Below are 71,895 nucleotides of genomic sequence, written 5' to 3' on the forward strand. Positions count from 1 at the left end.
GGCCCAGTCAGACCTGTAGGAATTGATTCATTATTTTCGTATCAATATTATTCTTGGAATCAATGTTCCAGATTAACTGCTGCCAATTTCTGATGTCACCTCCCCTGGAGGTTTTCATAGTGCATTCAGTAATCTATTCTGCAACTGCTAAGTCCAGCTCTGAAGTAACTTAGGAAGACTCTCACTGCGACACTGTCAAATCACAGATATAAGCAATGGGCTTCCCCATCTGGCTGCGTTATTTGCTATTCTAATGTCTCATGCAATAATTTGCATCATTTTGGAAATATTTAGGTAAGTGGCCTGTCCATAGCTGCTCTTCAGAATTATAGGAGACCTACATGCAACTCCTGGCTTCCATTCATACTTGTTATTACAGCACAGGCAGGAACAAAGGCAGGACAAAAGATCAAACAAATTCTAAAAATTAAAATAGCTGGCAAAGGATCTGCACTCTGAAACACTGCAAAATTGCCCTCGAGCAACAACAGTCCTTGATAATACACCCAGCCATCAGATAACGGTCCTCAGAGACACACAGTGGCAATCATCAAACCTAAACCGTTTTTATTCCCTTCCCTTTCAACTGTCTAGCACTCCAAAGAAACCAGTGATTAAATAATGAAACTTTTCACCAGTGAAAAGATGTGTGCTTTTCCAAATAAACTCTTGAAGCATACATAATTCAATACTTTCTTCTCCTCAATGACAAGTAGTCTTTACACAGATTTACAAAGTTTAATTCTGGTTCCCAGTCAACAGCCTCTTCCAGGCATTGACACTGATGAGCTAAGCTTCCAGAGCCAGTAGCCGTGACTGTTACAAGCCTAGATGATCTCCTCTGCTTTAAAATGCTTTGGGCAACATGCACTATGCAGCCTGATATTCAGCTCCCATATGGCCTTTCTTGGCAAACCTCACATCCTTAAGTAGCAAAATGACACTGATATGATTGCAAGAGAGCCTATAAACAAACAAACAAAAATGTGTATGAAGGGGTTGGATTCCAACTGCGGGCACAGCACTGGAAGCAGTGATCTAGGCATAGCTCTTGGAGGCAGCATGTCTTGCAGCCACTCCCTGAATTGAGATTCCTCTCCTCACACCTTGTCCCTTGCTTCCTCAACAAATGGGGTAAAATGTTCTAGCAGTGTTTTCAAATTAGGAAGTTCATGTATTCTCTATAGTTACTGCATCTAAATCTCTGTACAGAGAAAGAAAAATCATATGTTTTGCTATTGAACTAGAAAATTTATTATCTATTTAAGGAAAATTCACCAATTAGAGTCAGTTGAGAAATATTTTGTGAGTTTCCCCATGCCTGGTACTGGTTTTACAGATGGAATATATCAACTAGGTATTCCTAACCCAATTCCTACACCCACATATTCAGTGCAATAAATAGGTAAGTATGCCAAGATGATAGTCTAAAGCACTTGCCATGCTGTTCTTCTGTAGTGAATTCCCAGTATTCCTGGCAGATGTCTGAGTGCCAATCAAGCTAAAAGGTTAACAACAAAAACGCAATTGCCCTCAAAATAAAGGATCCCAAGTGCAAATCCCTACTTAAAATAAATCTCAGTCCCCTTTTACCACTAAAGGCTGGGTTTCAATTTGATCTCATACTGACTTTAAGTCAGTGTGTATGAACTACAGGTGCTTCTGTCCAGACTCCACTGCTAATATCCATGTCTGAGTGCTGATGGAAACCCTAATGGGAATATTTCTAGGTGTGGTGCTGAAAATGCATGTGATCATTTCTCTCATCCAAGGGAGTACCACTGCTTTGGTGGGGGACTTATCTGAGTATGAAGGTTCCAGTTCATTTTGATGACTTTTTTCAGCTCTTGAGGCATTCAGAAGTGAGAGGTCACCAATAAACCCAACAAAAAGTAACATCCAGACCCTTTTCTGCCTGCTGCTGGTAGTGGCTGAATTGGTTACAACTGCTTTGCTGCAAGTTACCACTGCTGCAGTGGTCACTGCCTAATACCTCACACTCTAGTAAGCTGATGAACCTGTGCAGCTGCTCTTGACTATCATGACAAATACAGTGTGAAGCTGCTTCAGGGTTGTCTCATGCAATAAACAAGAATGACTGTGGAAGGTTGGTAGCAGTTTTAGACCTCAAGAAAAGCTCTGCATTATTCCTGCAGTGAAAGACATAATGCTGCCAACATGAGACAGATAAAGCTCCTGAGTGCACACAGGATTAGATTAAGGGCGAATTAATTTATACCGTACCAGTTACAGCAAACTGGAATCTACGTACCAGTTCACCTACTCCAGAGATGGGCTTGAAGCTGGTTTAGCCTTGCCAAAGGTGCATTGGTGTTCTCTGCCACTACACATTACAGAGAAAGCAAACAGAGAAAGCTTTGCATAATGGCGCATGGAAGGGGAGACCAGTCAACCCAATGGAAAACCTCTCCCTAATGGAAAAACAAACACTACAACCTAGGACACCTCACACCAATTCACGCCAATTTAGTGTCAACAGCCAATGGAAAATGCATGCTTTCAAAATATTTTTCTGGGATAGGTCACTCATTGTGAACGTTGCCTTTTATTAAGGGTATGAAGAGTGCTCTTCATGTGACCACCTGCCAGTCAATCTATCTACTGCTTTCCCTCATCTCTCCATAACTCATGTTGCTCCATTTGATCCAAAGCCTCTCCAGACTGTGCTGCCCTTCTGGAGACCTTCCACACATCTACTTAAGTAGCAGCTCTTCTTAACCACCATCACAACTTCAAAATCTTGCTTCTTCCTCCCACATCCCTACTACTGCTCATCTGGCGGTATCCAGCTCCACAGGCATCCACACAGAGTACTGCCCTTTGCATGATGTCCCCACCTCAGTTCAGAATAGCCAATGCTAGCTGTTTTCTCCACTTTCAGGGCCTTTTGCAGGCAACGTTACTGTCCTCATTGCTTCTCACTTGCTTTTGAAAAGTCAGCACTTGCCTCCAAAAGTTCTGAAATGTACTGCTATGAAAGTTCTGCTTTTTTGAAAGCACCTTTTCATTCCTTGCTTCCTTGGATTGTCATTTCTTTGGGGTGAAGGCTTCATACTTCTAATCTGCCATCAGTTCTAATATCTGGGTAGGACTTGTGAAAAAATATGGTAATGCTAATCACTGACTGATGCGAGTATTTTCCTTGATGTTTGCCAGAGAAACCACAGGGCCTTTTACCAAAAGTAACTGGAAAAACTGTAGTAACACAAATGCGGATTTTTTTTTTTTTGGTGTTTGAAGAGGCAAAACTCACATAATCCGAGGTGAAGACAGGCAGACATGTACACGCTGATCTTGTTTTGCACAGCCCCGGACAATGCTGTCAGGTCTAAGGGTCTCTAACAGTGAGGATCCTCAAAGCCAGGAGCATGCTCACAGCTTTGAATCAGTATTTGTAGTCAGAAAATTCACTCAGTTATGAGATCTTATCCTAAAATGTTTGACTCTCTAAGCAGGCTTCTGCCTGGTGGATTTCATGCAGTGCAAGGCTTGCAGGTGTTATTTTCCCAGGCTGGTAGGCATATTATACTGCTGCTCATAATTTTTCTTGCGCAGCTTCTTCCTTGTTTTTCTCTTTATGATAGAGTTTTTCTCAGACCTCAATGCTGCTCTCTTTCCATGACAAGTAACTGACTACTAGTGAATTTTTCATAGCCTTAGGGATGCTCTTTTAGCCCACACCCATGTTTCCAAGGTCTTTGCTATTATTTTCTACTTGAACTGCACATTGTAACATGAGACATCTTTACAAAGCTTGTTTTCACAAAGAAAGTTCTCAAAACAAATCAACAAGCTCAACAGACCCTGCTCCTCTCACAAAGATAGCTAAGGACTGTGGTCTGCTACCAGCAACAGCTCTTACTGGGACACCAACAGCTGAGAGATCAGGTCCTTGCACACTTGCTGTAAATAAGCAAGCTTGCATCACACCTCTTTATTGTCTTAGCTGCCAGACTCTCCTTCCATTAAATGCAGCATTACTGAGGGAGACATAGGAAACAGACTCCAGCTGGTAGCTACTGTGGCCTCCACAGCAGGTACAAACATTCTGATACAAACTACTAGGAGGACCCTAAGCACTGGGTAACCCAGTTAGAAAGGGGACAGCACTGACTCATATCCTTGTCTCCGAGTGGTTTACATGCACACATATTTCCAACTTCCAGACGCACTGTGGTTATGTAAGGAAACCTGGCTGCAGGGAAAGGAAAGGTGCACCGGATGCATTTATACCTTCCACTGATCTTTCCTACCACATCATGGCTTCACTGTGTTTTCCTCCCCCTCTGCAAGAGCCAACTGTAATTAATGGGGTCACCCAGTAACTTGAAGAACATGAAAACATACACTGCCATTTAGGAGACTGTAGTTCATAGAATCATATAATCACCAGGCTGGAAAAGACCCATCGGATCATTGAGTCCAACCATTCCTGTCAAATACTAAACCATGCCCCTCAGCGCTTCGTCCACCCATCCCTTAAACATCTCCAGGGAGGGTGACTCAAACACCTCCCTGGGCAGCCTGTTCCAGTGCCCAATGACCCTTTCCCTGAAAAATTCTTTTCCTAATGTTCAGCCTAAACCTCCCCTGGTGGAGCTTGAGGCCATTCCCTCTTGTCCTGTCCCCTGTCACTTGGGAGAAGAGGCCAGCACCCTCCTCTACACAACCTCCTTTTGGATAGCTGTAGAGAGCAATGAGGTCTCCCATCAGCCTCCTCTTCTCCAGGCTAAACAACCCCAGCTCTCTCAGCCGCTCCTCATAAGACTCGTTCTCCAGCCCCCTCACCAGCTTTGTTGCTCTTCTCTGGACTCGCTCCAGAGCCTCAACATCCTTCTTGTGGTGAGGGGCCCAGAACTGAACACAGGATTCAAGGAGCGGTCTCACCAGTGCTGAGTACAGAGGGAGAATAACCTCCCTGGACCTGCTGGCCATGCTATTTCTGATACAAGCCAAGACAACTGAAAAGAGTTGAACAGGAGAAAGCCGAGGTGTCACGAAGTTGGAGTAACTGTGGCAGGGAGATCAAGTTACTTGAAAATGAAAAAAACAGGAGTTCTGAAAAAAAAAAAAAAGAAAGAAAAAAAGAAAAAATAGTATTTTCTGTATGCACTTGTCTTGAAAATCTCTAACTTTTTGGCTTCATTTCACATCCCTTTCAAGTCAGCTCTGCAGGGAAGAAAAAATCATGGCCCCCCCCCCCCGCAATTCTATTTGCTCAAAGTTCAAACAAATGATTAGGATAAACTTCATCTGTAGCTGTTCACAGTCCTTGGAGCTCATTTCCAGCTATGTTGAGGCTTTTACAAGCCCTAACAGCTGAGCTGAACAGCCACCATGTAAACAAACCCTCACCCCTCCACAAACAGTTTCATATTGTAACCAAAACCCACAAAAATCAGAATAAGTAGTTCACATTTAACACATTGAGCAGAAAATAGTAGTGAAACTCACACAACACCTCAGTTACTTTTATTTGCACATGAAGCTCAACGCTTACATATGCTGGACTGATGAACAAAAATTAAAAAAAACCCCACTTTTATCTGTAAAGTATAGAATTAGATCTGGTATCAGGCAACAGTGAAAGTGAACAAGCAGCGTATTTTAAGTTGTAGTCACCCATGCAAAAAATAGCAAGTGATATTTGATCTCATGACTCATTTTTTTTTTTAATGCCTCTCCACGCAATGCAAGCAAATTATTCTGTGACACCAAGAATGCTGGATTCGTACAAGCAACAGTCAGCAGTTTCCTTTTGGTTCTGAAAGTCTTAAGAGGCTTTGGCTGTGTAGCAGCTGTGTGTCAGAGCCTGAGGTGGATGCTAGCAGAGGTAGCACCACCAGCCACGTGCACAATTTAACACAATCCTGCCGGGAGAGGTGTCTCCCACTTCCCTTTGCATTACAATGCAGCCTGCAGGCTCCTGCTCTGCCACTGGAAACTGTTAAGAAGCCAAGTTTAATGAGTTAGAATATGTCTTTTTGTGTGGCGTATTAACAGGCACGGACTCAGCTTTCATTTCAAGCTAAGACCAAATTTATTGTTACAAGCTTTTATTTATACCTTAGTGAAAATATCAGCAACAGTCCTGCAAGTCCTTCATAAAAAAATCCACAGCATGTTCTTCTCCTTCCAAGCTCCTCATGACCACTGTTATTGTTTTCATGCCTTCTTGTTTTTGCCACTGATGTTGATTCTTCTCAGGCTGGAGGCTCGCTGGTTATCAAAGCTCTCTGCACTCTTGCTCCAGAGGCCCAGCAGCACTCGTGGTCATTTTTTGCTCAGCATCTCTTCTGACATTTTTGTGACAATGTGACAGAGCAGAACTTTTGAAGGACTTACAAAATACGACAAAATTTGAGATTTAATTACATACCGGTACTAAATTAGTCTAAAATCACTGTGGTAAAATAGACTTGCTAGGCCTTGTGGATGGCAAAGAAAGCAGCTGGCAAGAGGGAGAGACCAGCAACAGACAACTGCATCCAGTCAAACATATAGGTTGGATGGTGGTCTCACATTCATATAAATCAAGTGACACCTGGGGTGAGATGGAGGTCCCACAGCCTGGTGTTGCTTCAGTTAAGGGCAGAAACACCCCCAAAAGCTCCCTGGCTTGAAGACATGGTGAACTGCTGAGTCCCAGCTTCTGATGACGCAAGCAGCCTTGCCAAGGGCCAATCAACACATACTAATTGACGGGGTCACACCTCATCAAGAGGTGCCAAGAGGTTTTCAAAAGGTATAAAATTGATACCTTGAAAATCTCTTCTCTGGGGAATGAAAAATGACCACCTTATCTGATGGACAGGTCAGTGGGCCTGGACCTCTCTTCCTCCACCAAGAAGAAATGTCTTGCTAGGAATTGCACGCTTCTAACTCTGTCAAATGTCTCCCTGGGAAAATAACTACTAACTCGAGTTTCTTATTGTTACTTTCTTTATATGTTAACTGTTAACCAGTTATAACTGTTTAAATGCTAATGTAGCAGTGAATTTATCAAGGCAATCCCGAATTACTTTTAATCTGTCACTTGAATTAAATTACTTAATGCCTCCAGCACTGTGGAATTGCCTCTCTGACAGGCATTGCTGCAAGTGGCTGCCCAGTTTGGGCTGTGAACTGCGCTTATTAGCACCACGCACACCAGTCTCTACGGAGATTCTCACAGGTAAGGGGATTCTGGCTTTTGGCAAAAATGTGCAGAAGCACATGCACACATAACCCTTTAGTCATAAACTGTCAACCTTGTGACACGATGGGAGGGTCTCCTTAACCACCTGCAAGAATCTCACCTATTTAATGGGACAGTCACCATCCTTTTTTGCAGAGATAGCCTTGGTTACAAAAGAAACGCACTGTATGAACCCATACTTCCTAAGAGAAGAGATGATAAGGAGCTATGGCAGGGGTCTCTTTTACTGCCATAGCTACCTCAACTTTAAAGGTTATTGTGGCAGGGCTCTCTCTTCACTACCACAGGAGAACCAGAGGAAATGGAGGTTAATAACTCATCAAAGGTTAGCACTAACTACTGAAACCACCGCTGGTGAAACTGAGGCAATACTGCACCAGTACTTGTGACAAGGAAGTAACCTCTTAGGCTCCCTGTTTGTATCTATGCATGGGATCAAAGTGAAGCACAAATGATAATGTAGAAAAGATGATAAAGACTTTAGAAAAAACACCCAACTTTTAAGCATTAGTTACAAAGCCTGAGATGGCAATGGCAGAGAACCTGTCTAAACATTTGCAGTGTGTGTGTCATAAGGTTTGTCACAATTTTGAAAAGGCATTCAGTCTTCATGAAACTTGTCCTTGGTGTAACAATACATCATTATCAACTTCCTAGAGAAACCACACTGGAAATGTGCTGTGGTGACAGGTAAACTTCTTTCCTAACATGTTGGTTGAGATCTCTGTGCATCAGTAAATGCTGCTAATGAACTGTGCCCACGCTGAACATCTTAACAGCATCACTGTGGGGAGAAACTGGGCACGAAGCATCACTACCCACTGCATGTACAGGTGCCAACAGAGCAGTCTGTGCCCTTCGACACACAGAGGAAAGGAGCTGGCTCGCTTAGCAGTACAGCCACCTCTCAACAACACACATGCTGGTGAAGAGACGTGGAAGAGACCCAGCTCCTGATCACTGCAGCCCTGCCAGTGGAAGAGGTGAATACATGGCCTCAAAGACTGCAATACAAAAAGTAGTTACTATTACAAAAAAAATGGAATATTTTGATTTAAGCTAAAGCAGAGTTAAGCTTCATCTACGTAACTGCATTTCCTAAAAGTCAGACAGAACATCCCTCTGACAGTATGACTTTTTTTCCCCCCAGTGTTTTTTCAGACACTATTCATTCTTCGGAGATGGTAACATCTTAAGTACAATGTGTGCTGAAGAGATCTCTTCTTCTGTAATTGCCTGTTTGCAGAATTTCCCTCTCTCAAATGCAAGGTCAGACACAGAGCTGGCTCCAAAGCTCCAAATTATAGAATCACAGAATCATAGAATAGTTTGTGTTGGAAGGGACCTTAAATATCATTTAATTACAATGGCCCTGCCATGGAGAGGAACACAGTCAACTAGATCAGGCTGGCCAAGGCCCCATCCAACCTGGCCTTGAACACCTCCAGGAATGGGGCAGCGACAGCTTCCCCAGGCAACCTGTGCCAGTACTTCACCACTCTCACAGTGAAGAAATTCTTCCTTATATCAAGCCTAAATCTGCCCCCCTCCAGTTTATACCCATTCCCCCTTGTCCTATCACGAGAAGCCTTTGTGAACAGTCCCTCCCCAGCTTTCACATAGCCCCATTCAGGTACTGGAAGGTTGCTGTAAGGTCTCCTTGGAGCCTCCTCTTAGCCAGGCTGAACAAGCCCAACTCTCAGCCTGTATGGAAGGTGCTCCAGCCCTCTGATTATCTTTCTAGACCTCCCCTGGACCTGTTCTAACAGGTCCACATCCTTCTTATGCTGAGGATTCACACAATTCTCCAGATGATGGGTTACAAGAGAGGTACAGAGGGGCAGAATCACCTGCCTCATCCTGCTGGCCACACTTCTTCTGGTGCAGCCCAGGATACGGTTGGCCTTCTGGGCTGTGAGCGCACACTGCTGGCTCATGTGAAGCATGTCATCAATCACAGAATCACAAGGTTGTAAAAGACCTCCAGAATCATCGAGTCCAACCATTCCTATCAGCCACTAAACCATGTCCCTGAGTACGTCATCTACTCGTCTGTTAAATACCTCCACGGATGGTGACTCAAACACCTCCCTGGGCAGCTTTTCCAGTGCCCAGTGACCCTTTCTGTGAATTTCTTTTTTTCTGATGTCCAGCCTAAACCTCCCCTGGAGAGGCTTGAGGCCATTCCCTCTTGTCCTGTCCCCTGTCACCTGGGAGAAGAGGCCAGCTCCCTCCTCTCTACAACCTCCTTTCAGGTAGTTGTAGAGAGCAATGAGGTCTCCCCTCAGCCTCCTCTTCTCCAGGCTAAACAACCCCAGCTCTCTCAGCCGTTCCTTGTAAGACCTGCTCTCCAGCCCCCTCACCAGCTTTGTTGCTCTTCTCTGGACTCGTGCTTCTTGTGGTGAGGGGCCCAGAACTGAACACAGGATTCGAGGAGCCGTCTCACCAGTGCCGAGTACAGAGGGAGAATAACCTCCCTGGACCTGCTGGTCACGCCGTTTCTGATACAAGCCAAGATGCCATTGGCCTTCTTGGCCACCTGGGCACACTGCTGGCTCATGTTCAGTCACTGTCAACCAACACCCCCAGGTCCTTCTCCTCCAGGCAGCTTTCTAGACAGACTTCGCCTAGTCTGTAGCACTGCACAGGGTTGTTGTGCCCCAAGTGCCGGACCCGGCATTTGGCCTTGTTAAACCTCATCCCACTGGACTCTGCCCAGCGGTCCAGCCTGTTTAGATCCCTCTGCAGAGCTCCCCTACCCTCCAGCAGATCCACGCTTCCACCCAGCATAGTGTGATCTGGAAACTTGCTAAGGGTGCACTCAATGACTCATCCAGGTCGTTGATAGATACTGAACAGAATTGGACTGAGCCCTGGGGAACCCCACTTGTCACTGGCCTCCAGCTGTGGTTAACTCCATTCACTACCACTCTTTGGGACCGGCCATCCAACCAGTTTTCCACCCAGGAGAGTGTGCGCCTGTCCAGGCCAGAGGCTGACAGTTTCCTAAGCGGAATGCTGTGAGAAACTGCATCAAAGGCTTTACTTAAGTCCAAGAAATCAACAGCCCCAAGTCCTTGTCCACAGGGCGGCTCTCAATCACCTCATCCCCCAGCCTGTACTGAAACCCTGCACTTGGCACTGTTGAACCTCGTGAGGCTCTGACAGCCCCACTCCTCCAGCGTGTCCAGGTCCCTCTGGATAATATCCCATCCTTCTGGTGTGGGAACTGCACTGCTTAGCTCGGCGTCACTTGTACCGTCACTACTAAGAGAAGTGTTGTTAAGTTCGTAACAGCATTGCCTTTGGAAAGTCCTTGTAAAGCTGCAGAAGACGCCCAAGATTTCTGGGAACACGTCTACACCCGCAGTGAGCGGGCAACCCTCCGGCCGCGGCGCGCTCACCCCCCCGCCCTCCTCGGCGGGCCGGGCCCACCACGCACGCCGAGCGCATGCGCGGCGCCGGGCCGGGCGGGGCGGTGCGCGCGGAGGGTCACGTGGCCTCCCCCGCCCTCCCCTCCCCACCTCCCCTCGTCGACTCCTCCTCCTCCTCCTCTTTCCCCTCATCTTCCTCCTCCCTCCTCCTCCTTCTTCCTCTTGCTGCCGGGGACGCGGGAGCGCGGCCGCCGCGGTCGGCCCTGCAGCCGCCATGCAGATCACGCTGAAAACGCTGCAGCAGCAGACCTTCCGCATCGACGTCGACCCTGAGGAGACGGTGGGGGGAAGGGGGGAACTCTCCTTCCCCTCCCGGGCCGGGGGTGGGGAGGGACGCAGGACGACACCCCCTTTTCCAGGGCTCTCGCCGGAGGAAAGGGGCCATGTCGGCCGTCGGGGAGGGGAGAGTCCCGGGAGGCGGGAGGGAAAGCGGCTGCGCCCCGGCAGAGCGGAGCCGGGGGTGGGCTCAGACTGTTGCTGCCTGGAGCTCGGGGTCCCGCACCCGCGGGGCGAAGCCGCGGTGCGTTTAGACGGGGTCAGGACCTCGTGGATGTCCTGGTAGCATTCGGTCCCTACGCTTTCCAGCCTGGGAAGGAAATGCTGGGGCAGTTGTTGGGCAGAGGTATGTGCGGTTTAGAGGTCTGCTCTCAGGGGCGTCCCTGAAGGCTTAGGTAGGTGTCTGCGGTGTTTGGTGAGGGTGGGTGGTGACGAGGGGCTTTGCTTTGGGTGCGGGGTGACCTGCGGGGGCTAAAGTGCGCTCGGAAGGGGACGGACTGTGGGTGAGGTTCTGCTGAGCGCTGCAGGGCGACGTCTTGTCTCCCGCAGGGCAGGCGATGGGATGTGGAGTTTGGAACTAGAGGATCTTTAAGGTTCCTTCCAACCCGAACTATTTTATGATTCTATGATTCTATGATTTTGTGTGTGCTGAGGTCCATCAGAGGTGGTCTCAGCTTGCTGTCGGGTTACAGTGTCTGTGCGTCTTTATGTTTGTAAGGCTGGGAGGGATGAGAGGACTCATTACAGTTGCTGGTCAGTATTTTGGGTTGGAGGGCTGGAGTAACTCCCATAAGAGAACAGGCTGAGAGAGTTGGGGTTGTTCAGCCTGGAGAAGAGAAGGCTCCGAGACTTTACAGTGACCTTCCAGTACCTGACATGGGCCTACAAGGGAGCTGTGGAGAGACTGTTTACAAAGGTTTGCAGTGATAGGGCTAGGGGCAATTGGTAAAAAATGTAGAGGGGCAGATGTAGAGTAGACATAAGGAAGAATTTCTTCTCTGTGAGACTGGGGAGGCACTGGCACAGGTTGCCCAGGGAAGCTGTGGCTGCACCGTCCCTGGGGGTGTTCAAGGCCAGGCTGGATGGGGCCTTGGGCAGCCTGATCTTGTGGGAGGTGTCCCTGCCCATGGCAGGGGAGTTGGAACTAGGTGATCTTTAAGGTCCCGTCCAACATTAACTATTCTATGATTCTATGGTTCTCTCGGCACGTGTGCATCTGCTGAAAATCCCTAGGGAAATAGAGTGGTCTGAGATGAGAAAAAACAACTTACCTGAGTTTGCACAGTTGTTAGTTGCCTTCTCGCTTGCCTGAGCATGGATGGTTGCTGCTGATAGCTGAGTCCAGACATCGCTGTGGCCTCCTTGTGAAATATTTGAGGAGTTTAGAGTTGAAAAGTGTGTCAGCAGCAGCATTTCACATTGCTTTTTGTCAATGAAACTCTGGAAACTATAGAACATTGCATCTGCTCTTATAAAGTCTGTTGGTTTATCGTTTTCTGCTTCAATCTTAGGAAGAATAAAGGATGGCAGTTAAAAGTCTGACAGAGTTCATTTAGTTTAAGGGTGTGGCAGAGGGAGATGGCAAATGTCTAGCTGAAGCATGTGTTAGTAACCTTCAAGGATTTAAAGCCTTAGTCTTTACTTGTTACACAGCAAAGCTCTCTTTTCATCTTTTTGCCTATTCTCTGTATTCAGTAAGGTCCTGGGAAGTAAAATCAAGGTGAGTACTGGGGGAATTTTACCAGTCAAAACCCTCACCAGCTTATGAGACAGCAAAATGCATGATCTGGAAGTTGGATTATGGGAAATTAGACTACACTTTCTGTTTCTAATTGTACTTGCTACAGTACTTCAGTAACTGAATGGAATGCTTCTCATGAGCCTCATGCTTTAGGATTTGGCTAGGAGTGGGTGATAAGATAGAGGAAAAGCCTTGGTTTTAAAGTGACGGGGTGAAGCCTTGATCTGAGTAGCTGTAGACGTGAAAAATATATTTAAATTTCTGTGGTTTAATTTTTAGAAAATGACAAAGAAATTCTTGTTGAAAGTGTTGTAAAACATAGAGCACTTGATCCTTTAGTCAGAAACCAGGCTTGTTAAAATTGGAAGGTGCTTTGAAGTGTCATCTGTTAGGAAGGTGTTTCACAAGTCTATTTGAAAGTTCTCAGTCTGATTTTAAAAAATACTAGTTTTACAAGAGTGCACCGGTGTCTTAGGTTAATTGTCTAACATCGTGAAACAAATGTCTGTGTTTTGCAGAGTTCAGGAAACATTACTTGTAGTCTTTGAACCGTATGTGTGAGTTTCTCTGCTAGATATAGGCTTGTTTACTTGGAGCTGTGCCCTATACTCTGACAAGGCCAAAAATCACCTACTTGCGGTAGTCCCAGAAAACCCGTTGCTCTGAAATCAGATTCTTGACCTCTGAAATTGGTTTCTGGTTCTAGTAGTTTCTCCCCTTCTTCCTAATACAAAATTAATCTGAAGAGATTCTATGTTAAAATGCAATTCTGTCAAGAATTTATGCTTGTAACTGAAAGCTGTCTTTAATAGTAAGGATACTTAAACATTTCAGTGAGAATCTGAAGCGGCGCACTTCATAATAATTAATTAGGCTTTTTACAGCTTTTATGTAAGTGGCTGATTTTTTTTTTCCTGCTTAATCAGGCAGTTGAATTTCAAAATTCAAAACATGCTTTTAATAATGTGACTTCAGTTTTGGTTTAGTTGTGTTTTAACATATTGGCACACTGAATATTTTGACTGACTGAAAAAGTTGAGGATATTTAGCCTCAGACCCTGTTATCTGAGAAAGCTTATTAGCAAGTGGAGAAGTTCTTGCAAGCATGGCTGATTTTTTAAGTTTTGGGGCAAAAACTTCTGGAGACCACGGGGAATCAACGTTGCACTCATCAAGCTCTGTAAAGGGGTAGATTTGCCACTTGTAAGCATTTCTGTGGTTTGAGTGAAGCAGTTCAGTATATCAGCATTTGCTTTTAACTGGGATAAATGATAGGTGTGCATTTATCTACTGTTTGTGTTGTTGACTGTAACTGTGTTAGGAGTTAATAGTAAGCCCTGTCTGAAACATGCAAACCGATGTAGGCGCATGGCACATCTCATTTGAGATGATAGTGATGACGTTGTAGGCTTATAAATTGTGTGCTTCTCTTGCAGTTACCACAATGTAGACATGAAATAGGGTTTTAAAAAATTCATCAGAATTGTCTAACTTAACTTTCTTTGAAAGTGAAATACTAGTTGAAAGTAAGCCTGTCCTGTTTCTTGTTCAGCTTCCCTGTGCCTTTAATCTAAAAACCCGATTGTCAAAGTGCAGAGAAGTACAATGAATATTCAGGATGTTTGTACTCATTTTGCCACAATATTTGTCAGGTGATAGAAGTTTTCGAATTTCGGTGTCATGCCATAATGTTTGAACACAGGGGAGTGCTTGTTTAACATTGTGTCAACGAGACACTTAGTTGTGGGAGTTTGAACTTCAGTGTGGTCCGGTACATCCTTATATAGTTTCTGCTTTATTTTTAGACATGTGTATGGGGTTTTTGTGTGCTCATGTTATAGAATCATAGAATCACCAGGTTGGAAGAGACCCACCGGATCATCGAGTCCAACCATTCCTATCAAATACTAAACCATGCCCCTCAGTACCTCATCCGCCTGCACCTTAAACACCTCCAGGGAAGGTGAGTCAACCACCTCCCTGGGCAGACCCTTCCATTGCCTAATGACCCTTTCAGTGAAGAATTTTTTCCTTATGTCGAGCCTGAACCTCCCCTGGCGGAGCTTGAGGCCATTCCCTCTTATCCTGTCCCCTGTCACTTGGGAGAAGAGGCCAGCACCCTCCTCTACACAACCTCCCCTTCAGGTAGCTGGAGAGAGCAATGAGGTCTCCCCTCAGCCTCCTCTTCTCCAGGCTGAACAACCCCAGCTCTCTCAGCTGTTCCTCGTAAGACTCGTTCTCCAGCCCCCTCACCAGCTTTGTTGCTTTTCTCTGGACTCGCTCCAGAGCCTCAACATGCTTCTTGTGGTGAGGGGCCCAGAACTGAACACAGTATTTGAGGTGCAGTCTCACCAGTGCTGAGTACAGAGGGAGAATAACGTCCCTGGACCTGCTGGTCACGCCATTTCTGATACAAGCCAAGATGCCATTGGCCTTCTTGGCCACCTGGGCACACTGCTGGCTCATGTTCAGTCACTGTCAACCAACACCCCCAGGTCCTTCTCCTCCAGGCAGCTTTCCAGCCAGGCTTCTCCGAGTCTGTAGCACTGCACAGGGTTGTTGTGCCCCAAGTGCAGGACCCGGCATTTGGCCTTGTTAAACCTCATCCCACTGGACTCTGCCCAGTGGTCCAGCCTGTTCAGATCCCTTTGCAGAGCCTCCCTTCCCTCCAGCAGATCCACACTTCCACTCAGCTTAGTGTCGTCTGCAAACTTGCTAAGGGTGCACTCGATGCCTTCATCCAGGTCATTGATAAAGACATTGAACAGGGCTGGACCCAGCACTGAGCCCTGGGGAACCCCACTTGTCACTGGCCTCCAGCTGGAGTAAACTCCATTTCCCACCACTCTCTGGGCCCAGTCATTCAACCAGTTTTCCACCCAGGAGGGTGTGCGCCTGTCCAGGCCAGAGGCTGACAGCTTCTCAAGGAGAATGCTGTGAGAAACTGTATCAAAGGTTTTAGTGAAGTCCAGGAAGATACATCCAAAGCCTTTCCCTCATCCAAGAGTCTAGTCACTTGATCATAGAAGGAGATCGGGTTAGTGTCAGATTATGCCCCATTGATGCAGAAAGCGCCTGGTTTTTAAGTTTAGAAATTTAGGTTAGGCACTAAGCAAAGCTGTAGTAATTACTTGGGGAATGTACTCCAGCAAAAATTAAGCAGGATCCAAAGGGTGTGTATTAAGGAAAAAGTGAAGTTTGGCATATATTACATTTTTTTAGATAAAACAGGTGTACTGCAGGGAAAAAGATGCTACTTTCATTTTTCAAAAGACAGTGTCATAGCACAGAACTTGTATTTTTTGATTAGTAGGGCACATAATTGTAGGGCACATCTTGGTTTTGTAACAACAAGGTGGAACATGAAAGGGAATAGATTTTTAATGTGTACATGGGGGTTATCTGCAATAAAATGACTAGCTACTTTCATTCTCTTCATACAGTGCAATGATAAATTTCAGAATTAGGGCAGAGTATTGTCTGAATGAATAGAGTAGTATTTGTGAAGTAAAGCAAATACTGTTTGTGAACACACAAAATTTTATTAGTTGTATCTGTTCAGTGTAGTGAGAGCTATAGTAAAACATCCAATAAAACAAAGGAGATAGGCTTTAAAACTATGTAGACTTTCAGTACTTTACATCAGTTCTTGTTCTGTCTGAGGCTATGAAGGTTTTGAAAGTATTTTCATTGTATTCCTGGTAATTTCTGGATGGCACCGTCATTGCTGTGGCAAGATCCAGGGCCTGGAGAGAGCTCTAGCTGTTGACCCAACTGCGGTTTTGTCAGTTTGTGGGGCAGCCTCTTACTGGTGCCGCTGGGGTGGCCTCTTGTTTGGTGGAGAAGTGGCCTTGGAGCCACTGGCTTTCCTCTTCGGGGCTCTCCGGGGCCCCCCAGGGCAGCGTTGGCTGCTCTGTCTGGGAGCAGAGGGTCCTACTCCAGCCTCCTCTGGTTCCTCCCGTGGTGTTTCTTGCTCCCCGTTGGCAGGAATGAGTGCGGAGATGGGGCTGCCGGGACGCCCGTGGAGGGCAGCTGATGAGCTGCTGGGGAGCTCTTGTTCCTCGGACGCGTGGGGGCCGTTAGCAGGGGCTGCAGCGGGGGCAGGTGACCCTGCCTGGGCAGCAGTAGCACTGGGGGCGGCTGCAGGGCTGCTCTCCGGCTCCTGGGTGGCACGGGTGTTCCTGGGGCCTGTCTGTTGTTGGGCCTCCTGGCGGCGCCGGCCCAGGATGGTGTCGATCATCCGCCGCACAAAGCTGCCCATGTCCCTGCCCAAGACAACCTGCAGCAGTGGGGTCAGGGCTTCCTCATCCGGGCCAAAGACGCACAGCCATGACAAGATCATCCTCCGTGCGGCCGCTGCTTCCCTCCTGCTTCTCTGGTAGATGCACCGCAGCTCCCTCCGCAGCCAGGGCACCAGCGGTCGGAGCAGAGCTGGGTGCTGTCGGAAGAGGACGGCCCAGATGCCAGACGGGAGGCCGCCCACAGGAACGCTGGACACCGGCCCCCCAGCTGATGGCTGGGATGCTGCAGGACGAGGGTGGGTGGCCGGCTGGCCAGGAGCTCCCTGCGTTGGGAGGGCGACAAGCGATGGCTCCAGAGGAGGCAGGATGACTTGCTCCTCAAACTTGTCGTCCCTCTGCACCAAGTGCAAGATGGAGGTCACCCTCCCTCTGCAGAGGGGGCACTTGGTACTGCTCTCAGCCCACTGCAGGATGCAGCTGTAGCAAAACTGATGCAAGCACGGCATCGCGTAGGCAGCATCATCCCAGCTGTCCAGACATATTGGACAGCGGTCAACTGCCTCTGTGGCCATGCTTGCTGCGGTGGGCTGGGGGAGCTGGAGGTGGCCAACAGCTGCCTTTCACTGGTGCTGCAGCAGCGGGTGTCGCGCTGGAAAAGGAGGAGAGACCTTGGTCATGGGCTGGCCCAGGAAGGGGTGGAGGAAATGCCCAGGACCCTCCAGAAGGGAACTCTCCCAGCTCCATGCAGTGAAGTTTCCCCACACAGCTCACCTCTGCTGCTGCAGGCACGTCTCCTGCATGCCCTGCCTGCCTTTAGCTGGCTGGGCTGAGCAAGGTCCTCCAGTAGCTGTGGTGTTGGACACGAGCACCACCGTAACACTCCAGCCTCGCCAACTGCTCAGCTGGACTGAGGGCAGGAGCCAGCTGGGTGGCACTCAGTGCCTGGGTGCACCAGTCACAATGCATTGTTAGGAGACAACAGAACCCCTCACTCGGCGATGTCACTGTGGGTGACCCTCACCTGTGGCGCTTGCCCCGTCAGTGCTGCAGCCCCAGCACATGTGTCTGAGGTTACGGCAACGCCGCTGCCCCCTGCACACCCCGTTTGTTGCCTTGTGCTCGGTATCAGTGTCTCACACCAGATACCGAGGCCTTGGCTGTATCTTCCCAGGGCCTGTCCCAAGGGCTTTCACATAACTTCATAGTGTTATTTGTATTAATAAGAACTGCTTCAGCAAGGCGATAAATGCCAAACTCCTCCACATGGAGAACTATTGCCCAGTAATTAATTTATGTGTTTAGTCTGTTGTAAAGCGTAGCATTAATAAAAACGTTGTCAGGATTGTGAGTCAGGGTGTTTTCTTTTTGACTGTATGTGGGGGATTCTACCGCTGTAGCATGTATGGGTCTCTTGAATGTTCACAAGGCTGAGACTGCCTGTGAAGTTATTTTTCTCTGGCATAATCTTGTAGGTCAGGAGGGTTTGTGCTTGGGGTAGGGGTTTGTTGGGCTGCGCATGTGGCACTGCTACTGGAGTGTTAATTGTGTGTGTAGGAAAACGGAAGCTTGTAGGTAGTTTAACATTGTCTCCTACTTCATGTAGGACAGCAGAAGCTGAATTCAGTCTCACTGAAGGAAACTGTAAGTTGAATTATGGTATTCTTTGATACCTGAGCTGCCTACCTCTTAGAAAGATTGTGTTTTTTTGTAGCTGTGACCCAGCCTGGGGTCATCACTCTTGCAGGATTTCATCGTTCTGGGATGGGGTGAGGAATGCCAAGACGTAGCTAGAGATTATGTTAGCAAGGGATGCAAAGAATAATAATGGCTACTATAGGAATATCAGCAAGAAAAGGAAGGTCAAAGGAAGTGTACTTCCCTGACTGTCAGTCTGGTAGCAACAGATGAGGAGAAGGCTGGCAGATTCACTAACTTTCTTTGCCTCAGTCTTCTATGGCAGTCTCTTCCCATACCTCTTGAGTGGATGGACTGCAAGACATGGATTGGGGAAGCAAAGTCCCTCCCACAATAAAGAAGATAAACTTCATTTTGCTGAAGGAGCATACTGAAGACTGTGGGACCTGATAAAATTCCTGCCAGAGTCCTGAGGGATCTGGCTGATGTAGTTCCCAAACCATTCTCTGTGATATTTGAAAAGTCGTGGTAGCTGGGGAAGGTCCTTGGTGACCTGAGAAAGGGAAGCATGACACGCATTTTTAAAATGTGTAGGAAGGAAGACACTAGGAACTACTAACCTGTCAGCCTCACCTTTGTCCCTAGGAAAATCGTGGAACAGATTCTCCTAGAAGCCATGCTGAGGCTCATGGAGGACAAGGAGGTGATTCAAGACAGCCAGCGTAGCATCACCAAGAGCAAGTGACCCAAACTAATCTATAGTTCTATGAATGCTGCTTGTTGTTCAGCCAATGTCATAATAAACACATTTTTTTTTCTCAATTCCTATCACTGAGTAGTATAAACTACAGCTTACCTATGCCTGGAGAGGGGTGCCACCTGCCAAAGGGGATGCAAGTACAGGCCTGTTGCTTGCCACAGACTTAAACAGAAGGTTTTGGAGGAAAGCAGTGCCCCAGGTCACTTGCAGTGTGTTAATTATATCGTGGTATGGGGAAGGACTGCTCACAAAGTGGACACAAAAGGCAAATGGATTGTTAGAATTTTACTGTCAGTGTCATTTGCATGGATCCAATAAGTGTGTAGTAGTTAAGTATATTTATTGTGTCCTGACCTAAGCTACCACATGTAGTTGTTCAATCATTTTTCTTTGAGAGAAGAGACTTTGGTTTTGTTCATTGTAGGAAAAAGACTGTAGTCTGGAGTAAAACTTCAGGCACTAAAACACGAGGAAGACAAAGCAGACATTTGATTGAGTGGAGTGCACATGAAACAACTTAATTTTCTTTCTCAAAATAGATTATACCCAGTCAGCATATTACAGTATTTGTTACAAATCTGTGACATATGTGGTGACTGTGAATGAAAGAAGCTTTTACATATCATATTTGAGCAATTATTACACATGCATAAACATATGAATAGGTAAGCAGTACACTGAAAAGCAGAGATTTGAAAACAGAACAGACTTTTAAAATGATTTGGGGGGTTAATTTTCCCTGGTGGGTGAAGGACACTTGACTGGAGTTGACCAAAGTATGTAATACATTGAAGTTTAGGAAAAATTGCTTGATGGCCTAGCTGTGACCTAAGTAGACTGTTCAGTTGTCAGGAGACTGACTTCCAGCCTTAAATAATAATCAAGGGCAAATTCATAAATTACAGTTTTAGTTTTCAAGGAAACACAAGGAGAACAGGCCTTATGAGGAGCGGCTGAGAGAGCTGGGGTTGTTTAGCCTGGAGAAGAGGAGGCTGAGGGGTGACCTCATTGCTCTCTACAACTACCTGAAAGGACGTTGTAGAGAGGAGGGTGCTGGCCTCTTCTCCCAAGTGACAGGGGACAGGACAAGAGGGAATGGCCTCAAGCTCCGACAGGGGAGGTTTAGGCTAGACGTTAGGAAAAAATTCTTTACAGAAAGGGTCATTGGGCACTGGAACAGGCTGCCCAGGGAGGTGGTTGAGTCACCTTCCCTGGAGGTGTTTAAGGCACGGGTGGACGAGGTGCTGAGGGATATGGTTTAGTGTTTGGTAGGAACGGTTGGACTCGGTGATCCGGTGGGTCTCTTCCAACCTGGTTATTCTGTGATTCTGTGATTCTGTGACTATTACAGACATACTTTATAGAAATGCATGAGAATGATGGTGCTATCAGCAGCTTATTATTATGAGTAATGGCTTGATCCTGCCTGAAGATTGATAGATAGCAGAGAGCTGCTGCATCTTTTGCTGTGGAAAAAGCAACTGGCTGGCTGGAGACTGATTGTAAAGCTTTGGTGGCTGCTGGGATGGCATGTATAATAAGAATACCAAGAACGTCTTTCTTCCATCTGCTGTGGGAAAAAAAGGGTTGGCTTCTTAATTTGATGTAGTGCCGTCTAGTCAAGTCTTATCTCGTGTTCTGTGTGGCTAGTGATTTAATCACCTACATAACGGATAAGCTTAAAAAAGAGATTTGATTCTGCAGGCCTCCCGTGCTGGATCATAGAAGCCTGGTAAAACGAAACTGCTTTTTATGTGTACTGCTGAAGAGATGGACCTCCATTGTGAGAGTTAAAAGTTTGGCTTGTCCCTTTTGGACCAATTATCCAAGCTAAAATGATAAGCCTGATAAAGATTTTGATAAAGAAACAGAAATAATATCAAAGGGAAGAAGAAGCGAGAGGACCAATGAAGGCAAATGCTAAAGGTAACATAAAGGTCTAAGACATCATTAAGGGAAAAATAAAGTGAAGCCAGGAAGCATGACTGTCAAGTGAACTGGATGATGGATTTTAATTATGCTGAGCGTCACAAAACTTCTCAGTATATATTTACCATTTAGCACCTGAAAATACTGTTTCAGTGCATTTACGACTCAAACAACCCTAATGATGAGCTACAGCTTTAAAAATTGACAGGAAAGTGGTGCAAGCAGTTGCCAGTCTGATTAAGCTGTCAAGGTAAAACACAGTTTCATGTGCTTAAAAACTTCAGAAGGTGTTGTTAGTTTGTAGTAATAAGTTTGTATACAGGCAGCTTGTCTTTAAATATGATTCAAATGTATCAGTACAGAAGTACTTGTACAGAAACATTCTTTGTCTCCTCAAGATAGCATTGTGCAGTTTTTCTGGATGATATGGGTGTTCTGATATGTGATAACTAATACTGTGCGATTTGGACTATTGTAGATGGTGCTGTGTAAGCACGGACTGTCTGTTAGTGATCTGTGTAAGCAAGTAAATAATGGAAAACATTTTCATGTGTAGGCTTAAAATTGCTGTATATTACAGAGGAGGGGAAAGAGTTGTTAACTACTTACTTATTATTGGGTTGTTTGCACAAGTCTTTGCATGTCAAGGCTTCACGTTGTTCTGGTGAGTTGCATTGAATGTCATGGTGACCTTACTGAAAAACAGGCAATCCCTGAAGAGTCACTATGATAAAGAAGCCTGTCAGCTGTCTATAGCATGTGTACACCCTGCACTAACAGAAAGAACAGGGAGGGGAGATGTGTCAGTAGATAAAAGCATTTTTTTGGCCCAAATGTCTCAATTTTTCAGTTGTGTTGTAAACTCATACTTGGTCTTCTCGTGGAGAAACTACTTATCTAATTTGGTTAGGCACAACAGATCATTTAGGAAGGGAACACATTGCTCTGCAGATGGTTACAGTGACGTCTTTGGAAGACTGATGTACTTGACATAATCAAGATAAGACAGAAAACTACTTTTTAGTTTTTAAAACTTAGAACAAAGTGTGCTTAATAAGGTTTGTATTGTGAAACTGTTTTTTTAATTAAGACTGTTTCTGTGCTGTAGGTGAAGGCACTGAAAGAGAAGATTGAATCAGAAAGAGGGAGAGATGCTTTTCCAGTAGCTGGGCAAAAACTGATTTATGCAGGTAATGAATATTCTGTAGATGCTGTCTTTGAGTCGGCCTTATTTTTTATGTTCTTCTTTGACTTTGATGTGAATATGAAGTCTTCTAAAGATTGTAAGTATTGAAATGCAAACAGGTTAAAAAAAAACCAAACACAAAACTGACAACAAACCTCGTTGTCAAAAGGAACTTTGGATTTTGAATCAGAATTTTTCAAGCTTTGATACACATATGTCTGGTATATTTTCTTTCATAGCATGATAAGCTAACAGCTTTAGTCCTAGGTGGGGTATGGTAAGTGAAGTAGTAGCTTTTGTTACATGAAATCAGGATATAAGTAGATCATGTCTCATGTTCTGAGTTAACTTGTCTTTTGTTCAGTTTCTGCTGCATATAGCTGAAGTGCTCCTTTACGTACCTCAGAGAATTAAAAATCAGGTTATTTCTTCTGTATTAACAAGAGAAACCCACCACCATGTCCCTGCTATACCAAGGTACTTTCAGTACTTTCAAACTCTGTCATTAGAAATGTGTATTGTGTGCTAGCAAAAAGCAGGCTAATGTGAGGTAAAGATATGACATAGTTTGAACGTTTGTCATTAATATTTTTTTACTGTTTCTGACCTGGCCAGTCCATTCTAGCACTAGTACACAGATCCATTTTTTTGTCCTCATTCATATGGGAACTTTCAGAGTTTTATTTTAGTACCCACTCTAGTGCTTTTTCCTCTCAAACCGTGCTTGAAAGAAACTTTGATTGTCTTTGCACTTCTTCAGTGTACTGCTTTGTAATCAGTATTGATTTTCCACTTCATATTCACAACAGAAGGATGCTAATAGGAAGGGAACTTGAGAGTCTCTCTGTCTTTGTATGGACTCCTCAGGACTGTATTTCTTAGCAAGTTTCATGCCTGTTATACTTCAGTGAAGGGAATGCCCATCAAGAACATGAAGGTAAAAGTGGTGTGCATGATAAATATGAAAAAGGCGGATGGTCTTTTGCCATATATATAATTGCATGACGCTCAATGTTATTTTTGTAACTAAAAAATTCAGGGTTGCATGAGATCATAGGATGTGACTTGACTATTTTCAGAAGGCAGAATTTATCTGCAGTGCTGTGTAATCCTCAAAAGCAGTAGGAATTGTAGGGAAAAAGATTTAAAATAAAAGACCATCCAAAGACTGATTGTATTTTTTTTCTTGACCAAGAGATGCATCAAGGGTGTATTGGTGACATTTTTAGTTTAATTAAAATGAGTTTTAGAGTTTGCATAGTTTGGTAAGGCAGAGTGATATCCCAGATGAACCTGATTAAAAGTGTACCATTTGTTAATACAAAATGTTTGTAATTTTTTTTTTTAAAGGTTGTGCTAGTCAGCTATGAGGTAGATCTATTGTGTTGCCATCTGTATTAAGTTAAAGTTTAGAAACCCTGAGAGTGGTGTGTCCAGAGAAGATAGGATGTCTGCATATATACATTGGGCAAACTCTCTCAGGGTGCCAGTAAGCAAGATTTTAGGTAAACCTGTGTAGGTTGAGTCAGATGCTGCACCATCAGCTACACGTATTACTATTACTACAGAGCTTATAATATATTCTTGAGCATTTGACCTGCAAGACTGGTGGAACCCGTAGGGTAGGACAGTGCTACCACCTTTGTGTTCAAAGTGCCATAGTGGGTACACATCGCTTGATTTCCTTGCAATCTTCAGGATGATGATGTGTCCTGTTGGCTACAGGTAAGTGGTCTATTCCACTAGCAATGAGAACTGTTAGGAAAATGTGTATTTTTCCTCCTGAAATAGAGAAGTGGGTCTTTGCACATCTTCATATTGAATTGATTTAAATTGTAGACTATTTCCTGAAATCCTGTAGAAGTCAATGCTATAAAACTCACTGAAATACAGCCAATTTTCTGATTTGTGATACTGCCACTAAATCAGCTTATCCTAAACCAAAAAAAATCTATATGATTTAATGCGTTTCTGAGCTCTTGTAGGCATGAGGCAAATCTGCTTTGCTGCAGTATAGCAAACGTCTCTGGGTTTGTTTTGTCTTTTTCATTCATCCTTCTATCAAGGTAGGATATGGAATCTTCTAGCTTCTAGCCTTACCCTTCTTTTAAGAAAAAACATTGAAGTTGCAAAGTCACAGAATTCTCTAGTGTAGATAAACTTAGTGTGTGGTCAGGAGATAATTTACTGCATCTGAAGGGCAAACTAAAGATGAGCAGGAGGGAACTTCGTTACTGTGTCTAGACTGTGTGAGCAGGCGCAGGTTGTTCAGTTAAGCTTATTGTATGCTAAAGCCTTTTCTCTACATTAATTCTCTGTGTTAAAGGTCCAGTAAATCTTTCTTTGGATTACATGCTTCTGGTTTAAATGATTTAAAGCATCTTCTACACTTACAGCAACAGCCTTCAAGCTGTGGACACCTAGGACAAAGTGATCATGAGATGATAGGGTTTTCTGTTCTAGGTGAAGTGAAGAGGGCGGTTAGAAGGACAGTAGCATTAAATTTCCAGAGGGCAGACTTTGAACTCTTCAGAAGGCTGGTTGGCAAAGTCTCATGGGAGACAGTACTCAAGGGCAAGGGAGCCCATGAGGGCTGGGAGCTCTTCAAAAAGGAAATCCTGGCAGCTCAGGAGAAAGCCATTCCCATGTTCTGGAAAAAAAGCCAGCAAGGGAAAAAACCAGCTTGGTTGAACAGAGAGATCTTGAGTGATATCAAGAAGAAGAGAAACGTTTATGGGCTCTGGAAGAGGGGACAGGCCTCCTGGGTGGACTACAGGTGGGAAGTGAGATTGTGTAGAGAAAAAATCAGAAGGGCTAAGGCTCAACTAGAAATCAGGTTGGCAAAGTCTGTGAAAGATAACAAAAAAATCTTTCTATAAATTTATAAATAATAGAAGGAGGACTAGGGAGACCATACAGTCCCTATTGGACGCAGAAGGAACAACAGTGACAGGAGATGAGGAAAAGGCTGAGGTACTTAATGCCTTCTTTGCCTCGGTCTTTAATTATAAAGAAAGTCGTTCTGTCTGTGTACAAACCCAGGAGCTAGAGGAGCAAAATGAGGCTCCCATGATCCAAGAGGAGGTGGTCAGAGCCTTGCTAGCCCGACTAGACACCCACAAGTCTATGGGGCCGGACGGGATTCACCCAAGGGTACTGAAGGAGCTGGTGGATGTGCTGGCCAACCCCCTTTCCATCATCTTCCAACAGTCCTGGAAAACTGGGGAAGTTCCACTGGACTGGAGGCTGGCTGATGTTGTGCCCATCTACAAGAAGGGTCGCAGGGAGGACCCAGGAAACTACAGGCCTGTCAGTCTGACCTCAGTGCCAGGGAAAGTCATGGAGCAGGTGATTTTGAGTGCTATCATGAAGCATATGCAAGAGAACCAGGTGATCAGGTCCAGTCAACACGGGGTCACAAAAGGCAGGTCTTGCCAAATGAACCTGATCGCCTTCTATGACAAAGTGACTCGGCTGCTGGATGAGGGAAAGGCTGTGGATGTGGTCTTCCTGGACTTCAGTAAAGCCTTTGGCACAGTTTCTCACAGCTTTCTGCTTGAGAAACTGTCAGCCTCTGGGCTGGACAGGCGCACACTCTCCTAGGTGGAAAACTGGTTGGATGGCCGGGCCCAGAGAGTGGTGGTAAATGGTGTGAAATCCAGCTGGAGGCCAGTGACAAGTGGGGTTCCCCAGGGCTCAGTGCTGGGTCCAGCCCTGTTCAATGTCTTTATCAATGACCTGGATGAAGGCATTGAGTGCACCCTTAGCAAGTTTGCAGACGACACTAAGCTGAGTGGAAGTGTGGATCTGCTGGAGGGAAGGGAGGCTCTGCAAAGAGATCTGAACGGGCTGGACCACTGGGCAGAGTCCAGTGGGATGAGGTTTAACAAGGCCAAATGCCGGGTCCTGCACTTGGGGCACAACAACCCTGTGCAGCGCTACAGACTAGGAGAAGTCTGTCTAGAAAGCTGCCTGGAGGAGAGGGACCTGGGGGTGTTGGTTGACAGTGACTGAACATGAGCCAGCAGTGTGCCCAGGTGGCCAAGAAGGCCAATGGCATCTTGGCTTGTATCAGAAATGGCGTGACCAGCAGGTCCAGGGAGGTTATTCTCCCTCTGTACTCGGCACTGGTGGGACCGCTCCTCGAATCCTGTGTTCAGTTCTGGGCCCCTCACCACAAGAAGGATGTTGAGGCTCTGGAGCGAGTCCAGAGAAGAGCAACAAAGCTGGTGAAGGGGCTGGAGAACAGGTCTTACGACTGAGAGAGCTGGGGTTGATTAGCCTGGAGAAGAGGAGGCTGACGGGAGACCTCATTGCTCCCTACAACTACCTGAAAGGAGGTTGTGTAGAGGAGGGTGCTGGCCTCTTCTGCCAAGTGACAGGGGACAGGACAAGAGGGAATGGCCTCAAGCTCTGCCAGGGGAGGTTTAGGCTGGACATTAGGAAAAAATTCTTCACAGAAAGGGTCATTGGGCACTGGAACAGGCTGCCCAGGGCGGTGTTTGAGTCACCTTCCCTGGAGGTGCTTAAGGCACGAGTGGACGAGGCGCTGAGGGGCATGGTTTAGTGTTTGATAGGAATGGTTGGACTCGATGATCCGGTGGGTCTCTTCCAACCTGGTTATTCTATGATTCTATGAAGCTAACTGGTACTTTGGACATCGTAGGAGAATTACTTGTAGCCATACTGCCAAGGCTTAATAGCCAAAACACTTATTTTGTAGCATTGTTGTTTATAAATCTGCATAAGAAGTGTTTTTATGGAGTTTTTTTTGGAAATGTTGTTTATGTGACAGACTCCCAAGATCATCTCATGATCTGTTAAATAACTTCCTAATTTGTGTGTGTTTAATTTGCCAGGTAAAATCCTTAATGATGATACTGCTCTTAAAGAGTACAAAATAGACGAGAAGAACTTTGTGGTGGTTATGGTGACAAAAGTGAGTAGTCCTTATTTTTAAAAAGGAAATTGCATTCATTTCATACTTTTTTTTTATCATTGTGGTTAGTGATTGTATATGCCTATTGTCAAGACAAGGAATTCGATCGTGTGAAAGTTTTAGTCAACAGTAGGAATAAATTCTTGTGCAGGTGGACACGAAACTTTGCTTCACAGTCCTCATTTGCATATAGTGATTGTTGTTACTGTTCTGTGCCGAATGTTTACATCAGAGAAGAAAACTGCTGGTGTCAGAATTTACTGTTTCTTCTTTCTTGTCTCTCTGTTTTTCCAGTGATACTATTAAAAGGAAGAAGGGAGCCTAGGTAGTTTTTCACTAAATGCTCTATACAAGACTCATCCAGTCTTGCAGTGTTGGTTTTCAAAACTCATGTCTGTTTCTTTTGTCAAGCTGAATAGCTTAAACCCCTAGAGAAAGCATACATATGCCAATCAACAAATCTGTGAATTTTGAGATATTGCAATGACAGGGTAATGACTGTGACATGTATTTGAAGTATCTCTCCTCTTAACCAGTCACCAGATTGCTGCTGGGAGTCAAACCACTAACTTTCTAGGCACTCCCTAGATCCTTAGGATCCCTTAGGATCTGAATAAAACCGGCTTCATCTCTGTCTTGAGATAACAAAGTAAATGCTGGAGTTAGAGACCCTCCTTCTGACAATGAAAAACTATATTCAGTTGCCCTTCACTTCTGTCTGGTGTTGGTTCATTGGATTCTGTGTTTAAATTTTACTGTTACTGCTGTCTTGCTAAACAAACCAGTGTTCTAGTCTGTGGTTTGCCTGCGGAAGAGGCATTTATCAGTACAAGAGAACAGGTGTGGATGGGACTTCAGAGTATGGCTTTCATTTTGTTTGTATCAGAAGAAACACAGGCCTATGAGAAGAGCTGCTAAATGCAATACCTTCTTATATTGAAGCTCCCTATTTGGAGCTGGGCAGCTCTTCAATGTTATTGTCTTTCTGCTTAGTCTTTAAGTTCAGTTCCCTTTCCTTGATTCTTTCTGGATAAGACCTGCCCTATCATGTAATCATGACCACTAGCTTTGTCTGATGCTGAGATGTGTTTTTTTGTTTTTCTTTGAATGCTTCTTAAAGTGTTCCTCATGTTTCAAGCTCCTTACTCTCAACTTCTTCTTTCCTTTCAGACAAAAGAAGAAAATACATTTTTCCTAGTTTAAGCAAACATTGTCTGAATGAGAATCATCCTTAAGTAGTTGTGTTTTGTTAAAGTTCAGCTGTTTCTCTTGGTAAGGCAGAGATGGGGGTCAGCCTTGTCAATCCTTGAGAATTTTCATAGGCAAGGGACTGCACTGATACGGCTTTCAAAAACATAATTCTGTACCTTAAAAGCAAAATTCATGTTTCCAATAGAGATGTGAAAATTTAATGACAATTATATGCAAATATCGCGCACTCTGAATTTGTTGCTGTATATTTGCTAGTTCTTGATTCTGCTGGATTTTAGGTGCTCATTAGGGAACTCAAGATAAGTGTTATTTATGTAATGTTTTAAATGTGAAGAATGCATAAATTCATAAAAAGTGTTGTAGATTGTTTGTTTTAACATCTAATTTTCAAGAAAATATCATTCATAATGATATGTGATTTCTGTCTTAGTGACTTCTTTCCAAGTTTGAGTGGTGAGAAAACCCTATGCTGTTACGCTTGTCAGATGTCCTTTGATGACTATTTTAGTTTTTTCTGAAAAATGCACTTTTGTAAAACACAAGAGTGTTTCCACATTTAGAGTATTGCAGTCTATAAATATTTAGATCATATCTTTGCGTTTCGCTTCATACTCAAATAGTGTGACTGCTTAGATATCTGAAGTACTTCAGTGACAATACTGGTGTCCTGTTTACGTGCAATAAAAGGCATTATAGATTTAATATCTTGCAATGTTTTGATGTTACGCTTGATGTTGAGGCAGCAATGTCAAACACAAATGGTCTTAACAGAACGTAATCAACTTGTTGAGTATAGAAAAGCATGGGTTTAGTAGCTTTGTGCTGTGTCTGAATTCTGTTGTCCTTCTATAGCCCAAAGCAGCATTTGGAGCAACTCAGCAGTCAAATGCTGCTACTGCTACTTGCTCAACAACTGCAGCTCCTACACCAGTCACTGCACCAATCCCTGCTGCTGTTCCTGTGCCAGCTCCCGTCCCTCCAGAACCAGATGCAGTTGCTTGTGAATCTGTGCCTGTGAGTGCTCCTAAAGAGGAGGAGACAGCAGAAAAACCACCGGAGCCAGCTGCTGTCAGCCCTTTGTCAACTGACAGGTATGAACGAGCCTCCAAAAATGTCGTCCTCTCTCTATTTCTGTTGCTTCAAGTTTTAACTTTAAGTTGAAGTTTTCATTACAGTGTTAGTCCCATCATTTTCTCTTTTCTACATATTTTTTCTTCTTTCTTAACTAACTTCAGTCTGTGGCTCAAGTATAACATTACTGATGGTTAGAAGTGCCCCTTCACGCTCACACCTTCTCCTGTGGGAAGTGTGGTCTTGGGACTAAGCCTATGGAGTGCAGAGCTAAATGACACAGGACTTGTGCTACTATTAGGCATTTCAGAGCTGCTGTGGCACAAGTTTCTTTTCAGACTGAAGATACTAATGTGTGTGGGTCTTCAAAGATTTGAGAGGGATTTGTCCTGTCCTGTTCATAGAACTCTGATTGTGTTTTGAATCATGCTGGTTAGATTTGAACTATGTGTCCGTTATTGTTGTAAGAGTCTCTTAATTTCTGGAAAGAACATTTTCTTCCAAAATTTAGGGGATAGTGTTGCTCTTAATCATGTAATGTCTCAAAGCTAAAAGCTTTTGTTCTGAATGTTCATTGGACCATCTGCAGATAGTTGTGGAAGTTGGGATAGATTTTAACCTTTCTGTGTTTAAGAAAATCAAATGGAAGTTAGAAGTTTCATCCCTGTTATTTACTGTGGCCTTTTGTTGCTCACTTTAATTTGCTTAAGTGTTGCATGGATAAAAATGTTTACTGTAATTTAATGACACTTGAAGTGCTACAATAGTATTAAGCCTTCATGTTTCATACGCTGGTTTTCAATTATTTTTGTTATTTATATGAATACTGTTGCACAAGACATTAATTTCTGAATTGGTCGTGTTTAAACACCATTGGTTTGATTATAAGGAAACAAAACTTAAAATTGCCTAATATCTTGAAAATGTCATCACAGCTTTCTTGCACTAAATAGCCTAATTGATAACTTGATTTTCGAGTTCTGAGAAATTGACATTCTTAAAATTTTAAAAATTAAGCTTCATTTATCAGTCAAATAACTTGCAATTTTTTTGCTAATGGATGGGGTTTTTTTGCTACTCAGTTTGTCCAGCAGGTTCAAAGATTAGATTAAATCTTTAACACTGAAACAGTGTGTTCCTGCTTTTCCATGTACAGATTTTAGTGTTATAAAACTGCAGTAAGAGAGCTTCAGTGTACGAATGTAACAAGAAGCAAGAGAATAATTTATTTAACAAATACATTGTAGTTATCGCCTGCCTTGATTTCCGTGAGTACTGCTTGTTTCTGATTTGATTTAAAGATTAAATTACTAAGGCTGGTAAAGATTTTTTGAGCCGTGGCCAGGCAAGCTGATGTCCCGTTTCACTTTTGATCTTTTTCAGTTGTAAATCTTATGAGTGATAGATACTAGTGAAGCATTCTTGTTGGAACAGCCTATTTTTACATTAAAAAATGCATGTCTGCAAATACCTTGTCACATTTTTAATGGCACCTTCTGAAAACTCATCCAGATTTCATAATCTTTCACTTGCTGATAGTATTTGCCTACTCTGGTAGCCTGATAGATGAAGGACTGCTGGACCTTCACGTCTCCAGGTCTTTCAAGTATCAAGATTGAACATGTGTTCCTGGTTTATATACACAATAAGTATATACCTACATATATGGCTGGCTACATGGGTCAACACAGGCAATAAAAAACAGCACTCAAGCAACCGTACAGCACCAGCAGTTGCATCCTGTTCCCTTCTGTCTACTCAGGGCAGAGCTCACTAGTGCAAAACACACATGTACCAACTGGACTTAGGACACTCTATTCCAGTAGCTGGCCCTTCCATCTTTCAGTTTTTGGTATCTGGGCATGTGACTGCCTGAGCCATGGCAACCCTGCTGCATTTCCTGGTACTTGGATTCAGTTCCCTTTGCATGGATCCACACGTTCATGCACACACAAAATCTATGCAGGAACTGGCTGGAGACACGCAGTAAAACCTAAAGCTACTCCGTAGACCCCCATGTCTCACAGCAGCCTTATTCATGGACGCATGAACAAGTCTCTCTGCTGGCTGGTTGAGGCTGGCTGGTTGAGGCTGGTTGAGGGTAGGCTGACCCCTACACATTAAGCTCTTGCCAGCAGCTCCTCATTCAAGCCCTCTGGTTTCTCCAGCCGTCAGCTCTGATGTAACAGCCATCCAATACCCAGTTCTCAAGTCTCTTGCCCTGCTTACAATACTCAAGCTTGATCCTTGCTGGTGTTTTCACACATGCCGATGTGCATCCGCACAGAATAAGCATGCACTCTGGTCTTTTGAGTTGCCGACAGCCCTGGCACATGAGTCCCTGTAGCCCCTTCTCCAGCTACTGTCACTGATACTGCGTGGTCTCTGCAGCTGCTGGTTCCGCCCATGTCTGGGTCTCCGTGACTCAAGAATTTGTGTCCAGCTGTGGGCACTTAAACTTCCATAAACACATATCCATGTAGAATAGAGAGACATCCCGCCCTTTCTCTGCATGAAAAATAGTTAGTAATGGAATTTAATTGGAAAACAGTATGAACTGATGATCAGGTGCAGGATATGGCCAGATAACTGCTGTTTATATGTGACTGTCCCTTTTTCTCCTCATTTTCACTCTCTACCTGTGCTTTTTGTCTGCCAGGTGCCTTGGTGCTTCCCTTTTCCCACCTCTGTGGTTTTTTTTTCCTCTGGCTATCCCATAATAAGTATCACACTATCCCCAAATGCTATTTCCTGGCATCCCACAATGATTTGCACCACCCTGTAGGCAGTAATACCCTGGATCTGTAAGGAGACCTGGCGATTCTCTCTTGCTGAACCGCTGGGGTGTCACCCTGAGACCAAGGGGCTGGTGCTCTAAGCTGCAGCCCTGGGAGAAGCCGGGAAAGGTGCACCCTTGGCACTAAGTTAACTGGGGTTTGTGTGCCTGGTATTGTGCTTTTGTGTTCCTTGCTGTCCATGGAGGTGAGCCTTTAATCCTGCAATTTAACCATTTTGATAACTTGAGATGGAGTAATTGCAAATGTTAGCTGTTTACATTCCTAGGAAGGCAGGATGATGAGATTTTAATAAGCACTTGCCACCGTCCTCCTTGTGTCCTCATAGAGGTCAAACCAGTGACTATGGGGAATCAGTTAGGGAGACTGCTGTGTGCTTTTGAAAAATCCACCTTGTTCTCTCGCTGTTTAAAGCATTCAGGCAAACAGATGGCTAATCCCTTAGCAGATGGGTAAGAGCCAAACTGTTGTGGGGTAGGGGAAAAGGTCAGCCTGTAAGTATTAAATATGGTTGCGATATGAGTTTGTAAAACCTGGTCTCACTTTAAGACCAAGAAGGAACTCTTTGGAAAACTTTGTTGGGTTTTTAGAAACAAAAGGGGTTAACAGATTTACAGCTGCTGCTGCTTTTTTTGAAAAACAGGAAGTTTTCCAGAGTTTTGTAATTACCATTGCACTTGTCTTCATCTTACAGTACAACAGGTGATACATCTCGATCAAATCTTTTTGAGGATGCTATAAGTGCACTTGGTAAGTGGAGTGTTTTTTTAATGTAGACATTATTTTGGTGCAGCAGAAACAAATGGTGGATTAACAGATATTGACATTCTCTTCTGTATCTGTCATTGTTAAAATTATAACCAGAGTACTCTTCTCTAAGACCTGAAGTTGGTGTCTTAGAACTAGCATCAAGAACTTTACTGAAGAATATTTCACTTCATATATTTTTATTGTGTAAAAGGAAGATCCTTATCATTCCTGGCTTTTTACCCCATTTGCCTTAATTTGTCTTCTAGCTTTTCAGTTTGAAGTGGCTCAGATAGAAGACAGGACATAAATATGCATATGCTTTTCTTCACACCTTTGTTTCCCGTTGTGCAGGTCTCAAAATAACTGCCTTTATTATTTACTTGTTCCAGCTTTGACAGCAGTGTCTTTTGACACTTTGAAATTAGATAAATTCACCAAATATGTTACTGTCTGGGTTGAGAAGTGAATGCCTCCATATAGTTACAGTCAATTCACTTTTCTTTTGATGGTTTAAAGGTCTTCATTTCTCAATGGAATAAACAGGGTAAAAAAAATAACAAATTCTGCTCCTCATTTACGCTGATCCTGGTAGATGGGAAGTTACTAAGTTACTAGGAAACCCACAACTTCTTACTCCTACTTAAAGTTTTTTGGAGTTTTTCTTTTTTTTAGGCTGTAACAAAGCACAAAATTAAGGGGGGATGGATTTTTTTTATTTTGTCTTATTTCTGTAAACATTAAGTTGTACTTAGTATAAAAAAATTAGAATAATTGGAGTTTTACTTACATTTTTGTGTAGGGTTGTGTGAATGTATTGGAAGCAGGTGTTGTGATTAAGCAGCCCAAGATCATTTAGGAGCAAAAGCATTGTTTTACCTGTATTGGTGGTAGCCACCAGATTTATTGTGTCTAAAAGTAGTGTCAGTCTTATGTTACAAAGTACTGTTTTGGGCTGAAGAAATATGTGAGCTGAAGTATCTGAGAAATAATGTAGGAGACAACTGGTCGAGTTCTGTTACATTTTTTAAATGACTGCTGCTATCAAAGGTGCTGCAAGCTTCATTAACCATTCACTATACCCTCATGGCTAATATGGTCATCAGGAACACTCATGTTAACAATAATGACCAAGAAGTTTAAGCTGGTGGTCTTGGTTCAGTTGTCTTCAGAACTGGGGAGCATGGGAAATCTTTCAGTGTAGTAGGAGAACACCACCTCACTATGTGTTCTATATGAAGCTTCTTTGGTGTCCAGTACAGTAGGCCCGCATGTCCCTAGCAGTTTGGAAATAAAGGGCACTGAATGTAATTTCCAGGATAAGCATACTTCAAGAATTATGTGCCAAAAAATATGCAAAGGCAGTAGGCAAAGAACTCTGTGGTTATTTTTCTTTAAAAGCTCCCTTAAAAGGAATTCACTTGCAGAAACTCATGGAGTATATTTTTACATCCTAAGTTGGACCCTAAGCATATCCTTACAGTGGCTGCTCACTGTCTGAAAGTAATTTACTTTGGTTTAAAAAAAGGGATTGCTTTCTATTTGCTTTGGTTTCAGTTAGATATGCTAGCTGAAAACTAACGTGGCTTTATGTGCTGTGTGCAGTTCCTGTGAAACCGTGTCTTTCACTGAAGCAGCCTAGGCTTTCCTTAGGGCATGGGACAAGGTATATTGTCAGGATTATGATGAACTGAATTTGAAAGTTAATCCAGCTTTAAAATGTTATTTGAAAGACAAAAGCAAAGAACAGAATCAGTTCAGCATTGACCTCATAAACATTCTCAGTAGCACTGTGTAGGAATAGGCTTGACTGCATCATGACATTGCTTGTGTTGAATTCTCGATCTTACTTTTGCACAGCATGTGTTGGTAGACCATGTATGGAGTAAATGTGCCTAAATTCGCAGTAATTCTGTTTCCTTCTTTGGCTTTTAATTACGGCTTATGTAGAACTTTGTCCAAAGGAAGTCAGCCTTCCTGCATCTTTCTTTTCTGTACTAAAGCTCTCATGCTGTTCTAGTCTCTACCTAGGTTATATTGAAAGAGCATTACAGAAAGGTTTAAGTAGTAACTAATGAAGTCCAAGTGTTGTGTCTTCTGTTTAACCTTGATTAGTTTGCTAGAAACACTAAGGGTAAGCTAGTGCTGTATATGAAAGAATATGAGCAGTAAGTTTGTTAAAATCACTGCGTTGAGACAATTGCTGGCTTGCCTTCTTTTCCCTCTTTAAAGATAGATACAGAAATGTGTGTCTTTAGAGTAAAGTTGAGGTGATTTATTTTTCTTAGGTCTTTGAAAAAATTAAGGTAGACTTAAAATGATCTTGTAGGTGTATGTGAAGACATGAACTTCCCATTCCTTAAAATCAGGTTGGCGCTATTTTTTTGACATCTGAATAAAAAAATAGTCAAATTAGTCAAGGGTTGTAAATCTGTTATTTATCTTTATGGATGATTGTGCAAGTATCCTTGAGCTAGGGATGTTTTATTATCTATTCTTGAGTATATTGTCTTAAGTCCTATGTCCACTGATTATTTAGAAGCATTCTTTAAAAATCAAGCAGTTTGGTTCTCTCTGAGGGAATAAAACTTTATTTTCTTTGGTTCTTTTAATTGTGACTGACATGCCTTAACAGAGTTGCTCTAGCAGTATTTATTCCCTCTACTTTTTTTTTAATCTGTGGGTTTTTAATTTTTTTTTGGTTTAGTGTTGTTTGATTTTAGATTTTGTTTGTTTGTTTTATGGTAACTGTTAGTTATTTAACTGTTCTGCTGCTTATTGATGGTGTTACAGAGTCCATAGGAGGGTTCTACTGAGGTCAAGAATACCTTTATTCAAGAAAGGAAATAGTATTTTAATGCCTAGATTTGGGGGTTTTTTTCTGGTTTTGCATGAGAAGATAACTTGTAAGATGCCACTCAGTAACAATTTGTAGTAGAATAGTTACATTTTTTAATTGTTAAATCTGCTCTCTGCTTTTAAGGAAGGGAGATAAAATGGGTTATGAAAAGAATAATAATTTTCCTTGTTATACCATTAGTTTAACGATCAATTGCCCTTATATTGCTTCTTCTATAGTGTGTGTACTCCTTCGTCTTGATGGCTGCAGGTGTGGGCCACTTTTAATCCATTGATACTCTAAGAGATGAGGGATTTGATGTGATGTATGTCTAGTTAAATATACATGAATTAAATGATTGTTCTCCTGAACCCTCATTGAGGTCTTTGGTGACTTTCATAGATAAAACTTCAAGTCTCCTGCCTGATTTGAGTTGGCCCATCTTAAGTTGATTAAATGACTTGTCATCATTACCAGCATGTAGCAATATACAGTTGTAACTTGGTCAGCACTGTTTGTCATCTAACTATAGCATAATGCAAAGTCTTTATTTAGAAAAACCTCAAGGGTTAACAGTTTAACAGACAGATTTCTGCCTACAAAGTTTAATTTACAAGCTTGTGCTGTAGGAGACTTTTCTTAATTACATTGGGAATTTAATATTAGCTTTGAGGATGTCTTTGACCTTAAATGAAAGCATAGAGAAGGAATATTATTTCAATTATGAGTACAGAAGTATCGCAACTGCTGCTATTTTTTTTAATAGAAGTTTGCATTGTGTTCATTACCTTCTACTATTCCAGTGAAATGCATAATGAAACCACCAGAATATATTTGGAGTAAAAGCAACAGAACCATGGCAAGTTTAATGTGAGCTGGTTTTGACTCTTTAATGAACAACTCAAATTTGGTAGAATTGAAGTTTATCTATTGAAACTTTTCTGTGCTTTCTTTTGCTTGATTCCTTTAAAATGGTGATCATGTTACTTCTAGTGACTGGTCAGTCCTATGAGAATATGGTGACTGAGATCATGTCAATGGGCTATGAACGGGAGCAAGTAATTGCAGCACTGAGAGCCAGCTTCAACAATCCTGACAGAGCAGTGGAATACCTTTTAATGGTGAGCAGTTTTTTACGTGCACTCTGTTCTTTTAACTTTTTATTTTGTTCTCAGTAAAGAATAATTTTAACTTGGATTTACTTCTTACTTTTAGTATTGTCCAGTCAGTGAGACTAATCATAGAGGGACGGTATCTCTGAGCAGACCATCCAGAATTCTGAAATTCAGATTTTGAGGGTCAGAATGTGTTAGAGGAAATATTGAAGTCACCTCTTACTACATCTATAATTTCTTCGCTTTTATTGTTTATTGTTTTTTGTAGCGATTAAGGCACGGACCCCGTCGATGAGATCACCTTTGTTGAGAGGATACAAACCTTATATAGTGTTTCTGTACCCAGTCAGCAGCTACCCCAGTGAATTTCCACCTGTGAGAATCCTGCAGTAACAATGATAGTACAACCCACTGTTTACCACAGGTGTTCCCTTTATCTTCATGTTTTCTGTCTAATGTATTCTTTTCTTATTAGCTCGCGGGTCTTAGTATACTAAGACTCCAAGGTCTCAACAAGCTAGCAAGCATGAGAACACCATGCGTTTGCTCTGTGCTTGCTGCTAATATCATGGGTATGCCAAGGCAACGACTGCTTGTCTCAGCATACACGCCACAGTGAAATCTTTCATGCCCGCAGGTTTCTGTGGATATGTATGTAATGTCTTTCAAGTTAGTGATACACACTGGCAGTTAAAACTAATTCAATAAATTGTTTTGTTTCACATCTTAGTAACAACATTAGTTGTATTTTTGTATTAGTACCTATAACATCACAAGGTATTAAGTTCCAGTTTATAATTTTTACTAATAATACACAGTATTCTTAATAATATATGTTCCAAATATAAAAATCTGAGAAATTTTTTTAAAGTGTGCTTAATTTAATGGGTGTTTTTAAGTTTAGCAGTGTTTTGAAGAAGGAACAATTTCTCACTTGATAAGTAATAGTTTGAAGGGTGAAATTAACTTCGTTGACTTGCAAGTAGTAGTTTCACTTTAACGGAAATCTTGTGAGTTGTTTTAGGAGATTTTTGGATTACTTCTTATTGTATACTTTAATCTGGCAGGTGAATTGAAACCACCAGAGAATCTGCTGGGAGCTTTTTGCTGAATCAGTATTTCTGGTGCATTTCTTTTTCACTCTCGCATACGATTTTTTTTCCCTGATGTGTTTTTATCCTTGTTCCAAATATTTAAGCCAGGTATCTTGAACCGGTCCTTACAAAATGCATGTGGATTGAATTTCAGATAGATTGATAAGAGAACTGGTATCTTTACCTCCAGTTAAAAAAATTTTGTTGTTAATGAAGTTTTTTTTCAGGTGTTACAACTACAACTCACTGGCATGCTTACTTCTTACATTAATGATCCCAGGTCTTTGTAACTTGTGGTTTTCAAATGGACAACAAATGTTTTGAGTACATGAATACAAGACATTCCATTCTCATACTGTATTATGCCAGTGAAAGGTGATACTGTTTTGCTCTAAGGACAAGGGCAGAAGTTCCCATCTATCTGCAATAAGTCGGGGATCTCAAACATTTGGTTCTTGTGCCTTAAAAATATTGCTTTTACTGTGTATTCATTCTATATGTATACCGTAAATCCAGTGCCTCCTATATTTGGCTTGCTGTGTGTGTACCAGTCATGTGCCCCATGCAGTGCTTGTACACTCAGTGTGATATTTCCCTGCTCTAGCTTAGTTCTGTTCAGGAAGTCCTGAATAGAAGTACATCATACCTACAGTGGAGTTCAACACATGGCATGTCTGCCAAACAGATTGAGTTTGACTGGTCTGAGCACTTAAATTCTTCTGCTTTAGTAGATACTGTATGTAAAATCTGCTCTTACATTATAGAAGCCAGTCCCTTTCTGTTTTGTGTTATACTTCACTAAGAATATATTTTCTTTGCTGTTCTTTTTCCTGCTGGAAAAAAGAAGGGGGACAAAGGGTCTTGCTTTTGGTGACTGTAGTTGCTGGTAGACTTCTCTTTTCCTTTTACGAGAATCCTGTTGCAAATGGTATTTCTAACTTTTGTTGATCTGCTGAGGTGTAAACATGTTCCTTACTACCTTGCTGCATCAAAAAAAGTTTCTCTAGTTAATACTAGTCCATGGATAACACTGTTCTTTGATCCTCTACCTGCTTCCCAACTGTCATCAGTGTTATCTTTTATATATATTTTATCTTTTTATATATATACACATACACACACACATATATCTGCTGGGTGGCATTAGGGTGCTGAGAGCTGCAACTGTGCACCTCTGTTCTAGTTTAAAGAATCGGTGCACCAAAAGTACCTGTAAAATGTTGGAAAGAAAATGTCAAGAGAGTGTACTTGAAGTGTAACTTCCTTAAATGTGTCCTGGAGATTTCAGTTGTTGTCCATGGGTCAGATGACAAGCTGTTCAGTTTTCATGACTGAGGATCTAGGTGTAATCCTTTGTCCTTGAACTGTGGTCACGGAAGGAGGTCTTGATTTCTTTTTATTACTCCAGGCATTTACAGGCATTTAGAGCCAGATCTCTTTTTGACCCAAGGATTTCCTAACCCTTAGTTAGGAAGGAGTCCTGTCTTTACTGCAACAAACAGACTGTGTGTTGGAGCCTATTATTTTGGAAGTTTTTAAGAAATGCTTCTTTACCAAGAGGATGGTCAAACACGGGAACAGCCTTCTTACAGAGATGGTTGGTGCCCAGTGCCTGTCAGTGTTTGAGAGGCATTTGAACAGTGTCCTTAATAATAGGCTTTAACTTCTGGTCAGCCTTAGAGTGGTCAGGCAGTTGGACTAGGTGGTCATTGTAGATACCTTCCAACTGGAACTATTCTGTTCTAAATGTGTACATTGCTTGATCCGGGACTGATGTGATTATTATGTGGAAAACACTGTCAGCTAAAAGTTGTTCTAGAGCTCATTTAAACAGTAGGCAGTTGTTTAATCTACCGTAAGGCAGAAATAGCCTCTTTGCTATCCAAACAATGTTTACATTCAAAATTAACTGTATGTGAATTGGTATTGTGTTTTATTCTGTTGGATAGCTGTGTGAACAAGATATGTCTCAGTAGTCTCATCTGATTCCAATCATGCACAGTATTGGTTATCTCAAGAGTGATAATTCAAGCTTAAGTAAGAATCATCGAATCATAGAATGGTTTAGGTTGGAAGTGACCTTAATGATCATCCAGTTCCAACCCCTCTGCCATGCGCAGGGACAACCTCCCTGGGCAACCTGTGCCAGTGCCTCACCACCCTCATTGTGAAGAATTTCTTCCTAACATCTAATCTAAATCTTCCCCCTTCCAATGTAAAGCCATTCCTCCTCATCGTTTCACTACCTGCCCTTGTAAAAAGTCCCTTCCCAGCTTTCTTGAAGGCCCATGTCAGGTACTGGAAGGCCCCCATGAGGTCTGCTTGGAGCCTTCTCTTCTCCTGGCTGAGCAACCACCACAACTCTCTCAGCCTGTCCTCATAGCAGAGCTGCTCCAGCCTTCTAATCATGTTTGTGGCCTGCCTCTGGACCTGTTTCTACAGTTCTATATCCTTCTTGTGTTGAGGATTCCGGAACAGTACTGGACACAGTAATTCAGGTGGGGTTTCACTGGCCTCGCTTCTTTTGATGCAGACCAGGATATGGTTCGCCTTCTGGGCTTTGAATGCACGTGGCTGGGTCATGTCGAGCTTCTCCTCAACCAGCATCCCCAAGTCCTTCTCCTCAGGGCTGCTCTCAATCACACCGTCCCCCATCTTGTATTGAAACCATGGATTGCCCCAACTTCATGAGGTTCTCACAGGCACACTTCTTCAGCCCATCCAGGTCCCTCTGGATGACATGCTGTCCTTCTAGTGTGGCAACTGCACCACTCAGCTTGGTGTCATCTGCAGACTGGCTGAGGGTGCACTTGATCTCGCTGTCAATATCATTGATGAAAATATTAAACTATATTGGTCCCAATACGAATCCCTTGAGGGACACCACTTGTCACGGATCTCCACCTGGACATTGAGCCATTGACCACTGCTCTCTGAATAAGACTATCCAACCAATTCTTTTTCCACCAAACAGTCCACCCATCAAATCTGTAGAGAAGGAAGGATGTGGGGGACCATGTTGAAGGCTTTACAGAAATCAGGATAAATTATATCCATTGCTTTTCGTATGTCCACTGACGTTAAGAGATAAGAGGATATTCAAGATGACAACTCATTTGTTTGGACTAGTTTCCATTTGAAAGCAAACATAAGATTTAAAGAAGTATGTGCAGTTTGATCTGGACACAGAATGCAGTGACAACATATGCCTGTTTAATAGGTGAAAATGGCCAGTAATTTCATACGATTAACCCACATTCCTAAATTATGCTTAAATTCCCAGAAATTACTTTTTTGATGGGAAAACATACTTAAGCAGTGCTCTGTAAGCCACTGATAAGAGAATTGCCTCAGAATTATCATGAATGGAATTTTCTTCCCCCTCTGTGGAGGGAGGGATATGTAGCAAGGTGATGAAGCCATATAGCGGTAATGAAGTGTGTGACAGGAAAAACTTGGATTTTTTACTCTGAGAGGCTTAAATGTGGAGTTGATGATTAGTTGATTCCTACATTTATGTGCTTCTTATCTGACAGGTAAGGCAAAGTTTTGCCTGGAGCACTGTCAAGTATTCCCTTCCTAGATGTGGCCTTCATATGAGGTGTATATTTGTCCTTTTTGTTCAGCTATAGTGATGAACGTATGGTGTGAAGAACATGCTGTAGTTAGACATTGTGTGCATTCTGCATTGTGATATTTATGATAGTTTTGCCCAGCATCTTCATTGCCTGGTTACACTGAAATTCTGTGATTATTTCCATCCATCCTGTTCCTTATGTTTTGTGGTTCCCAAACTGGAAGATATCTTGTTCATTTGAGGGAGATTAAATATATTCAGTCATACCACTGCAGCTGCCTTCTCAGAATTACCTGGATCAGATGTGCTGGAATACTGTAGGAAAAGGAAATTTCTGATGCCTTGGAAATGCTCGTGGAAGTGCTAGTGCTGTCCCAAAGTTGGGTTAATTTACATGGTATGTGAAACGCAAATCAAAGCACTGAGTCAAAGTATACATTTAATTCATGTCTGCACAGAGATGGATGCTAGATGGGATTCTACAAAGCTAGCACATTACTTGAAGGTTTTACAATGTGTTTATCTTCTTACATTATTAGCGTAAGCCTACCCAAAATTGCACTTGCAGATGATAGTATATCATCTGTTATTGGCTAGACATATTTAAATCAGCCTTGCTTGCTATGTTAATTATGATGCACGTTGCTTGCAGGTGGAGGGAGACAATTCTTTTTGGTCTGGAATTGAGTCAGTGGGCACAATCTCCCAGTGCTACCTTTACCTTGCCCCTAGTTTCCACAGCTTTCTACTGACTTCATGATGCTTTGGCATTCATCGGCTTTCATTGCCTTCTTGGATAGGATGTTCCCTTTTTATCAATCTTTTAGCTCCTCTTTGAAGGCAAAATTGTTAGCAAGGCATGCAAAGCAGGCTGGCTTACACAATAAATCTCTCCTTCAGTCGTCCTTGTTTACACAATTTCTCTTCTGACGTACTCAATTGTTCTAATGGGGAACTTCTAGTGCACTGGTATGTTGTTAAGAAGAGGATTTTGTACAGTATTGCCCCTTTGAGGCTGGGTTTAACATAGCTCCTCCCACTATTAATGCTCTCTCGAGTCTGCCTCTTTTGGGCTTCTATTAGGCAGCTCCATTGCCTGTACCGCTGATCTATAATCTCACCGTTAACATTATGTACTACAGTTCTGTTGCTGTCATGTTACTTTATTTGCATAACACTATAAATTGTAAGTACATTTAGTTTTAACTTTTTCAATATTAAATATCCTAGAACAGGATTCAAAGCAAGTGTTTGCTTATGGAATAAAATGTATTTTAAATAAATACAGTGCTTGCTCTACTACCTCACTATACAAATGCCATATGTTTTTTGTCAAAAAATAAATTACTCTTTTCACAGTGTTCCCTTCCAGTTGTAAATGCTTACCTGCCACATCATCTTACTTTGTATTTGCAGTGAAAGTATTAGTGTTTTTTTGTCCTTTGTTCTGAAAACTATGTAATACATGCAGTAAAATAAATATACTTAAGCGTTCTGTAGGTAATTATGTCAACTATGGCTTTAGGGTATACCCGGAGATAATCAGACTGCGCCTGAACCCCCTCAAGCAGCAAACACTGGTCCCTCTCAGTCTTCAGCTGTGGCCGCAGCGGTAGCAACTATACCTACAACTAATAGTTCATTAGGAGGTAAGAAAGGCTGTATTGGAGAGGATGTCATAAACACAGGGGCTCAAGCATTCTCTGCGTCAATGAATTTTAGGTTTCTGCTGCAAAGTGAATTGGATAAGACATGTAACATGGAAATTCCGTAAGTGTGGTACATGCTTGGAATGAATGCCTTGTTGCTTGTGGCTATACATGGAGTAAAGCATGAAACCTCTAACTCATCTTATTTAACAAATTCAGAAAACCAACTGCAGTCTTCTTCATAATAGATTGCTTCTGAGTTGACACGGCTGCATACAATGCTGCCAATGTCGCATGCAATCAATTTCTGAAAGGCTGCTGAGAATCTCTGGTTTTGCTTTTACATCTTCTGTTGACAAAAAATGGGTTCCTTTGAGCAGCAACTTGATCTTTGGCAAGAGGCAGAAATTGCAGGAGGGTGGATGCTCAAAACCATGATGTTATTAGCTAAGAACTACTGTACAGACAAAATGTTGTGGACTGTCATATTGTCTTGATTTTAGCTTGCTGTACGCTCCTGCACACCAACATCTTCTGAGAGTAAGAAAATGCCTGTATTTGAGCACATCAGCCTGTACTGAGTGAAGTGATCAAGTTGAGCCTTGTATCACTGTGACAGGTTAGGATATGTTCTGTAACATCTCCTTTTTTCTCCCTTCCCATTCTCAGTTCCTGAGCTATGGGGCTAGTCTGACATTGTCCATAAAAAGAGAATGGGGGAAGTGGTATGTTTCAGAGCACTTCTAATACGGCTGCATTAACTAATAGTATAGCAGTAACTAATAGTATAGGATATATGAGAACTCAAGACTCACTTTAGAAGGACAGAACTGACCTATTGCAGGAGCTAGGGAACTCAGTTGTAGATATAGAGACGAGACAGTAGACTGGGTAGGTGTCTGAATGAAGTTACTCAGAGATGAGACACAAAGAGAAACGGTCTGGTGATCAAGGAGACAAAGCTGTTGGATCTTAAGAGATTGCTGGTTGAAAAGTGCGTTGACTAAACCGTAGTATAAAGAACTCTTGCTAAAAACTAGAGTAAGTTACTGTAAGGGAGGAAGCTCTTCTGTTCTTCAGTGTGTGGTATATTGTCCATTTCAGTGTATTGTTTCTATCTACAGTTACAATGTAGATATGTACTCCATTAAGAGTCTCCGTAAGTTTTTAAGAAACATATTATCTCATTGATTTTTCCAGGACATCCACTTGAGTTTTTACGAAATCAGCCTCAGTTCCAGCAGATGAGACAAATTATTCAACAAAATCCTTCTCTGTTACCTGCATTGCTACAGCAGATTGGACGGGAAAACCCTCAACTGCTGCAGGTGAATCCTAAAACAACAAAATGATGCTGCTAATTTTGATTTAGCTTTATAAGAAAGTGGTATGTTGATGTTAACTGAAATAGTGTATTAATAGCAGTTACAACATTTTTTTGTTGGCATGTCAGCAGTTGTCACTATACTGAATGTATTTTTTTATATTAGAAGTGAGTCTGAGGTCTCTTTATGACGAGATGCAAAAGGGCATCAGGAAGTTGGAAGGGTCACTGCAATTGAACTGAAACATGAAATTGCATTTCTCATGGTTAGATTTAATAATTTTTCTCTATGCGATTTTTACGTATTCTTCTGACTGCTTAGTTCACTGAAAATAAATGTTCTTACTTGCCTATAGGCAGGCTTAAACATGCTATATTTCAGTATATTTATTTATTTTATTCTCCTTTGTGTCACAGCAAATAAGCCAACACCAGGAACATTTTATTCATATGCTGAATGAGCCAGTTCTAGAGTCCCGCCAAGGTTTAAGTGTCAGTGATGATGGTGCTGGCACTGGAGGAATGGCAGAAGCTGGAAATGGCCCCATGAACTACATTCAAGTAACACCTCAGGAAAAAGAAGCTATAGAAAGGGTGAGTCTTTCTTTTTGGAAATGTAGCTCAGTTGTTGCTTAAGGTGTTTACTGTGGTGCATGCTTAAGACATGCCTTAACTTAAACTTTACGCTCAGTAGTAAAATTTACGCTCAGTAGTTCTGCATCGCTTTTGATATTTTCTGTTTGATGTTTCATAGCTGTTGTAGTCTTGTTTCAAATCACACCTCTTCTTTCTCGCCACTGAATCTAGAATCTCTTGCCTCTGTCTTGCTTAGAAAATGGAAAGTTTTTTAAGTGATCTAAGGCCTTCTGTAATTATTGATTGAATATGTTTCCCTCAGGAATGGGAACTTAGGTAGTGATTTCTCTTGAAAAAACCTGGGTTGATACTATTCTCAGTCATGCAGTGATAGGTTTCCGGGTACGAAGGTGTGTCTGCATGAGCACTGTTTGCAAAGTACTTGGATAGTGACTAGTAAAGAGCTCTCATAGTTGAGTAGATTAGTTGAAGTCGCTACTTAACCCATTTATTTGTCTATCCAGGAGAGTAAGTTAATTATAGCTTTCTAAAAATACAAGTAAACATGTCTATAAGAATACACCGGGGGGTGGTATATTTCATTCATAAATACTATGTGTAAGACAGACTATATATGTATTTGCATAGATAGCAAAGCCTCTGAAATTTTTCTCAGATTGGAAAGACGTTATACTGTGGTATTGTTTTGTATGTCAAAGACAGTCTTTTTCAGCTAGCAAAACAAAAGGTTATGTAAAGATCACCAGAAAAGAACAATTTTAATATAGATGTCAGTTCTCTAGATCTGAAGGAGATTGACAGTTTGGTAAAATTAGACTAACAAAACTGTTTGCCTCTGTGCATCATGACAGCTCCGCTGTATTTCCTTCTGAATCCATTTTATGCAGTAGAGCATTACCTCTACAAAGTGTTCCAAAACCTGACAGTCTTGTATGCTTCTACCCCTTTCCATGAAAGACATACCTCAAAACTTAGGTATCTTAGTATTACAACTGGCACATTCATAAGGGTGCAATTAGAGCTGAGAATGGTTGATAAGGGATAATAGGGCATAGTTACTTACAGAGGTTTGATCTGCCTTATATGTATAATGCCTTGTAGGTGCTGTGAGGATTTTAAGAAAATCTCCAAATGGTTGTATGTACTTGCCTTTGGTTAAAATAAAGATTGGTTTGCTGCATGTCTTTATGTGCAAGATAAACCCATTTCCCTAGTCACAGGAATAAGTTCTTCTCTGCTATTCTCATCCCCTGTTGTCATTGTGTCCCAGACATTAATTAGCACCTTGACTTCTGAAAAACAGGTTGTTTACTTCTGATGGCTGCAGTGTATAGTCATTCCTTTAAAAAGTGAAAGTCCAATTGGAACAAGTGCAGGTGTGGCTCAGTGTGATGTGTTGGGCTGCCTACCAGTGATCACAAGCTGGGAGCTTCTGCTGCAGGCAACTTTTATTAAAAATCTTGAGCTTTGTATGATTAATAGTTTATAATGGGCATTGTTTCTGGTTTGTGGGTTTTTTTTGTTTTTTTTTTTCCTGCAGCGGTAGAATGTGCCATTGTGTCCTGATATTACTGTCACCCAAGTCTGTAATTTACTATGGCAGTGAAAGAGAAGTGTTAGGGGTTTATGATGTTTTATTACTCTTATCCAAATCAAATTTTCAAGTGAGAATTCTGTATGCTAAATGCAGAGGCAACACCTTCATATTCCTTACTCATTAAAGGCCATGTCTTTTGCAACAAAGCAGTAACTGCTTAAGTGGCATCTCAAGATACTAGACATACTAAGAAGCTTTATGTACAAAATGGACTTTATAAATGTGTTTCTTTTCTTCAGTTAAAGGCATTAGGATTTCCCGAAGGACTTGTGATACAGGCGTATTTTGCTTGTGAGAAGAATGAAAACTTGGCTGCCAACTTTCTCCTACAACAGAACTTTGATGAAGATTGAGAGACATTTTTTTATTTCACATCTCACACCAGTGCATTACACTAACTTTATTCACTGGATTGGCGGGGATATTTGGGCTTTTATTCATAATACTTGGTTTATGGTATATGAGGAAGTGGAGAGAAGAGAATATAAAAAAGAAAACAGCAAGGATGTCTGCTTTAAATTAGCAGATGCAGAAAATCACACTGTGTAAAATAATACACAACTAAAAATCAGCTTCTGTAGTTAATTAGTTCCTTCTATAAGCTGTACGTAAACTTTTTTTAGGTTTTCATTCGTACTGTGCTCGTTCCAAAAATATATTGTAATGCCCCACTTCATGTTTCTTTTTTACTTGGTGTTGGTATTGCAAGTAGCCCATGCTGTGTAGGTTCTACAGGTTATATTTCATGGCAACACTGGATAGCGGTTTTGTGAAACCTTAAAGATCTGAGCAAACACAAATATGAATGCCAAAATATGGGTAGTTATTTTGCTTTTTCAGATTGTTGAAGTGGTACAAGAAGCACAGTATTTTGTTCAAAGATGCAGTAAAGCAGTGTTGGTATTTTTTTCCAAAATGAAAACCCATTTCAGTTAAGTGTCTTAATCATTGAGAAGCACCACTTCCTCCTTTGCCCCTTCAAATTATCTGAGAAGTTGTGTACATACTGGTAAAATTATTCCACTGTTTACAGCTTTCAGAGAAAATTGATACATATCTAATTTTCAGTTTAATGTTATGTTGGAGTAGAAGTTTTAAAAGCAATAGTTCGCATGTTTGGTTTTGTTATATACGCTCTTGCGAATTCAGTAAGCTTTTCTGCCAGAAGGCAAAATGCAAGCTTCATTTTTGTCCACTGCAATGAGGCTTGACCAAATCAAATTTCACCTTCCTACCCTTTTTTGAACCAGCTCTTACAATACAGCTGTAAACATCTGAAGATATTGGTGTTCTGTTGCTCTGTAGCGATTGTAACGATGAAGCTGTTTCTGTTCAGTAAGGACTTTTTTGGATTAATTCACTTGATGAGGAAGAGAAGTTGGTAACTTGAGATACCAAGCAAGTAATGCAATTACTCCAACACAGAAGAATCTGCAAACTTAAGTTTTTAATTTTACGTCTTGGTACCTGTTTGTTATTTGTTTTGTTTAGTCATCATAAAATGTAACTATCTTCCTTTTAATTTACATTGACCTTTAGACAATTTTGCCCATTATTGCTAATGAAAACAAATTCTAATTTCATCTAAAGCTATTATATGTAACACTTCCTGAACAGAGCTTGGGGATGTTTTGTGTTTCTACTTTTGTATTCCGATTATCTGAATTATAAATTTATCTTTACAGTAGCCAAGAAAATATTATTAGTACTACAATGCAAAGCTGTTTTACCACTAATGATATTAATGATTCAGTGGTACAACTAAAGAATGATTATCTGCTTAGTTTATGTATCGGTGGCTTTAACTATTACTTAATTTCAAAGTACAAGTTAAGTTTCTGAGAAAAAAAAGTGAGAAAGACTGAAACATTTCTGTTTGTATTTTGTTTCTTCATTGGTTGGCCATAGTCTGTTAAATGATTATCTGCACAATATAGTGAAATGTATTAAAGCCTTTTTCTTTTTATCCTTAGACGTTTGTGGTGATTTTCTAGATAACGTGTACTGAAGTTGTTCAGATTTTATTCTTTTCCAATTTCATAGGTTTATAACATCTAAATCATCAGTAGCACAATCCAGATATATCAGTAGGAGGTGTGATATTGCTAAATGGAAAATATCTTTCATAATGCTTTCATTTTAGAGAAGTGAATGTTAACACCCAAGTCAGCCAGTAGACTTCAGCTAAATAGGAGTGTCAGTGTATTTATGGACTGGAAGATATGGATTTTGATTTAACACACTGCATGCAAAAAACGGGCTATTTGTTACCTGTAAAGGGCCAGCTGCCAGGTACTTGAAAAATGCTAAATTGATAAAATGACTTATTGAATGTCCTTTGCTACATAGCTAATACCTAACTAGGACAAAAACTTGTAATTTGTGCGAGTCTTCTGTACTGATAAAACTGATATGAGAAATAACCATTCCTTCTTTAGGGTGATGGAGAGTAAAGGAAGAATGTCTGTGGGAGTCTCAGTCTACTCACTCCAATTTTGATTCTAAAATGTTTGCTTATCATAAGTCTATTTGAATTAAAGACTGTTCAGCTTGGTCTTTGTAAAAAAGCTCGTAGCTTTGGTTATTTGTAACTTTGCTGCATACAGAGGGGTTTATAGCTGCTGTGGTGGAAGCCCAACTAGTAATTCAGTTCCCATATTTAAGGGGTGGAACACTGTGTGACTGCTGATGAATGACAGGTATTTGACCTTACATGCTAGCAAAAACGTATCTGTTGAGTAGTGGGATACTTGCTAGGGAGAGTCATATACGTCTTTGTAGTTTCAGCCAAAAGACAAGAAGGTGTGGAACTCATATGGTGCTGAGAAGGTAAGTGTGACCTAAATAAGTTGCGTAAATTGCCTGCATATTCTGTTGCCTCATTTTCTACCAAGTACTACCAGGAACTGTCTGCATGGAGGCTTTTCAGCTTCTTTGCTGCAGATCTCTTAGGGATTTGGGGAGCAGCCTCCTTGGGGCTTTGTGAACAGTAGCAAATCAAAACCAGTATTTCTTCCTAGATTTTGGTAGTGGTACCTTTACTTTTGTTGTAAAACTTCCAAGTATCTGCTTAGTGAAAAGCTATTTCTGATGCACAATTGGAATTAAATAATTACTCTGAACTTAGATTAATTCTGTAGTTGTCTATTCTTATGTCCTCACCTGTATTTTAAGGCTGTGGTTCATTAATTAACCTTCTCCAGTATCGTCTTACAAATCTAGCTGAAACCCAGAAGAGATTTTTTTTTTTTACCACAGTATGAGAACTTTTGGGGAATGTGAGGTAATCACTCAGGAAGTCAAAATGTAGCTCCGATTTTGAAGTATCAGATTTAACTTTACTTCCAAAATATACATCAGTGTGTGAAACTGGGAGATACAAAAGCAAGTTCCCAAATAATGTTTGACGCAGCTCTCTGTTTGCCATCCCAGGAGAGGGATTCATTGCTGTTCTTGTAATGTGAAGCATTTGACTCTTAAAAAAAAGTTGCAGCAGCTAAAGATGAAAAAAGAAGGCAATGTCTCCCAAGTGTCTGTGGCTGGATCTGTAGAATTTTTCAAAATCTCCTAAATTCAGGTACAAATTTTTGACTATATGTGTGAAATAAGCATGTTCCTTCCCTCCCTGGACCCTTGTCTTTACCCTAAATCTCCCTTTTTTTTTTTCTTTTCCCCTTTCCCCTTCACTATTGGAGAAAGTATGCAAGGTGCAAACAGAGTGCTATCAGCTCCTCTTTGGGAAGAGAAGAACAAGATTTCAAGCGGTTGAGGTGTTGAATAAGGAAATGGTCCATCTTCTGGGTGGGATAGAAAATAACCCCAGTGTTCAGTATCTGGGACAGAGATTTCCTCTTTAGGGTGGTTGGGTTGAAAGAAGTCTGCATCTGGAAGAGGTGTTTGTGAAAGAGTATGCCTGAAAGACTTAGAGGGTATATTGCAGGTTCAGAGGAGGGCAGTGGTTGTGGCATGACCAAATGGAGAGTTAGCTAATAAGCAACCTTTTATGTCCAAATAAATAAGAGTTAGATTTATAAAGAATTTGGGAACCAGATAAACATTCATTTTCAAGGAGGCCTCAAAGTCAAAGAAGTGGCGGATTCTGTTTCAGGCAATAGATCTTTTATCTAGCAGTTTGCTTCTAAAACCAGCTCTAACCCACAGGCAGTAGTTTACAATAAGAGGAGAGCAAACAAGACAGTTTGTAACTTGGCATAGATCACACAGATGACATGTAGTCTTTGGTAGACTTAACAGTACTGAGATTCTCCTGCTTAAAGGTGAAGAAAAAAAGTAATGTGATTTTTATTTCTAGCTACACATTACATTAAGACTTGATCTGCTACTTACTCCTCTTCAGGTAGCCTTTGTAGTTTGAAGGGATTAAAACGAGTCACCCACCTTAAGTGTGCATTTCATAGTAATAGTGATGTTTGCTTTATTTGTATTTCCATGTAAAATATCAATTCCCCTTTGGTAAATGGCATGATATGCAGCGTACTGATGGTGCTATGCTGCAAAGTTCATTTGGACAACTATTTCTGGTGGGGTTGGGTCTTGAGTGTGAATGTAATTCATTACCCATGGGTACACGTCTTAAATTATAAACTGTGACCTGAAGCTGCCACAAAAACTAGGAAGTCTCAGTCTCAAAAGAGCAACAGGGTTAACATCAGAAGTTGTCAGAATATATGAAATATAGCTATGAATCAACAGACCCATATTTATTTTTCAGCTGCATTAAGAAATTAAAGTATTGCCAAATAAGTATGTATCTATATTAGTTTCCACAGTTCTCAGAACTTGAAGTAACTGGGTCACTGGTACACAAGTATTAAGGAGGTAAAATATACAAAATATACAAAAGACCATTTTCTACACCTAATTAAAGTGTGCATGCAGTGCCTAGGTTGCTTATCAAGACTGGTGGCAAATGCACTTTCCTAAAACACTTATCCTCAGTTTGTCATGCAGAAGAGTGGTTGTGCTCACGTGTAGGATAGTGGAATGGAGAGCTGTTGTTGCGGAATGCAATAGTTTGGCATGCCTGTCTTTGGGAGAGGGATGTAGGTAGTATTTAATGGTGGCTTTGCTGCTGCTGCTAGCAATGAGGGTAGCCTTGTGTTCTGAAGTCAGTTCAGAATTTGCTTTGCTTCAGAGTTGTTGGAAATTATCTGTTGCTTTGCCAGCTCATTGAAGAGTCACCTTTGTTACACTGTATGTTCTACAGTGCTTAAAGAAGAGGCTAGTTGAAAGCTAAGAGTGCAAGTCAGGACAACTGAGGTGGTCACAGACTTCTTCATGAAGTGAATAAGACCTTTGCCTTTTTGGGGGAAGAGTTGCGTCACTTTAGCATAGTAATGAAAAGTGAGGCTGAAGTTGAAGTTGTGCATTTGATGCACTGTACCTGCTGTTCATGCTGTCAGGAGGCAGACATAACGTAGTGGTCTTAGTGAAGAGAAATACCCTGTTGGAAGCTAGTGTGATAAGAAAAATAAGTTTCAGTAATGGAGCTTCCTCTAGTGCAAAGGCAGAATTCTGCCATCTTCTCAATATTTAGGTTTGAATTGAAAACACTGATGATGCAGTCTCTTTTCATGGTTGCACTGCTGGAGTTTGTGGTGGTTTTAGGCTTAATGTGCCCTAATAATACCTTTGGAATGCCTTATTTTGAAGAGATTAAACTGTGCCTACATAAATAGTTATCTTAGTTGTAAGGTGTTATTTGCGTGAGTGTCATTTGTAGGTGGAGAAGCTGCAAGATTGTCATCGTATTACTCATTCCAGCTGGAGAAACTCTCACTACTTGACTGTTACATCATCCTCATAGCCTGCATGAAACAGTGAATACATTTTACATGTGTCTGGGAGATTGGTTTTGTCTCTCTTCTTAGGTAGCTTCTCCCTGGGAGTTGTGCTTTATGGTGAGATAAAACCAAGTCATTTGGAACACTGAGACAAATGCAACGAACTTTCCTCTATACTTACCCTTTACTAGATTCAGATAATCTCCAGCATCATTTGTTTATAGACACTCCAGTGTCCTGAAAATGGCTGCAGTTCTTTGCTTTAGTAGAAACAGCATCAAGGTGCAGTGGCTTCAATCAGGTGGAAATACAGGTTGCTGAGTTTCAGTCCTGCTCTTCCTTCATCTCTAACCCCAGCCACTGTGTTGCTTGCCTTCGTGTTAACACTCAGATTTTGTAGTTTTGGATTGGACTACACTTGGTAGTTTAAAACGAAGAATGAACAGTTTAGCTGTCAAAACAACAGCTGAAGTGTGAGTAGAGGTCACGGAAAGCTGAGCAGGCTTCTTGTATGACTGGCTTACAGGGCAACTGTGAGAAGAGGGGAGAAAGGGACAAAGTGATTCTTTTTGCATTCAGGGCAAGAGAAGGTAAAATGTTTGCCAGTTTACTATAGTAATATGTGAAGCTCTGCTGACACTGTAGAGTTTTAAGTCCTAGATTAGGGAGTCTTAGCAATACACAGAGGTCACTAGAGAGGGTAGATACCTGAAGAAACATCTCTTGTTTATGTGAGGATTTTTATAGACATATAAATGTATATGCAGCTTGCAGTGTCAGAGTTGGACTTAAGTTGTTATTTCTTCTCAAAATAGCATCACTTTTGTTCTGCAAACTTGAATGTAACCTCATGATGCCAGTCTGTGTGCTACTTCTTAATGGAGTCTGTTATCCTAAATCCAAATATGTAAATCTGAGGGCAAATAAAACTTGGGAGAGCTTGAGCATAGAGGTAGAAAACAATCATTTGATCGTAATGATTTTACTGTTTATGCACAAACCACTTGTTTTCATGCAGTCATGGGAAGGTGGCTGTTCTTTACTGATGTGAGAAGTTAGAGCACTTAATCTGTTGGCTTGAAGTTTGAGCAGTACCAGTGGGAAAGGAGGAGAGCACAGGGAATCAGGGTTTTGTTAAAAGAGGCAGAGTTGGACTGAAAACAAACAAAAAGCAAATGAGGCTATATTATGCCTCTACAATAACTCATTTACAAGTATGTAAAACTTAAGCTTTTCACTGATGGCATTTTTATTAATTTCATGTTTTCCTCACTAATTTGGACCAGGTGACCTGTAAAGGTCACTTCCAACCCAAAGCATTCTATGATTCTCACTTTTTCTCCTTGCTTATGTATTATTTTGAGATGTTCCACTTCTGTTTGGGTGCAGTTTGTGGGCCTGCTTGCAGATACGTGCAGATCAGAGAAGTATGTCTAGAAAGCTGCCTGGAGGACAAAGACCTGGGGGTGTTGATTGTCAGTGACTGAACATGAGCCAGCAGTGTGCCCAGGTGGCCAAGAAGGCCAATGGCATCTTGGCTTGTATCAGAAACGGTGTGACCAGCAGGTCCAGGGAGGTTATTCTCCCTCTGTACTCGGCACTGGTGAGACGGCTCCTCGAATCCTGTGTTCAGTTCTGGGCCCCTCACCACAAGAAGGATGTTGAGGCTCTGGAGCGAGTCCAGAGAAGAGCAACAAAGCTGGTGAAGGGGCTGGAGAACAGGCCTTATGAGGAGTGGCTGAGAGAGCTGGGGTTGTTTAGCCTGGAGAAGAGGAGGCTGATGGGAGACATTATTGCTCTCTACAGCTACCTGAAAGGAAGTTGTAGAGAGGAGGGTGCTGGCCTCTCCTCCCAAGTGACAGGGGACAGGACAAGAGGGAATGGCCTCAAGCTCCGCCAGGGGAGGTTCAGGCTAAACATTAAGAAAAAAATTTTTCAGGGAAAGGGTCATTGGGCACTGGAACAGGCTGCCCAGGGAGGTGTTTGAGTCACCTTCCCTGGAGGTGTTTAAGGGATGAGTGGACGAGGCGCTGAGGGGCATGGTTTAGTGTTTGATAGGAATGGTTGGGCTCAGTGATCCGGTGGATCTTTTCCAACGTAGTGATTCTTTGATCACAAGGTATCAATCAACAAGCTATGGCACATTGAACTCTAGAAGTGAGTCCTGACAATCTGGAGCATCATCTGTCATCTGCTGTTGGCAAATACCTGTGAAGGCTACTAGCAAAGTTTCCGTCATCTTGTTGTTGCTATTCTGCATGAAAAGATAATATCCTATAACAGTTACAAGTTTCTTCCTTGGATGAAGTGGAAATGCTGTGTGGTTCTGACCACCATGTGTGAACCCCTAAGAGATGGAATATGAATCAGTTTTTCACATGGGCAGCCTCGCCCGTGGTTGGCTGATGGATATGCTATTCACACAGGATCACTTTGGGTTTCAGGATCATCTATGCCTAAGCTTATTTGAATAATGGAGGACATAGTTCGTACTATAATGAGGTAAGATTCAAGTCAAATGATGAAACACGATGGTGCTTGTACCTCCCATCACAGGAGGTTTTCAAGTTGAGACTGGTTGAAGCCTTGAGTGTGCTGGTGTGATCCTATGGCTAACCCTGTTTTGAGCAGGTGGTTGGGCAAAGGACCTCTGGAAGTCTCTGATTGATCCAGTGTCTCAGATTTAAGTACTTTTATCATGCAGCCTTACCATTCTGGAGGGGACATAATTTCTGTGAAGGTTTATCGTCAGTTCCCATATGCTGCCCTTCTTTGGGTTTTGGTTTGGTTTTTCCTAAGTGTAAAGGCTGGCTAAAAAGCATTTGAATACTCAGTTCTGCCACCTGGATCCTGGATCTCTTCATATTTTAAACAGACCTGTAGAAATTATCAAAGCAGGCTTGGATGATACTGTTAGTTCTTTAAAAGTTCATTAGCAATGTCAACACAAGTTAATTAGGCTTAGATTTCTTTCTTTCTTAGCTTCTAATGTGTGAGGAAGATAAATTGCAGAACCAGGTAGTTAGATAGTAATTTTATCCAATGTTGTGTGACGTCTACCATAAATTGAAAAAAGTGATGTTTGGATAGCATATAATACAAATTTTCTATGCCTCTCTTTATTATTTACTGTAAAATTGACTTTCTTTAGCTGATGTGGAAGCACTTGCTCATTTGTTTATCTATTATTGTTTCCAAGTGGGCTTACTTTTCTATCTCTCCTCATTCAGCTAAAAACATTTGTTAGTGTTGGCGAAATATCTTCTTTCTAGAGACAGTAGCCCTCCCAAAAAGCTTAATTGTGTAGATTTTTAAGCTGATTATCCAAATGAATAGAAACCTGAAGTTTCTAAAACTGTAGTGAAGTAATATTAGAAAATTTTACTAGAAAGCCCTTCCAATTTTCAGATCAGTCATACAGCTTAATGATCTGGGTTGGGAAGAAATGAGTAGGATAAATCATGAGGACATACAGATTTTGGTGACTTGGACTCCCCAGGCTTGCCTAGAGGAGAAAACTTGTTCAGTCCCTTGAGGGAGTTGTCAGAAGGTCTGGGGAAAGCACGAATCAAAGTCCCTGTAGACTGTAACAAGCAGTGTTTAAAAATTATGTGCCAAGATTATGTGCTCAAAGAAACAGGTAAGAGAGAGCTTGTTGGGTTTTCAGACCATTCTGGTGAATGTGGAACAGAGCAGATGCACACAGCAGATACTAGCTGTTGCCATTTTCTCTTCTGGGTTAGTGTCTAGCTAAATGTTGTTTCCTTTGATAAAATCTGACTGCGGGGCTGCTGTGACAGATTGCCAAGATTGGTTAATTTTCATTTGTGGGGATGTCTTTAAGTTCAGCTAGTAACATGGTGATAAAGGGCGAAGTAGTACAGTGGAATTTCTAAGTAGAATTCATTTGCTTTGTCAACAAGTTATATGGAAGCTGGGAAGAGCTGGAAATCTGTACTACTTCTTGTAACAGCTGGCATTGAAAATTTAGAAACAGAACCAGTCTTTCACCACATGTTAGTGTGGTTACTAATATTTTAATAATATACACATATTATTACTTCCGTCATTACTTCTTAATTTTTTTATGCTTTCAAACTTGCACACTCCAGCTGTCTACAATGAAGAATGAAGCATTCCTTATCCTGAGTCAGTCTGTCAATGCATGAAGGGTAAAAGAGTGTGTATTTCAAGACTTTTAGGAGACAGAAGGTGAAAACTCCTGTCCATCCAATGCATTTGCCTCTTGGGAGATGCTTGCTAATTGGTCTTCTGCTCCTTTAAGGTTGAACTACTTTCGTCTCCATGCTGCTAGAGCACTTTGTTCAATAAAAAAATGACAATATGAAAAGACATGTCCATGTGGAAGTTTCTCGGAGGATTTGCGACCTGTTAATTAAGGACAGATAATTAAGAACAGATTGAGGGTGCAAGAAGGAATTCCTGTGACAGGGCAGGAGGCAGCACCAAATGAGGTGCTGGAACTGTCTGTCTACTATTTCACTTCAAAGGGTTTCCTCATTAACAGTCTTGAAGTACCATGCATCTTTCTAACTGTGAGAAAATGAAGGGATAGAAGAAGGCATTGTCATTTCAAGACTGTCACTGTTGCTAACGTATAGAGTCCAAGCTATCTCAAGCCTAAAAATTCTTCTTGAGCTCATTCCTGAGCGCTAGAAATGTTTTGAAAAACCAGTGACCTTTCCACAGTAGATGTTGGAAGAAGTATTTGGGCTAAGAGTACTCTGCTGTGTTCCTGAATGAAGGTCTGCATTTTTGAGTGTCTGACAGCCTGGCTTCTGTCCACATTTGAGCCCGAGCAGAATGAGAAGAAGGCAGTAACTGAAAGAAACAAGTCATGCACTGGATGAGTACTCAGTACAAGCAAAAGACCCATCTGCTAACCAGATGTTATCATGTTGTACAGGGTTTCCTGACAGAGAAGTAGTGATCCTGCTCTTGTTTGTATGAGAACGGTGTACTTTGTGTTGTGAAGGACTACAGATAGAAGTAAGTCTTTCACACAGTTGGGTTACTCCTTGATGTGAGCCTGAAAATAGTCTTGTCTGCTTTTTAGAGTTTTATATGCTGTAAATCAGTGGCTTGTTTGCATCGTGCCTGTATTCTGTACATCTCTTTTGATTGTATTCATGAATTAAAAAGCTTCAGCTGCTTTCCTTTTTTTCTCTGCCTTTTGGACCACGTGTGGAGGTGGTCTTTCAAACAGTGACTCTGACAATAAATGGGTAATGATTCCTGTAATAATTGTGGAAATCTTGCTTACACAAGGAACTAGCTGATCCGTAAGTGTTCTTGTTTATGGTAATTGTCAACTTGAGAGGGGTTTTCCTGGGTACTAGAATTGCATCTCAGCTTCAATGCAAGTTTAAGTTTTAGGGTTCATACAAAGTGGAGGGCTTTCAGTGCTCAAATGGCAGATCAGCTTTCATGGGCATTTTTATGAGAGTTTGGTGTCTTTGGAAAGACTTAAGTTCCCTGGAAAGCATTTTTGAAAGTGGGCCACTCATACTGCATTTTTGGCAGCTGGGTCATTTGTCATCACATCAGGACCAGTGACTCTCATTATTCATGTCAAGAAAAAATTTAGTTGTAGTTGGACATGAGCCTTAAGTGAATCTTTAATAACTACAGCGAAGGACAAGATTAGTGGTAAAGAACAGGTTAACTGATAATGTGTCTCAAGCTGTGCCCCTATACCTAGATTAGCCTGCATCATCTTATGCTCTTATCTGAAGAAGCTGGCTAAAGTGGTTGCTGTAGTTGAGTACTAGACTGCTTTACATCCAATAGTGAGCTAGGGAAGTAGGCTTCACTTGTCAAAATAATGAAAAAGCAAAGCATCCCCCACCAAGTAGTCCTTTGCATGCCAGAAATAATAAAGCTTGATTACCTGTGGGTTTGTGTCACTTAGTATACATTGAGCCCTCATAGATCTTTTCCCTATGTTAAGATGTTCATGAAACTTTTCTTTCTCTTGTGAATTTTTCTTGGTTTCTAGCTGCCTGTGAATGACTTGGCAGTACAGTCTCCTTTTCTGTTGCATGATGAATTTGGCTGCTTAAGCTTCTGGGGGTGCATACTAGTAGTGTCCCAGTCAAATTTGTTGATTAGGTTTGTGGAAGGATTAGAGATGGCTCAATCTGACCACAACATACTTGAACATATTAATCTCATTGATACAACTTGGGAAACAAGGTTCTCTTAGCAAAAAACCGATACCCTAGGACTGAATCCTAAATCCTCAGTGGCATATGAAGCTGGCACCATCAGTTCCCTGTGTGCTATTTTGGACACTTTCCTCCACATTAAATGCCTGAGCCATCCAAAATTTTTGGATGAATAGGCATTACTGAGCCATTTGTTTATTTGCTGACAGATATCTCAAATAGCTACTTGAGTTTTCCCAACTGCTGTTCAAGTAGAGCTTTTTTAAGAGGCCTTTAAAAATAATAAAGTGTCTGATAAAGTTGCAGTGTCCTTCAGTCTAAAGGATGGAATGATCTCTGTTGCATAATTACATTTTGGACATTTTTTTAAACTTTTCAATGTCTCCCATTGAGCCCTCTGCAAGTTTTGTCAGCTCTCCATAAAAGTAGCATGTTATGAATGTTCCAGTCATCTTCACAACGGTTTGCTGGCTGTTGTGTGAGTTTCAGATGACACTGATACTTTCCAGGCCCTTTGCAGCACAGGAGGAACTGGAGCAATAACTGAGGTTCCCTCTTGGAAATTCCACTTCTTTTGGAGGTCTCTTTCCAAAGCCAGAGCCCTGTAAGGAAGGCTAAGTGTAAGTAAGAATTAACACAGTTTAGAGTTTAGAGGGCTGACAAACAGCCATTCTTTTTCTTTTTGCAATATAGCAACAAAGGATACTGCAAGAGCCAGAGCATCTGCTGATAAAATCATCATAGTCTTACTGGTCAGGAGTCTCATATCCCTTCATCCCAGCTAGGAATGTGTCACTGAGAGATAACTTAGTGATTTACACAATTAACATTGAGGGAGGAAAAAAAAATTTAAAAAATCATTTTGCTTAGGTCAATATAAGGGGCATTAAATGTGTACTTTAAAACAAAGCAGAAGCCACCACTTTGTAATTAATTTGGAAATGACATTCTAGTAACTGTTCATACTAGTAGTGTGAGTGTATGAGCAGGTGGTCTTGTTAAATATGAGGCATTTTGTTTGTAATTACTGGCTTTACAGATGAAGTAATGTTAGGAAAGTACAAATTAGTGCCCTCCTCTTGCAAATGCTGAACTAGGGTGTATTCACTCTACTAGGGTCAAAGGGTCTACTCACATGAGCATAATGAAATGCAGAATTGTGGTGTTTTCATGGTCTTCTAGGTTAGTGTTTCTTCTGGTGCCACATTCTGAAAGCCAGAGTATAAATTCCTCTAGAAATTTCTAGTGTGATCTCATTCCTTGGCTCTCTTGTTTTATCTTCCCCCCCACCCCTCCACATAGTGGATTACTTTGCTGTGTGTTGCTTCTTGGGTATTAATGAATGGCTGAAAGTACCTTCTGGCTGGTGACACTCTTGTCAGAACATGCAGTCTTGTTAGTCAGCCAGAGACATGACAGATATTTTACTCATCTCAGTCTAGGATAGCCAACTTCTATACGTGTAGGTGACATTACCAGTCCCAGGCAGGTGTCTAAAGAATGCCAGACTAACACAGCCAAGTTTACAAGGGGCAGTGTGTCTCACTACTGCTGACTTTCATAGGGACCTGCCCTCTCTCTGCCTCTGCTGTTTTCCTCCAATGATACTCCAGTCTAGTTGCTTGGGGCTGGGACAGAGGAGTGGAAGGAGGAGAGGCCAATAAAATTGTCTAGTGGACTGACAGCTAACTAAACCTGTTTAATACTCTTGGTTGTTTGTACTGTGTATTTATTGGTGCACTTTATATTCAGAAGACTCAAGTGGCTTCGTTTACCAATATAGCTCTGAGCGTAGGTACCAAGGGGCATTATATCTTGGCTAACTTACCTTATTTAATCCTGAATGCCAAATGTGCTAGATTCCACCAAAGCCATGAGACTGATGTTGCTTCCATTACTTCCCACTGAAGTTTTGTATGCAACTTGCTATGCTTTGTTACAGGTGTACAGTTTTGCTCTTCAAACAGATTAGAAATCCTGTTCTTACCTCCTGCATCTGCAGTGAACCCCTCTTTATGTCTGATTCTGACACTTCCCAGGCCTATCTGCAGGTTCGCATCCATGCCTCTTGCTTCACAAAGGAAAACACAAACAAGTCCTTCCTCTAACTTCCTTTAAAGTCAATGAGAGTCTTCCCACTCAGTTCAGTGGGAGTTGGAGTGAGTCTGTCATCTTTCCTGTCTAGAAACTTGTTAGTCAAAATCCCTTCTTGTTCTTTGTTTTCTGGCCTTTGTCCCCAACATTTCTGAGCGCTTCAGGCAGTCATAGATTACTCTGTTGTGTTCTGGTACTCTTATTCTCTGTTGTGTGATGGGGTTGGGAAATAACAATGTCTCCATCATTCCGCATGTCCCCATCTTTAACTTAGGATAGGTTGCAAATATGAAAGGCCAGATTTCTAAGAAGTCTATAACTATCCTGCAAAGACCCAGCATTAAATAGTTTGGAAAAGGTCATGGGGAAAGTCTGTTGCAGAGGAGCTGAAGGGCCATCAGTTCCACAGCTGCTTCTGAATGCTTCCTCTTCTGAAATATGGACATCTCTCAGCCTCAGGGTTCACCACACACTGGCTTGATGGGCAAAATGTCATCAGCAAACAGCTGAGAGGAGGCCTGTAGAGAAAAGCCACTCTTCTGCAGTAAGTGATGGTGGCTGTGGCCACATTTAAGCGTGTGAGGGCTCCTCTCCTTTCCTGGAGCTGGCTGCATGATCTAAGAGAAATCTAAACAGACTGTATTTGTGAGGCTCAAAAGTTACAGTGACCGTTTTGTGATTATGAATAAGCTTTCAGAGCTGAAATGTAGCCTAGCGACTTTTTTCTTTCGTATAGAACAGCTCAACCCTCCAGCTGTCAGCTTGCCTAGAAGACTTTGCCTAGTTTATGGCTGCTCTGAGCTGCTCAGATGTGCACACTGTAGCCATTACTTACGCTGGCAATTAGTTGTGCCTCAAAAAATGGAGTCTCTCATTAAAGCCTTGCCCAAGATGTGAAGACCTAGCATTTCACCTGGAATCTTTGAAGTCTCTGTATGTTGAAAGTATAATAATAACTATTATTATTGTATATAAACACATAAACAATTCCTGAGTGTGTCATAACCACATGAAGGACAGACTAAAGCGTATTAGTGAGAATGCAAGAATCAGCAGAACAAAAGTTCGAAGATACTGACCGCACATCTTCATAATAAACATTGCTATTTTAATAGAAAATGTGTCCCTTTGACCAAATTTTCTTCTCATTTACACTGGTACATTCAGGGCACTTTGCAGCATAACTGGGCCACTAAGATTACAGAGAAAAGGATCAGTGTTTTCTGAGGTTAGCATGCGACTGGTCAGCTAATGATAACCATCGTATGACAGCATTGCTGAACGATAGCTTGAAAGGTTCCTGGAAGTAATTCCTTGCAACTTTAGTGACGGGTAGGAGCAGATCATTAAAATAATCTCTGGAGCAGGGCAATGATCAAGCTTTGCTCCAGAAACTGCAGCAGTTCTTGTGATGGCTGGTGCTGTCTGAGTAGCTGCTGTTCTTGTTTTCTGAGATACAGTGGCAGCCATCCTTGATTTTTGTTTTGCAGGACCTGTTACCAAAGCAGTATGCTCACTGGAAGCTGAGATGACTACTCCTGCAGTAGTAAATTACTAATTACCCTGCCTAAAACACATTAAATAAATTCAGTAACAAATTCAGAGGCATTATTAACAACTTAATGCTATTTTGTGGAACCATCTCTGTATAATATGAAGAAATGTGGTTCCCCCAGTTTAGCTCCTCTGGCTGTCAGCCAGAGTTGTTGGTAGCAATCCTTATTACCCCAGACAGCACCAAAAGTGTAATTAAAAACAAAGTTTGCCTAGTTATGGCTGAAATTCTCAGGTAGGGTCTCAACTACGCATATCATAAGGTATATTACAATGAGACTACAAACAATGAATATCATTTTTCATCCAGCACTTAAAATCAATATCTGACAGGATGATGGGGATAGTAACTAATACATAATGATCATCTGTCTCATTTACCACATGGGAGGCTGCATTGAGGAAACTAGCTGTTAACAGAATTCCACAAAGTCATTATAAGGTATTTTGTGCTTTAAGTTCACAGAGAAACTTGTGGATACTATAAATATCACCAGATAGCTCACAGCCAGGCTGTACATAAAAACAGGGTTGCCTTATACCAGTACCAATCATAGAATGGTTTGGATTGGAAGGGGCTTTAAATATCATCTAATTCCAACTCCCGGTCATGGGCAGGGACACCTTCCACTGGATCAGGTTTCTCAAAGCCTCATTCAACCTGGCCTTGAACATCTCCAGGGATGGGGCAACCTGAGCCAAAGCCTCACCACCCTCACAATAAAGAATTTCATCCTAATATCTAATCTAAATCTCCCTGCTTTCAGATTAAAACTGTTACCCCTCATCCTAAAACTGCACTCCCTGATAAAAAGCCCCCCCTACATTTTTCTTGTATTTAAGTATTTAAGTATTGGAAGGTCACTGTAAGTTTTCAGCAGAGCCTTCTCTTCTGTAGGCTGAACAAGCCCAACTTGCTCAGCCTGTCCTTGTGTGGGAGGTGCTCCAGCCTGCTGATCATCTTTGTGGTCCTCCTCTGGACTTGCTCGAAAAGATCCATGTCCTTCCTGTGATGAGGACTTCAGAACTGAGCACATTAGTCCAGGTGAGGTTTCACGAGAGCGGAGTAGAGGGGGAGAATCACATGCTGGTCACACTTCTTTTCATGCAGCCTGGGATGCTGTTGGCTTTTGGACCCATGGCAGTTAGCCACCATATGTCCTGTGAACCATATGTAAGCCATTAACAACTTCATCATTTCTCTGAATATTATCATTTTAATCAAGAGGTGAAAGTTTCTCAAGGACGAAACAATAGTTTTCTCAAAAGCCACAAATAGCTGTCTTACTTGCCAACCTTTCAGCTCTCAAGATAAAAAACAAATTGTGATGCTTTCTGATTGTACTTTGAAAATGTCCCCCTGATCAGGTCTGAATTGCAAGCCTCAGGCATGCAATGCCCTTGCTCTACAACTGAGCTGTTTCAGCACCGTTGCCTTATGCTGCTGTCTGAGCCACTGCCAGCCTGCACGGACCTTTCTAAAAAAAAGTATGATGTGGTCCTGGCTGAGCTAACTGAGCAGGCAAGGTGGGCAGATATTCTGGAGTGGTTCAGAGGGGTTCAGTTCGGCCCAATTCATGGCCCCGTGTTGGGTGCCAAAAAACTTGTCATGGTTTAGTCCCAGCCTGGCTTGATTAGCAGCCAAATGCAAGCAGTTGTGAAGCTAGTTCCCTTCATCCCCTCCCCAAGGAAAAGGGGAGAAGGAAATAAGGGAAGGAGATTTGTGGGTTAGAAACTAAAACAGCTTTAATGAAACAATAATAATTATAAGGAAAATACTATTAAAAGAAAATAATAAAGTATGTGCAAATATATGAAACTGCTGTCCCCACCTTTGATGACTGTACCTCCACTGATGCTGCAGAGCGGGCAGGGGAAAAGGCTCTGGGATGGATTCAGTGGCAGGAGGGAAACTGGACTCAAGAACTGGATTCAGGAACAAATGGATCCAGGGCAAAACAAAAAAACCCAGATGAAGTACATATTGGACACCCACTATCAAAGAAGAGAGCTCGATTCCTCAGTTTTATAGTGAGTAGGACATATATGGGACGGAATACTCTGTTGGTCAGTTTCGGATCACCTGTCCTGTCCACTTTTCCCTGCAGGTGTCCCTATTTTGTCCCTTTCTCTTAACGGCATTGCACCAGTTTGAGGATGGCTTGGTTTCTACAGAAATAAGTAAAAGCAATGGCCTTTCTTCTCAAAGTGTAATGAGGTTGTGTTTCTTCTTAGCACCAAGTCCAGGATGATGTTAATGTCTGCTGTGCTTCCCCTATCTGAAATTAAGCACTCAACACTTGTTAAAAAATTGGGAGATGTACTGGGGAAGAAAGGAAATTTGAGGTGCTTTTCGGAATTCCACAGTGAAACAGGCCAATTTTGAGAGATTCTGACGTGCAAACTTACAGCCCATAGCTTAATTACCTGGTTTCAGTTGCTAGCCACTTCAGCAGCTGTCCTTGCTAGCAAGCATTAGATGTTCTCTAGCATCGGATGCCTTTTCCATGTGCCCATATCTGGGCTGAGCTGTGTCTCAGTCACAGTGGCTTACATTATCCCTTTGCACCGTTTTTTGATAGCTCCCCTGTTATTCATGAGCCCTCTTTGCTTGTCTTTTGAGCTACTTGGAGTGGGAATGGATGTGGATTAGCTGTAAGGAAGAATAGGACAGCGTCCCACCCTGTTGGTATGACTTACTCTCTGTGCCCAGAGCGATATGCATAGTTGGTATAATAGCTCTACAAAAATGTGGTTTTGTCCTCACAACCATTAGCTGGATGTTTCAGGTTGCTTTTTAAGGTTGACCTGTCCTCAGGTTTTACTGTCCTACAGTCTCTTAGTCATCCACTGAGTTTGCCTGCAAAGATTTGGCATTGTTTTCTAGGTAGCAGGTAGTCAAACAAACCAATATTGCAGCAAGGGTTGTATCTGGGGGTGTTGGTAAAATAGACTCGCATAGTTCTCATGATGTCATTAGCAACCACAGGACTTGGAGGACCTGTCACTGGAGAGTGTTTATGCAAATCATGTCTCTCCTCTTAAACTTTCATAATGCAGTATCTTACAACAGACTGTAAGGTAAAACGCCTTGGAAAAATTAATGGTAATCTCATTGAAATTAAATGTTTATTCCATAAGGCATGCTGACTAGTATTAATTACATCATTTAGACTCTGTCAGTATAAACCAGAAGCAGTTGTCATTTTGCTCCCTGAAGGAGGTGTTAGTGTGGAAGTTAGTGTACCAGAAAATAGGTGGCACTTTGTCGGCTTTTTGCAAATTGTTTCAGAACTAGGAAATGTTTGCAATTCCTTGCAAGAACAAACAGGAGCTCTTCTCTGCTGCAGATGTCCTTGGATCAAATACAGTCAAGAGGAAGGCCATCCCACTGTCAATCCTCCCCCCCACCCCCAGCAGTCTGTTGGCTGGAGGTCTGTCATGCCAGCACTATTATCAGCTTGCTCAGAGTTCTTATGGCTCCAGTGCTGTACTTGCTTCAGTGAGAAGGGAGTTGGCATATGTGTGCATGTTAGACCTATGGAACATGTAGGATTATATGTGAAAGGTTCTGTGGTCGTGAAGAGCTCCCCTGTGTGTCCTGAGGATGGCTGAAGGGATGGACTGGGTGACTGCAGTCTGCATGCCTTCATGGTAGGCATCTGTGTGCATACACAAGGTCACAAGAGGTGTTAAACACTGCTTAATGCTTAATTGCAACATTTAAAATTCCTAGAGCAAACAGACTTCAGGCTCCTCTGCTGCATGTGCTGCTTTGTTTTCCTGTTTCCTCCAACTGTAATTTTCCCTTGCCAGCTCTGCTGTGGAGGGAAAAAGTTGAAATGCAATTCACAGCTAATGCTTATGAGCCTCTTTTACAGTCCTGTGAGATATCTAAACATGACACACATCAATTGGCCAAACTACAGAGGGAGAAGTCTTCGTAATGTAAATGAGCACTTTTTGCAGACTTCCTTTACTTGTAATGACCCTGTGTCAAGGAATAGGTAATGTAAAATACGTAATTAAGGACAAAGATAGGTGATGATAACTGAGGACTTTGAGTATCTTCTTTCTGGCTGATTGCAGAGATCAGCATTTTGTAGCACCTTGGGCCAAATTCTCCCAGGAGCTTAACTCCTTGTAAAACCAAAGTGCTTATTTAGATGCAAAGTTATTTTTAAGCTGATTTCCTAAAGAAATCAGGGAGTAGGCATTCCCCCTGCCTATCCCTCTCTGACTATCTCTGTTTTTGAGGTTTCACCCCTGAATAACTTCTGAATCCATTTGCTAACCATGGATGACCTAGCAGCAAACAGCCTCAGAGCATGTGAACTCCAATCATAACTGATTTTTCACATGAGGAGGTGGAAGGGCAGGTTAAACAGCCTTTTATCCCACTGGCAAGTGAATCAACACAACTGTGGTGAATCAGCTTCTGTTTGTTTAACCTGAGGGGTATATAGGTGTGAAAAAGGGGGTGGTTTCATAGCAAATGGGAGATGGAGACAAGGAAAGGATCCTGTGATGCTTAGGATGCTCAAAAAAAGAAAGGGACATGAGGATTATTTGGTACAAAGTCATAGGAATCTGCTTCAATGAGTGTTCTCATGGTGGCATCTTTGCTTGGGCTTCTTCTGGGATGGATCCATGAAATGTGGGCCTGAGTTGACATTTATCACAGAAACAGTTGAGCTGAGAGGGGTTTTGCAGTAATCTTTCATACTCCTGTGGGGTCTGGGTCATTAAAGGTGTAGAAAAATGGGTGGAAATAGGTGGGCATCTTTTTGTCAGCCAACAGTCTCATGATGTCTACCAGTAGAATAAGTCACTGTGGTCTGAAGCCTGCCACAAAGACCAGCTCTGCCTGGCATGGGTTGAGTGGGTCGCTGTGCCGCTCGCGAGTGTGCACTGACTTGATTGTCCCCTGGAGCAAGAGGTGGTGGGGCACTGGGATGATGCACTGCAGACAGTGGCAGTGGCTGTCCAAGCACAAGCTGTGTTGGGGTAGCACATCCTTAAGGTTCCTGACTTGCTTCTCATTCACCACCTGGGGCAGGAGTGAGCTTTGTCCAGCCTGTGGTTTACGAGGGTGAAATACTTTACCTTCCTTGGCCTGATCTTTGGCCCAAGGCTAGCTTGCTGGCAAGGTCTCTTAACACCCTCAGCAGTGAGGAAAATCTAGAGACAGTAGCCCACAACAGTAAATTGATATCTTTGGAATCTTATATCTTCCCCTGTAACAACACACGTAGATGTTCATGCTGTTACACTGAAGCCTGGTCTGCACTAGGAAGAACATAAGGAAACTGTATGCCATGGGTCAAAGCTGCTGCAAGATCCTGCTCCCTTAACTAAGGTTACTATTCTCAAAGACCTTAAGCTTCACTGAGCTAATGTGTGATTGAAGTATATCTTTTAAGTTGAATAAACTTTATCACATCCATGTCTTTGTTACAGAAAGCAAGGACTCAGCCAAAGCTGTAAAAAATAGAAATTGACTCTTTTTTTTTGAATATCCAGAAAATTAAACTGAGGATAAGGAAATCTGATTTCTAGTACCACAGCTAGAGCCCATGTGATGTTTGATGTATTTATTGGTAATATGTCACATAAACCCCAAGGAATGTCTTGCTGTAACTCAGGTTTAGTATAGCAAGGTAGCTTTAATCCAGATCAAGTATGGAGATCTACCATCTCAGTCTCTGTTTATTTTGCTGCCATTTAATTTCTTTTGCACCTTTTCCTACTATCTGCCCCATATCATAGAATCATAGAATCATATAATAACCAGGTTGGAAGAGACCCACCGGATCATCGAGTCCAACCATTCCTATCAAACACTAAACCATGCCCCTCAGCACCTCGTCCACTCATCCCTTAAACACCTCCAGGGAAGGTGACTCAAACGCCTCCCTGGGCAGCCTGTTCCAGTGCCCAATGACCCTTTCTGTGAAGAATTTTTTCCTAATGTCCAGGCTAAAACTCCCCTGGCGGAGTTTGAGGCCATTCCCTCTTATCCTGTCCCCTGTCAATTGGGAGGAGAGGCCAGCTCCCTCCTCTCTACAACTTCCTTTCAGGTAGCTGTAGAGAGCAATGAGGTCTCCCGTCAGCCTCCTCTTCTCCAGGCTAAACAACCCCAGCTCTCTCAGCCGTTCCTTGTAAGACCTGCTCTCCAGCCCCCTCACCAGCTTTGTTGCTCTTCTCTGGACTCGTTCCAGAGCCTCAACATCCTTCTTGTGGTGAGGGGGCAAGAACTGAACACAGGATTCGAGGAGCCGTCTCACCAGTGCCGAGTACAGAGGGAGAATAACCTCCCTGGACCTGCTGGTCACACCGTTTCTGATACAAGCCAAGATGCCATTGGCCTTCTTGGCCACCTGGGCACACTGCTGGCTCATGTTCAGTCGCTGTCAACCAACATCCCCAGGTCCCTCTCGTCCAGGCAGCTTTCTAGCCAGACTTCTCCTAGTCTGTAGCACTGCACAGGGTTGTTGTGCCCCAAGTGCAGGACCCGGCATTTGGCCTTGTTAAACCTCATGCCATTGGACTCTGCCCAGCGGTCCAGCCTGTTCAGATCCCTTTGCAGAGCCTCCCTACCCTCCAGCAGATCGACACTCCCACCCAGCTTAGTGTCGTTCGCAGACTTGCTAAGGGTGTACTCAATGCCTTCATCCAGGTCATTGATAAAGACATTGAACAGGGCTGGACCCAGCACTGAGCCCTGGGGAACCCCACTTGTCACTGGCCTCCAGCTGGATTTCACACCATTTCCCACCACTCTCTGGGCCCGGCCATCCAACCAGTTTTCCACCCAGGAGAGTGTGCGCCTGTCCAGCCCAGAGGCTGACAGTTTCTCAAGCAGAATGCTGTGACAAACTGTGTCAAAGGCTTTGCTGAAGTCCAGGAAGACCACATCCACAGCCTTTCCCTCATCCAGCAGCCGGGTCACTTTGTCATAGAAGGCGATCAGGTTAGTCTGGCAAGACCTGCCTTTTGTGAACCCATGTTGACTGGGCCTGATCACCCGGTTCTCTTGCATGTGCTTCATGATAGCACTCAAGATCACCTGCTCCATGACTTTCCCTGGCACTGAGGTCAGACTGACAGGCCTGTAGTTTCCTGGGTCCTCCCTGCGACCCTTCTTGTAGATGGGCACGACATCAGCCAGCCTCCAGTCCAGTGGAACTTCCCCAGTCTTCCAGGACTGCTGGAAGATGATGGAAAGGGGTTTGGCCAGCACATCCACCAGCTCCTTCAGTACCCTATGGTGAATCCCATCCAGCCCCATAGACTTGTGGGTGTCTAGTCGGGCTAGCAAGGCTCTGACCACCTCCTCTTGGATCATGGGAGCCTCATTTTGCTCCTCTAGCTCCTGGGTTTGTACACAGACGGAACGACCCTCCTTACAACTAAAGACTGAGGCAAAGAAGGCATTAAGTACCTCAGCCTTTTCCTCATCCCCTGTCACTGTTGTTCCTTCTGCGTCCAACAGGGACTGTATGGTCTCCCTAGTCCTCCTTTTATTATTTATATATTTATAGAAGGATTTTTTGTTATCTTTCACAGACTTTGCCAATCTGGTTTCTAGCTGAGCCTTAGCCCTTCTGATTTTTTCTCTATACAATCTCACTTCCCTCCTGTAGTCCACCCAAGAGGCCTGTCCCCTCTTCCAGAGCCCATAAACATTTCTCTTCTTTTTGATATTACTCAAGATCTCTCTATTCAACCAAGCTGGCTTTCTCTCCTGCCGGCTTTTTTTCTGGAACACGGGGATGGCTTTCTCCTGAGCTGCTAGGATTTCCTTTTTGAAGAGCTCCCAGCCCTCATGGGCTCCCTTGCCCTTGAGTACTGTCTCCCATGAGACTTTTCCAACCAGCCTTCTGAAAAGTTAAAAGTCTGCCCTCTGGAAATTTAATGCTACTGTCCTACTAACCACCCTCTTCACTTCAGCTAGAAGAGAAAACCCTATCATCTCATATGATCCTAGGAGCAATCAGGAGAGCAAATACAGTCACACAAAGGAAAGCCATCTAATGTCAGAGACAGAGGGAGTGGTAAAGGAAAGCTATCCAGCTAGGTGGATGTGTTGGTGTGGAGAGAATTGCACTCGGTGGCATTTGGTGGCTGTGCAGCCCCTACTTGAGTCTGTGCCAGGGCACCCAACTCACCTCCCAGAGTCCCGGCTTCTCATCTTCCAGCAACACCCAGCATTTAACTAGCTCATGGGTCAGCTGTAGGCTAAGCATTTACCCTGGGGCACAGCTTATTTAGCCTTTGACTCTGTGGGGATAAAGCACCTCCAAAACTGATGATGTACTGTCAGCCTGTGTCTTTCCAAGTTGGATGTGCCTGTCTGTACATACTGGCTAGTGGAAAAGCCATCATAAATCTCATTAATGTTACGTGTGAGGGCGGCCCTTGCATCCTAGTGTAAAGCTAAGGGCATTTTTAATCTTTCTGGAGGGGCAGGCTTCTTGTGCACCAGAGCTGGGAATATTACCAAGTCAGCAGGCAGTCTGCTCTACCAACTGTGAACAAATCGCATTGCTCTACATATTTTGCTATAAAAAATAATTTCTTGACCTTATACAGTCAAAGTGCTATCATGGATCTTGAAGTCTGTCTAGAAAGCTGCCTGGACGAGAGGGACCTGGGGATGTTGGTTGACAGTGACTGAACATGAGCCAGCAGTGTGCCCAGGTGGCCAAGAAGGCCAATGGCATCTTGGGTTGTATCAGAAACGGTGTGACCAGCAGGTCCAGGGAGGTTATTCTCCCTCTGTACTAGGCACTGGTGAGACGGCTCCTTGAATCCTGTGTTCAGTTCTGGGCCCCTCACCACAAGAAGGATGTTGAGCGAGTCCAGAGAAGAGCAGTGTTGAAGGTGAGGGGGCTGGAGAGCAGGTCTTACAAGGAACGGCTGAAGAGAGCTGGGGTTGTTTAGCCTGGAGAAGAGGAAGCTGAGGGGAGACCTCATTGCTCTCTACAACTACCTGGAAGGAGGTTGTGGAGAGGAGGGAGCTGGCCTCTTCTCCCAAGTGACAGGGGACAGGACAAGCAGGAATGGCCTCAAGCTCTGCCAGGGGATGTTCAGGCTTGACATCAGGAAAAAATTTTTCAGGGAAAGGGTCATTGGGCACTGGAACAGGCTGCCCAGGGAGGTGTTTGAGTCACCTTCCCTGGAGGTGTTTAAGGGATGAGTGGACGAGGCGCTGAGGGGCATGGTTTAGTATTTGATAGGAATGGTTGGACTCAATGATCCAGTGGGTCCTTTCC

The 71,895-nt window shown here is 42.5% G+C and overlaps 1 protein-coding gene across 2 annotated transcripts; it reads left to right on the forward strand.

The window, feature by feature from the left end:
- Window positions 1-10,816: 10,816 nt before the first annotated feature.
- Window positions 10,817-48,949, forward strand: RAD23B (RAD23 homolog B, nucleotide excision repair protein). 2 transcript variants are annotated; one of them, XM_069880326.1, is made up of 10 exons: window positions 10,817-10,933; window positions 22,344-22,425; window positions 27,281-27,360; window positions 29,425-29,663; window positions 33,133-33,188; window positions 37,018-37,145; window positions 43,336-43,459; window positions 44,660-44,787; window positions 45,201-45,377; window positions 47,217-48,949. In XM_069880326.1, exons 1-10 carry the CDS (start codon window positions 10,868-10,870, stop codon window positions 47,328-47,330), a joined length of 1,194 nt encoding a protein of 397 aa, XP_069736427.1. In that variant the 5' UTR covers window positions 10,817-10,867; the 3' UTR covers window positions 47,331-48,949. The 2 variants fall into 2 exon arrangements, with proteins under 2 accessions (XP_069736427.1, XP_069736428.1); XM_069880327.1 differs by lacking the exon at window positions 22,344-22,425 and having other exon boundaries at window positions 10,818-10,933.
- The last annotated feature ends 22,946 nt before the right edge of the window (window positions 48,950-71,895 follow it).

Source organism: Phaenicophaeus curvirostris, chromosome Z, assembly GCF_032191515.1.
Source record: "Phaenicophaeus curvirostris isolate KB17595 chromosome Z, BPBGC_Pcur_1.0, whole genome shotgun sequence".
Lineage (NCBI taxonomy): Eukaryota > Metazoa > Chordata > Aves > Cuculiformes > Cuculidae > Phaenicophaeus > Phaenicophaeus curvirostris.

Coding starts and splice junctions, on each gene's coding strand:
- RAD23B (XM_069880326.1), top strand. CDS start 10,868: ATGCAGATCACGCTGAAAACGCTGCAGCAGCAGACCTTCCGCATCGAC. Junction 33,189..37,017: donor GGATGCTATAAGTGCACTTG/GTAAGTGGAGTG, acceptor TGTTACTTCTAG/TGACTGGTCAGTCCTATGAG. Junction 44,788..45,200: donor AAAACCCTCAACTGCTGCAG/GTGAATCCTAAA, acceptor TTTGTGTCACAG/CAAATAAGCCAACACCAGGA.